Source organism: Dasypus novemcinctus, chromosome 8 (genome assembly GCF_030445035.2).
Source record: "Dasypus novemcinctus isolate mDasNov1 chromosome 8, mDasNov1.1.hap2, whole genome shotgun sequence".
Taxonomy (NCBI): domain Eukaryota; kingdom Metazoa; phylum Chordata; class Mammalia; order Cingulata; family Dasypodidae; genus Dasypus; species Dasypus novemcinctus.
The window spans coordinates 37,306,300-37,378,388 of NC_080680.1; the positions used below are offsets into that span (position 1 = coordinate 37,306,300).

A 72,089-nucleotide genomic window follows, 5' to 3' on the forward strand; every position below is an offset into this window, starting at 1 on the left:
AGAATTTGGGTGTGTTTTCAAAACACAGAGGAAGACTATTAAAGGTACAACCACTGAAGCCTGGAAGCTCCTTAGAAGAAGATCAACCCAGGATCAGGATCAGCCTTTGCTTAGGACTCAAGAATATTTATTTAAGAGCAGAACACAGAAGGAACCAGGTACACATGGCAAGTCAGTATCCTAATTCAAACCTTAGAGAAGAACCGATTCCCTGGTATTGCTCCTAGGGAAGAACTGGCTAAGGAATCAAGCAGTCCAGAATCAAGAATTCAGTGGTGGGGTGAGTGCTGCCAAGCTCTGATTGCATAATAGGAACCTCCTGAATGGACACTTGGACATCCAGGACCCACTGAGATGGACCTGCAGTGGCATCCGGCACAGTGAGCTAAAGAGCCATTTCTTCACTTTGACAAATGGCACCAGCAATATCTAGAAACATCAAGCCTTTAAATCAGCATTTGTCAATCACAGATTTATAGTAAAAGGCACCACCTTTTCTGAATCCAGACACACAGGAGCAGGGGCTCTCCACTACCCAAACCACCCCTCAGCAAGGAAGATTTACCATTTCTTCTCCACGTGCTGTGAAACTCAAAGAAGCCACATGTTCAAGAGGAAGGGGATGTCATTCTCACCACGCTAGTCCAGGTCTCCTTTCTTCCGATGCAGAATCAGTGGAATTTAAAGGATGAAGAACATGGATGACACCATATTGTGAAGCAAGACTAATGCACTAAGAAGGATAAACCACTCAGAAACCCAAATGCAGACTTTTACTCTGCTGTAGGCAGTGCTTACCAGCTCCATTAACTTCACTGAGTAAATGATAGTTTTGCAGCTGCACACTGTCCCTGGAGCACTGTGGGCATCAGGCGTTGGACATGTTTGCTGAGTCCTTGATGAACATTTTCATGACAAATATGATCTCTTCCCTGCGCTTATCATTCCTTCAGCAATCTGGGCAATCCATGAACTTAACAATAGGAGAAAAGATCTACCTCTACCTGCACGTTTTTTCTGACCAGGAGAAAAGTCCAACTTGAAATGAGGTTGATGGGTGGAAAAGGAGGGCATGCTATATTTCCTAAAGATGTGTGTCTTTGTTTGCCAAAGGGCTGCTGGGTCAAAGGAGCAGAAATGTGTTGGCTTTTATAATGGGAATTTTATTTAGGGTAAAAGCTAACAGGTCAGAGGCCATGAAATGTCCAAATTTCTCAGCAGATTCAGCTACTGGTGATCCTGGGGTCCTGCCACGTGTTGAAGTAAGATGGCAGCCAGTCTTACTTGTCTGTTTCTGGGCCTCCTCTCTCAGTCTCAGCTCCTCTGCTCTAATTGTGAATACAGCTGTGGTCTATTAGGCAAACGGCTCAGCTCATCTCCTCAGCCTTGAGCTGCTCTGCAGGCCCAGGCCTCGGGGGTCTCTTTTCATGCCTCTGTTCTGCTGATCCCAGTTTCCGGGAGCTCTCTCAGCTGCTTGGGGCTTCTCTGTTTTCCTGCAGTCCTCTCTTTTACATGGCAGGATCAATATGGCATTTTCCTTTCTCTGTATGTCTCTCTCTGTGTCTCCATTTATATAAAGCTCCAGTAAGAGGGCGGAGACCCAACCTGAGTCATGTCTCACTGATGGAGTCCAATTAAGAGGCTCCATACCCACAGGAATGGATTCGTTCAAGAAAACAATCTTTTTCTTTTGGGGTTCATAGAGTAACATCAAACTGTCACAATGTGCTTTCATAAAAATGAGCTTTCCCTAGTGTAAATGTTGGAATTGGGAACTGGAAATTATATCAGTATCCAGCAATAAGAGAAAGAATAAACATATTATAATGTATTCTTGAGGTATAATAATATTTTTTCCTTTAACTGATTTAAAAGATACAGAAAATTTCAAAGAAAATTATCATATAGCAACATCATACAATTATGAAATAGTCTATTGACATTAATATTTCTACTTTTTTTTAGCTTTTTCATTTATTTTTACAAGTACATTTATGTATAAAGTTCCCAGTTTTATCATAAAAGATATGTATTCCTGGAAATTCTAGTTTCTCACCCATTGTTAACTCCTAAAAATACAACATGGTGTAACAAGCTGTATGGCACTTACATTGGTGTAACAAAAATATCTTTGGAAAAAAATCATCTTCGATATGCTCAAGCAGATAAAGGAAAACGGAGGAAAAACTAAAGGCTATCAGGGAAACAATGAATAAACAATGTGAGAATCTCAGTAAAGAAAGGAATGTTAAAAAGGAACCAAATAGAAATATCGGAGATGAAGACCACAATAACTGAAATGAAAAATTCCCTACGGAATTTCAGCAGCAGATTGGAGCTGGCAGAAAATATAACCAGTTAACCCACAGACAAGACAGCCGTGAGGGATTGCAAAGTTGCCCCAGGTTCGCTGCTTAGCGGGGTGGAATGTACCCACACCCTAAACTAAGCGGGCTGGGAAGGTAAGCTGCTTTATTGGCTGGCAGAGGGCAGCAGATGTCATTAATCTCAAATCTCCCTCCCTGCTAAGGGGTTTTCTGGCAGCTTATATACAGATTGGAAACAGAAAATTAAGCATAGACTGAACATGATTTGAAACAAAGAAAATTAATCAAAGACTCGGCATCCTTGGGAAGGGAGTTTGGGGAGCTTTCCTAGTCTTTCTGCTCTGGTTTACATTTAAGATACATATTATGCCTGGTGCCTATAAGTTTCATGGTTATAAGAACAGAGAATGAGTGAAGCACTACAAGGATACGTAATACGTTTTCTCTGCAAAGAAAGAGCAGTGAAGGACACGCCTCAGACGCGCCTGAGCATCTCCCCTCGGGCCCTGGCGGTGCGCGTGCGGCCCGCTGTCAGCCCCCGCGCCCTCGGGCGCCGCCCGCGAGGCCACCGCGGCTGTCATTTTCCTTCATGGATTGCGAGATACAGGGCATGGACAGGCAGAAGTTCACATGTCATATATATCTGCCTGCATGCTCCGGTTGTGCCTGTTACGTTAAGTATCAACCTGAGTTTGCCTTCCTGCTTTGATATTATTCGGCTTTCGGCCGGGTCACAGAAGGGCGAACCTAGAATCAAGCAGGCAACAGAAGACGTCAAAACTTTGATAGACCCAGAGGTGAAGAATGGAATTCCTACTAAGAGGATTGTTTTGGGAGGATTTTCTCAGGGAGGGGTTTTATGTTTATATACCGCTCTTACCACACAACAGAAATTGGCAGGTGTCATTACATTTAGTTGCCGGCTTCCAATTAGGATTTGTTTCCACAGGGTTCTATCAGGGGTGCTAATAAAAATATTTATTTATTCTCGAGGGCCATGGAGATTGTGACCCTTTAGTTCCCTTAATGTTTGGTTCTCTTACTGTTGAAAAGCTAAAAACATTTTTAAATCCAGCTAATGTAACCCTCAAAACCTATGAGGGCATGCTGCACAGTCCAGGTCCCCAGGAAATGACGGCTATCAAGCAGTTCCTTGATGAAGTCCTACCATCAGTTGGCTGACATCACTAAGAGGCCTTGTGTAGAAGTACACCAGCATCACTGCAGTAGAGTAAAAACCTTTAAACGTGCCCAGTCCTGAGCCTTGTTTGCAGTGTTAGAATGTTTGCAAATACATACCAATGTGACGGACTAAATAACGTCTCCTCATGGGAAATATATGTTCTTTTATGTGTAACATGATCCCAGAGTATGCTAATATTAAAATAGGTGAAGCAGCTAGCTTCTTTACCTCAAATGTAATTAAGTAAAATAATAAAATACTGCAATCAGAATTTTTATTACATCATGTGGAATTTATTTGTGTGCTTAATGAAAATTTGTTCAGGTATAAATGAGCAGTTAAGATATAAATGATTAAAGCACGCTGTTACTTAGACTACAGATTTATTCCAAAATTGCCTAGTCACCATACAATGGCCATATTTTTACATATGTATTCATATATACATAATAATTGTAATACAAAATAAGAATGAGCTGGTATTATATTATTCCTAATGATAGGAATAATACTTTTAAGTGTTAGTGGAAGAGTAATATCACTGCTTTCCTCAATTAATGGCCCTTTTATTTTGGGTACCAGTTTTGTTTTGTTTTTAAGTATCATTTCCATTTAGTATTCTTTCTTCCTCTTTAGAAAAGACTTGCTCTTCCTTTATTATCCTTCATAGGAGACCAGATATTGCTTCCCTGCAAAGACATCTGGTATTAATAAATGCTGTAATTTGACATTCTGAATCACAGACATATGGTATTTATGATGTATTTTTACTTGTAATGAAATCAGACATGACTTAAAAATTATGTACTACTTATTTCTTCAACTTATCTTAGTCCAAATTTAGACTTACTCAGCTATTAAAAACTTTAGTTCAGATAACAGGAATACTTCTGTGATTTTAATATTCTGTAATCAAGGGGAAGAATAATTAGATCATACTCTAGTATGTTCTGAAATATTTAAGACTTGATCTTGAAAATTGTGATTTCTAAGATGATTTGGTCTAAGATGATTATGCTTGTAGTATAGAATTTGTTTACTTATTTTGTACATGTTTGAAACCAACTACTTTGGAAAATTAGAACCATCAGAAAATTTTGCTTTATATTTATCTGCAAATGAATTTCTTTGAAATTTTAACTTTATTCAAATGATTTTAATTAGTTTTCATGTAAACATAAAAATAGCAATCTTTCTACTTAATATAGTCAAAATTTTCAGATTACCAATAAAAATTATTTGAAAACAAATTTCTGGGTAATAAAGGTTAGTCAGTACTCAATATATATGGTATAATTACCACACGGTTTAATATTTAATTGAAATGTGTGCTTAGTATTTTTGAACAGTTTATTTTATGGCTGTTTTATCAAAATAATGGTGGGATTTCATTTTATATGTGGGTGCTAATTGATACTGGAAATAATTTGACAGTGTACAATATAGAATAATTAAGCCATATGTTTATCTGAATTTAAAGATTTTAAACAATCATTTATAAATGATTATAACAGTTATATTTAGTTATACAAATAATATAACAGTTATATTTAGCTATACAAATCAGCAACATCTTATTTATGGTAAGATATCCTATTCTGTTGAAAAGTTTTGCTGTAGTGTAGGAAAATATAAATCTTTTTCACAGTTTCCATCATTGTGAAATAAAATTTAATTCTGACTTTCAAAAAAAGGTATAGTTAATAGTAAACTTGTCAGGACTATGTGCTTTTCTATAGAAACTTTATGCCTATTTTAAGATGCTTGCTAGGTTATAAGTACAATTTGTTTTGCTTATGCTTCTGCTCATGCTGCAAATGTAATGATCCAGGCCGAGGAGCAGAAAGAAAAAAGAATGAAAAAAAGGAACAGAGCCCAAAGAGACCTGTGGGACACCACTAAGAGTAACAATGGAGTCTCAGAAGGAAAAGAAAGAGAGAAAGGTACAGAAGCAATATTCAAAGAAATAATGGCAGAAAACTTCCCAAATTTAAAGACAGACATGAATATGCACATCTGAGAAGCCCAATGAACCCCCAACAGTCCAAACTCAAAGAGAACCAAACCCAGACACACAGTGTAACAGCCAAATGCCAAGGATAAGGACACAGTTCTGGAAGCTCTAAGAGAAAAGCAGTGTGTATATATATATACAAGGGAATCCCAATAAGATTAAGAGTCATTTTTCATCAAAAAATGTGGAGGCAAGAAGTCAGTGAAAGAAAACATTTAAAATGCTGAAAGAAAACAATTGCCTACCAAATATTTTATATCTGGAGAGACTTTCTAGTAAGTGAAGGAGATAGTAACACAGTAGCAATTAACAAAAGCAGAGGAAGTTCATCACCACTAGACCTGCCCTGCAAGCAATGCTAAAGGAAGTTCTTCAGAATGAAAAGACAAGACATTAAAGAGCAGATTGAAAGAGCATAAAGAAATAAAAACCTCTGGTAAAGGTAACCATATGAGTGATTATAAATGCAAATACTGTATTTGTTGGTATGTGAATGAACTTTTACTTCTTACAGGTACTAATATGTACATGCATAAAAAATAGTGAAAAATCTATGGTTTGGAACCTGGAATGTATAAAGATATAATTTGTAACAAGTACAACAAAAAGCTGGAGGGCATAGGGATAGAGGAACAGTGTATGAGTAAGTATCCTACTGAAGTTAAATTGACATCAAATCAAAGTGATTGTTCTAGATTTAGAAGATTAAGTTTAAACCCAAAGGAAACTCTGAGGAAAAAAAATGAAAATATATACAGCAAGAAGTGAGAATGGACTCAAAATGGTATAATACCAAAAAATCAAATAAATATTAAAGTAGGCATGAATGGAAAATTAAGGGACAAAAAAAGATGTAAGCCTTAAAATGACCAAATAGCAAACTGGCAAAAGAAGGTCCTGCATTATTAGTAGTTATTTTAAATATAAATAGATAAAACTTCCCAGTGAAAAGGTAAAGATTGGCAGAGTATATAAAAAAGTGTTACTCAACTATACGCTGTTTACAAGAGTCTCACCTTAAATTCAAATGCAGAAGCAACTTGAAAGAGAAAAAATATATCATGCAAATAGTAACCAAAGCAGGGAGCAGATGTGGCTCAAGTGGTTGAACATCTACCTCTCACATGGGAGGTCCTGAGTTTAGTTCCCAGTGTTTCCTGAAGAAACAAAAATAAACAATAAGCAAAAACAAACAAAAAGACCAACTCAGGGAAGCTGATGTGGCTCAGTGGTTGAGTACTGGCTTCCCACATATAAGGCCCCAGGTTCAGTCCCCCGTCCACAGTACATCAAAAAAAAGTAACCAAAATAGATCTGGGGTAGCTCTAAGATCAGATAAAGTCAGATAAAATATCAGATAAAATAAACTTTAAGCCAAAAAAAAAAAAATGTTATCAGGAACAAAGAAGGTCATTATACTCTGAAAGAGGGATCAATTCCACAAGAAGACATAGCAGTTATAAATAAATATGCACCTAATGACAGAGTCCCAAAATATATGAAGCAAATACTGAGAGATCTGAAGGGAAAAATAGATGATTCTACATTAATAGTAGGAGATTTCTATATATTAATGCGGCATTTTGAAATTATTTTATGAATCCAAAAAAAAGAAAGATTATGTTTGTGAATTAATCCATTCCTGTGGGTGTGAAACCCTTTCAATTGGACTACATCAGTGAAATTGGACTACATCAGTGAGGTATGACTTAGGTTGCATCTCCACTCTCTTGCTGGGTCTGATAAACACACAGACACAGATAAAGGAAGTCATCGTATTTGATCCTGCTCTGTGGGAGAAAGTACTCCAGTTTCACTCACAGCTAAACTGCAAGGAGAGAACCCCCTGAGAGTTTCAGAGAGCTGAGACCAAGGAAAAGATGAGCCATAGGTCTGATAGCTTGCAGGTGATCTCAGGGAGAATGTAGAGCGTCAAGACTGATAGAGGAAGCCCAGAAAGAGACAAGCCCTATGTTGCCCTCAGCTAAACTCCAGGAGAGATTCTAGGGCAGGGAAGTCAGAGACCTTGGCAGAGAATTGCAGCCATCTTGCTTCACCATGTGACAGCTGACTTTGGTGAGAAAGCATCTCTGCTGATGCCTTAATTTGAACATTTCACAGCCTCAGAACTATAAGCTTTTACCCCAAATAAATCCCCATTATAAAAGCCAATACATTTCTGGTACTTTGCATTGGTAGACCTTTGGCAAACTATAACCATCACTTTGGAACATCTAATGGATCATCTAAACAAAAGTTCAATAAGGAAAGAGAAGACTTGAACAATACTATAAACTGACTAATCCAAACAGACATTTATAGAACTCTTCACTCAACAGCAGCAGAAAACATATTCTTCATTAATGTATATGGATCATTCTCTGGGATAGACTATATGTTACATCACAAAATAAGTCACAGTGAATTCAGCTACATTGAAGTCACTCAGTATATTTTCTTCAACCACAGTGGAATGAAACTCAAAATCATTAATAGAGGGAGAACTGGAAAATTCACAAATATGTAGAAATTAAACAATGCATTCTTAAACAACCAATGGGCCAAAGAAGAAATCGCAAGGAAAATTAGGATATATCTTTTTTAAAAATTTATTGAAATATATCACTCACACATTAACATACATAAACAATAAGTGTTTAATAGTTGTGAATTTACAAAACACATATAACATCAAACAAACATATATAATATCTCACCCTACCATCAATACATCTTGAGGTGAATGAAAATGAAAACACAACACACCAAAACATGGGATGCAGCAAAGGCAGTGCTGAGAGGGAACTTTATAGCACTGAATGCTTACATAAAAAAGAAAAAAAGCTCTCAAATCAGAGACCTAACTTCACAGCTGGAGGATCTAGAAAAAGAAGAGCAAACCTAACCCAAAGTGAGCATGAGGAAGGAAATAACAAAGATTAGAATGGAGATAAATAAAATAGAAATTTTTAAAAAATGATAGTATCAATGAAACCAAAATTTGGTTCATTGTAAAGATCAATAAAATTGACACCTTTAACTAGACTGACAAAGAAAAAATGAGAAAGGATGCAAAAAACTAAACTCAGAAATGAAAAGGGAGCATTACTACCAACCCCACAGAAATAAAAATGACTATGAGGATACTATGAGTAACTGTATGACAACAATTTAGATAATCTTGATGAATAAATTCCTAGGAACACATACTATCTACACTAACTCCAGAAGAAATAGAACATCTCAACAGACTAATAAAAGTAAAGAGATTGAATCAGTTATCAAAAACTTCCCAACAAAGAAAAGGCCAAGATCGGATGGCTTCATTGGTGAATTTTACCAAGCATTCTGAGGCAAATTAACACCAATCCTGTTCAAATCTTTCCAAAGCCCTTCTGTTTTAGTTTCCTAGGCCATTCAAGCAAACACCGTGAAATGAGCTGGGCTAAACAATGAGAATTTATTAGTTTTGAAGCCAAGAAAATGTCCAAATCAAGTCATTGTCAAGGTGATGCTTTCTCCCCAAAAGAGTGTGACTTTCTGGGCCTGGCTGCCAGTGATTCTTGGTCCTTTGCTTGTCAAATGACAAGGCACATAGAGGTGTCTCCTGGTCCTTCCCTTCACTTCTGGGTCCATTAATGTTCAGCTTCTTGCCTACCATGGCTTTCTCCCTATGTCTGAATTTCATGCTGTTTATAAAGGACTCCGGTAATAGAATTAAGACCATACTGATTGAGGAGGGTCACACCTTAACCGAAAAAAGCTCATCAGAAAGTCCTACTATAATTCCTGTGGGCTCACTCCCACAGGAATGGATTAAATTTAAGAACATGTTTTTCTGGAGCACATACAGCTTCAAACTACCACACTTTCTGAAAAATTAAAGATGAGGGAACACTTTTTAACTCATTATATAAGGCCAATATCACCCTAATACTAAAGCCAAATAAAGATAAGAAAAGAAAAGTATGACAGACCAAAATCCTATATGAATATAGGTGAAAAAGTCCTCAACAGCAAAAAAAACAACCCTGTAAACCGAATCCAGCGGCGCATTAAAAGAAGTATAAACCATAATCTAGTGGGATTTATCCCAGGTATGCAAGGATGGTTCAACATAAGAAAATCGATTAGTGTAATACACCATATTAATAGAAAAAGGGAGAAAAACCACATGATCATCTCAAATGATTCAGAAAAGGCATTTGACAGTATCAGCATCTCTTCTTCATCAAAACACTCAGAAAATTAGGAATAGAAGAAAACTTCCTCAACATAATAAAGGATATATGAAAAACCCACAGCTAGTGTATAGATGCCTGAAAGCTTTCTTTCTAAGATCAAAAACAAGGCAAAGAACCCCACTGTCACCAGTGTTATTCAACATTGTACTGAAAGTTCTAAACTGGGCAATTGAGCAAGAAAAAGAAAAGCATACAAATTGAACAGGAAAAAGTAATATTTCCCTAATTGCAAAGGGCAGAATCTCTCTCCCTCTCTCCCTTCTTCCCTTCCTCCCTCCCCCCGCCTCTCTAATCAGAGAAAGAAATCCTGAAAAATCCGTAACATGGCTATTAGAGCTAATAAATTAATTCAGCAAAGTAGCATTGTACAAAATCAACATGCAAAAATTAGTAGTGTTTCTAACACTAGTAGTAAACAGTCTGAAGAGGATATTAAGAAAATTCCACTTACAATAGCAACAAAAAAATCAAATATCTAGGAATAAATTTAACAAGGATGTAAAGGACATATACACAGAATAACATAAAACATTGCAAAAATAAATTTAAAATGACTTAAATAAATGTATGGACATCCTTACATTGGTGTTCATGGTTTGGAAGACTAATTATTGTTAAGATGTCAGTTCTACCCGAAGTGATTTACAGATTTAATGCAATCCCAATCAAAATTCCAACAACCAGATATAGGCCATTATATATTTTGCTATAACTTACAAATTGCACAGGACAGAATATAAACTATAATGTAAACTACAATTGATGTGTTCATCAATTGTAACAAATGTACCACGCTAATGAAGGATGTTGTTAATGTGGGAAAATGTGGGAGGGGGAGGGAGTGGGGCATATAGGAATCCCCTATATTTTTATATAATATTTATGTAATCTAAAATTTCTTTAAAAATAAAAATAAATGAATAAATAAATGTTCCAACCGCCTTTTTTGCAGAAATGAAAAAGCCAATCATCAAATTTATATGAATGGGTAAGCAGCCTTGAATAGCAAAACACCTTGAAAAAGAACAACATTGGAAGACTCACACTTCCCAATTTTAAAACTTATTAGAAAGCTGAAGCTTTCAGGACAGCATGGTACTGGAATAAGGACATATATACAGACTAATGGAATCTAATTGAAAATTCAGAAATAAACCCTCGTGCCAATGGCCTATCAATATTTGACAGAGGTATCAAGTTCACTCAATGTGGAACCATTGATCAGAGCGAAGTAAAGCCTTTTTCTGCCTTATGCCTCAAACATTCTAAATGAGCAAAATGTTGAGGTCCTGTGTTAAGGATGATGGGGCAAATGAAAAAGATTTAAAATATCACCCAAGGAGAACCAGAAATCTACCTGGAAGTTGCTGATAAACTTAGTGGGTTTTATAAAAGTTCTGGGGACAAAGGATTTATACCAATACATGTGTCAAATGTGCCATATTAAAAATGCCCTTAATACAGGATTGTGGCAGAGAATGTCATTTTGCTTAGAGTTAAAAAAAAAAAAAAAAGCTGCACATCTTTGAGAAAAGTACTGCTGCTCCTCATAATTATTGATATGACTCACACATCCTATTGGTAAATGTGCTTACACTAATCTTTAAATAGCACTGGCAAGGAGAGAGAAGCTGGTGAGCAGCTTTTAAAAACATCTAGTTGCTATTCTTGTTTATGGTATATTCACGTTTTAAGCTTAATTTCAAATACAATAGATAGAATTTTGAAGGTCATATCTAAAAGGCTGTGGTTCCACAAGTTGCACAGACGTGTATGACTCTTTTTGATACTCTTCAAAACCTTTATCTTTTCTGCCGAAATCACAGTGGGAAACATTCCATAATCTGTCAAAAAAAGTTACTTAGTTTGGTTGGTAAAGTGTATATCTTTATCAAACCATCATTATTTACCAAAATAAAATAATGACATTTGATTAGAAGTAATCAAGTGGAGAGAGAATTTTTTAGATTTCTCACTTGAACAAAAGAATATTCATTCTTCTTTTCTTTATTACAGAACAATACATGTTAAATATAGAAAAACATTTTTAAAAATCAGCTATAATACTTTCCCATCATGGTGAAATAATCACTGTTCACATTTTGTTGTATTTTCTTCCAGAATTCTTTAAGCATTTACCCATATCCATACTCTTAACAAAAGGAAACATGCTATTTTGAAAACTTTTTTGACCTGATTGATGATGTACATTATGAACATCTTCCAATGTTATTAAAGAAACTTCTACAATCCTCTTTTTAATAGCTGACATTACCTGAATGTGCTAACATTTAGAACATTCATTCCTCCTTGCTAAGCAATAAGTTGTTTTCTCCATTGTCATTTTTCTTGTTGTTACTGTAAGTGCAATGGGGTAAACATTCTTATCGATTATTCTTTAAATATGATCCTTATTTTTTTCATTTATAGTCCAAAAATCTTTAAGGCTAATTAAAGGTTTTTAAATGTTTACCTTTTAAAACATTTGTTTATTAATTCAACAAATATTACATGACCACTCAATAAATATTAAGTGCATATTTATTGAATTATTAGGCAGTGGTCTAGGCATCAGGAATACTTACGTGGAGCAAATGTAGCCCTTGTACCCAACGACCCTAGAATTAGTAAAGGAGATAGAAAGTAAACAATCCTTTGTCATTATGGTTAATATGACAACCAGAAAGGGTGAACAAATTACAGTCAGACCATCAGTCTATGCTCAGCAACCTTTAATACAAAGCTTAAGAAGAAATTGCCAGTTTGGTGGGTGAAAAATATTTCTTATACTCATTTGCATTTCTTTGATTCTTTGAACTTTTTTTCATATATTTATACGACTTTGGCATATTTTGGGGGGAAATGCTGCTTACAAAATTGTGCAATTGTTTGGCTTATCTGTGCATCTCCTAGAATTTCATTTTTCTTTTTTATGAAATTTCCACAGCTCTTTATAGGTTGAGTTGAAATAACCAATGTAATAAAAATTAGTATTTATGGTACAATTTTATAAAGGTCATTAATCTTTATAGCACCATAAGAAAGAAAGAGGGAGGATTTTTTTATATGGTACATACAATTATACATTATCATAAGTTATAAAAATATTTAGTATTAAAAATATTAATATTAAGGACTAAAGAAAAGTATCATGCAAACAATTTTCCTTCCTCCAATGCCTGAATTTAATTCTTAATATATTTTCATAGTGTGTGTGAATGTATTAGTCAGCCAAAAGGGGTGCTAATGCAAAGTACCAGAAATCTGTTGGTATTTATAAAGGATACTTATTTGGGTAGAAGCTTACAGTCACAAGGCCCTAAAGAGTCCAACTCAAGGGACCATAAGAGGTACTTTCTCACCTAAAGTCATTTGTGTCTGTGAAGGTTCAGCCTTCCTTCTTCCTCTTAAGGTTCCGTGGTCCCAGCTTCTTCCAATCTCCGCTGTAGACTGGCATGAGGCTCATCTCTTTTCCCAGGGCTCATTTCTCTCCAGGCTCAGCTGCTCTATTCTCTTCATAAGGTCAGCTGTAATTGGGTTCATCTCTCTTCCTGGCTGCAGGATCCTCTTTGTATCTTCTCTGTGTATCATTTCTGTGCATCCTTGATTAAGTGTCCATTTATATAGCCTACCAAGGTGGATGGGGAGGCAACCCTGCATGTCCTAATCTTAGCATAATTCAATCAAAGTCCTCTCAACTGAATCTAATACAATAAAAGGGTATCATACCCAAAGGAACAGACCAGTTTACAAACACAATCCAATATCTATTTTTGGATATTGCCAATGCAGTTTGGCATTGTTTATGAATATATAGGAGGTACCAGAGATTGAACCCAGGACCTCATACATGGGAGGCAGGCACTCAACCACTAAGCTATATCCGCTCCCCAATGAGTTACTTTTTCATTTTTTGTTTGTTTTGTTTTTAGGTGGTACCAGAGAGTGAAGGCGGGACCTTGAATATGGGAAGCAAGCACTCAACCATTTGAGCTACATCGATTCCCCTTTTATGTGTATATTTTTAATTCTCTCAACCAGTATTTGTGTGATAGTCCCCTAGAATCAGTCTGGTGTAGTTGATCTTAATAGTTGTTTACTGACAACCATTTCCCCCCTTCTTTTGTGTTTGCAAAACCCAGTTTTGTTCTATTATGTACCCTTCAGTGGCAAATCCTACCTGGTCACGGTTATCCCATTCCTTTTACCATAGTGATTGGCTTGGGTCTCAGCTTTTGACACATTTTTAGCCAATGATTTGAGGAAGAAGTCTTCTGGTTGACCTCTGGGAAAGATTTCCTCACACTTAAAAAAAAGATAAACACAGGAAAAGACAATCCTTTCCTATGTTGCTAAAAACTGGCATGTTGGCTTGTGATGTCTATAGAAAATTCTTCTCTTTTGAAACGATGCAAGGACAAAGCTACCTATTGAAATTGACTGAGCAGGAAATACAGAAAGAATTTGAATTCAACCCTACAGAGGTTTCTTAAGACTTCTTATTATGTGACATATTATAGTTTGTGGTTTGAAACATGGTGACATGAGATTTTTGTTATCCAGAATACCCTGACTGATATACTCAGATTTGAAGTTTCAATGTAACCTTAGGGACATTACTTAACTAGAGATCAGTTTCTTCTTTGGAAAATTGAGTGGGAGGGGAGAGGGAGAGAGTATGTCATATTTGTCTGTATTTCTCAAATCATTTTATTAAAAGTAGGCCATCCTACCATTAAAAAAAAATAAAGACATGACCTTGGAAACTATTTTTGAAAATTGAATTAAACTTTTTTTTAAAGAAAGGGGAAAAAAAACCTCACTATTCTTTCTTTTTTTAATTTCTTTGTGAAGTGAAGAATTCCTAATTCTCATTGGGAAATGTTTGATTTGCTTTGAAGGGGAAAGTCATATACTCATAAATTAAATAATGGTGTATGGACCGAATCATGCATGTCTCTCCAAAAGACATGCTCAAGTCCTAAATCCCAGCCATGTAGGTGTGAACTCATTTGTAAATAGATCTTCAAAGATCTTCTTGAGATGAGGCCCAACTGAATCAGGGTGGCCCTTAATCTCTTATGACTAGAGATCTTATAAAGAGAGGAAATTGGACACAGTAGTAGAAGACAGATGGCCATTTGACAAAGGCAGAGGTTGAGTTATGAATAACTAGCATCCCACCATCAGAATGCTACAGACATTGGAGAAAGCTTGATTTTGGACTTCCAGCCCTGAAACTGTGAGACAATAAATTCTGGTTGTTTAAGCCAACCAATCTGTAGTATTTGTTATAGCAAACTGAGACAAATGGTATAAGCCAATTTTTGGTTGAGTAGCAGATAAAAGTTCTGAAAAAGCAGATACCATTGAAGACAGAAAGGCTGGAGAAGCCTTCCTAGGGGTGTGAGCCATTAGCAATGTGATCAATAGTATTTAGATTGACCACTGAAAAGAAAGGTGTAGTGACTTCTAACCAATGGACTGCATAAAGAAAAGCCCAAGTCATGAATAATTATGGGCAATGAGCAGAAAGGCTGAGCATTCCAGCCTTACCACGATGGAGATTTCATTTAAAGTGGTATTTCTTAAAAATAGGGCTCGTGGACCTTGATGATTATATTTTCTTAGAGGTCTTCCATTTTTCAAAGACAATTTTTATATTTAATGCTCTAATTTCATGGATAATCTAAAACATTAATATCAGCATATGTAGATCATCTAGGGTCAATATTACATGATTACAGGGCCCATATGGGTATTTGTGTTTATGATCCAGTTCATGTAAGAACATCTGATTAACTGAAAAAAGTAAAGTTTTTTTCATAATAAGGGATATTCTGCTATATTTTCATTGTTTCCTTTTCCTTTTATGGCACACAGCTGGACTACATTTACTAGCTTCTCTTGCAGTTGGGTGAGACCAGAGGACTGAGCTCTTGCCAACAGAAGGTAGACAGGAGTTAAGTGTGCAGCTTCCAGGTCTGGCCCATAGGAACCCCCATGTATAGTCCTTGTTCTCTTTCTCCATCTATCAAATGAGCAAAAAGACCTCTGAGGACTCAGGGCAGACAGAGCAAGGAGATGGAACCAGACTGAGTCCCTGAAGGACAACCTGGAAGTGTGACTGACTAGACTGTGAAGCAAGTAAGAAGTAAATTTTTATTGTCTTCAGTTGTTAGGAATTCAGGGCTTATCTGTTACAGCAGCTAATACGCTTCTTAACTAGTTCACAAAGCATTGGAAAGAAAAAGGTAGATGGAGAATGGGACCAGAATGTAGCACAGCAGAAGTTTAGACGTGCTGAACCCAAGAGAACCTGCTCTCTGCAGTACCCTCAGTAACAGTTTGCAGCAGTTCAAGACCAGTATGTGGTAGTTAGCACGTAAGAAGAGATGTTCAGTTTCACATTCTAGTCATGCGTAAAGTAGCCACTCTTTAATGTAGCTTTACAAAAAAGGCAGGGTGCCAACCTTATCGTCAAGTAAATAAGACAGTTTGCAAAGTTCTAAACGACTGGTCTTTAAATTGGCATCTGAGCATTACTCACTGCCTTGAAGCTATTGCCACCGTTCTGAACAGTACACCTAAGTGAACTCCCAATTTCTGCAGCCTCTGATTACATATGGATGTGACTAGCAGATACCTCTTTATATTTTAAAAGCTAATCTGGGCCAATTAGTTTTAGCAAAACAGCGTCTTCTATTATGTAAGAGTTGTTAAATTTGATTGGTTTTGTAATTTGCTTGGTATTCTATTCGTAATTTCTTTTACCTCAAACTAAGGGCATGAAAGGAGCATATTTTGTATACATATAAGCCCCTAGTAGTAAAAACAATGTATGTCAATGCTGATACTTCACACAAATTGGTTTTCTTTCGATAGAGTAGGTTCATCACTAGGGTTTGAGAAACACTGGAATAGATCAACCCTAAAATCTCCTGGTGCTAAAATGAAATCAGTGTCAATTGGACATTAAAAACAGAGGTTCTGCAACAAAGCGATCTCAACTTGTGCCCTGTTTCTGTTACTTCCCAGCTGTGTGGCTTTGGGCCAGTTGCTTAACCTCCCTCATTCTCTATAACTTAACTGTAAAGTTAGGATCGTAATTACTGCCTGCTAGAACTATGCTGTTTGTAAAGCACCAGCACATGACAAATAATAGCTATTTCTGTCATCTTTTAAAGGTCTGCTCATTTGCATTCTCCCCCATTTTAGAGCAGCTCAGCCTGGTTGAGTTATGATTTACATTGCACAAGTTTCTAATTTTGTTAAATAGATTAAAATCATATGCAAGATCAATGACTTTAAAAAACTGCCTATATTTTTAAAAGTCGTGGTATTATTAGTGATCCTAAGTATAAATTAGTAATCCTAAGAACTAAGAAGCCATATTTTCTATATGTGAAAGCAGACTTAGATGAATCTGCACTTGGAAATACTTTAGATGAAGTTAATTATATTTCTCAGATGCAAATAAAAGGACAAATGACTTTCTAATGCATTAAACTCTGATTCAGAGTTTTTACTACTTTTGTCTGACCTCCCTCACCACTAGCCCAATCTTATTAGTCATGCAGACTGAGAAGCTTGTGTTCAGCAGTCCTTTGTTCTGTGGGATGCTTCAATAGGTTCTGCTCTGTTGACATTCAATTAATATGGCAGTTACGGGTCAACTCATCCCCTCATAATCTGGGTTCACACTGTAACTGAGCACCAAAAAGGAATCCTTGCATCACTGCATCTAATCTAATAGGAGACTTCTAGATGCAGATTGTTGTCTTAGATAGAATAGGTGATGTTGAAAAGGTGTTTCTTTAAACCCAGAGGCATGGAGAAGACATTGAAAAAGAAGAAGGTACAAAATAAAGGCATAAACTATCCCCAAGGGTCATACCCTGGGGGCTCTTGTTCCTCTGGGAATTCAGCTTTAGATTTGAGTTACATAAGGCATTCTTTCTGAATTTGAATAATCATGTATAATTTCTCATGGACAGCATGAAAGTTCAAATGCTTAGTCCTTTTAGGAGTTCACAGTTAAAAATCGACTGGCTTTAGCAAAAAGCATCCTATCAGGAAAAAAAGTTATTAGGGACTAGCAGGGGAGCACTTTCCTTTAGAAAAGTATGTTCAGAGCCATTAGAGTCCATGAAATTGGTTAACTGAGAGCGTTTTGACTTCTTGTTATGGTGCCAAAATGGAAACCATGTTGTGCCACCATCATTTGGCCACCATGGAAACCAGTTCTGAATTGACTTCTGGCTTCCTGCATTTCAATCCATGATGACCTCAGTTGACACAATAGGAAGATTTTTATATAATTTTGCATTTTTGAAAGGCAGGTCACATCAGTCAGAGTATTAAGTATCCCCAAACTAGTCCAGAATATTTGGCAGTCATTGAGTGGTGACATTGTAGTACATTGGTTTGAATTCCAGCTCTACTGCTTAGAAGCTGGATGATCTTGGATAATTTACTCTTTCACTGAACCTCAGTTTCCTCACCCATAAAAGTGGATGAAAATGCCTATGTGGTTGTTTTTCTTGGGATATGATATAATAACAAGAAAGAACCAAAACATGGTAGGTACTCAAGAACCATTCATTCCTCTCTCTGGCCCTTCCTCCTCCAACCCCTTCTCCACCTCTGTCCCTCTCCTTTCCATTCCCCTTCTCTTCCTTTCTCAGTATAAAGCTGGCATGTTTAGGTCGTTCACTGATCAATTGTTGGGTACCTACATGTACAGGCACTCTGCTAAGGCTGCAGGCTGCACAACGAATAAGATGAAGTCTAGTAGGGAGATTTTTGTGTGTACCAATGTAGCAAAATAATTGCTGGTTTTCTAGTGTTGCATTATAACTTAATAGGCAAATTCAAAACTGTGTAATTTTTCTGACTAAAGGCTCAAAAGGCCAACCTGAATTTTGAACCTTGAGAGTTGAGCTTTCTTTTTGTTCTTAAGAGGGCTTTGCTGCTCAAAATCTAAGCTCAGTGAGGCAAAGACCTAGACTGTGTGAGAAGAAAAGTGCTCTAAAGTTTGAAGCAGCTCTGGGAAGAGCTGGATCCCCTAAGATTGCGAGGAGAGAGGGTGGTGGTTTCACCACTTAGGAAGATCTGCAATCTGTTCTCATGCAGCGCACAAAGGTAGTTGCCTTGGGATTCTTCACTAAGCACTAAATCCTTAGAATCCACAGCCATGTCCCAGGGGCTAAGTGGGACAGAGAAAGAGTGGGTACCTGGAGCACTGGAGATGCCTACCTCTGAATGGACCATGGGCATCTTAGAAACCACCACCGTGGCCTTGCCCCACCCTGTACACTGGGAAAGTTAAGGACTTTTGTAGGATTCACAGGGTGGGGAAAGAGATGAAGGCCCTGAAAAATAAATAATATTGTATGTCATACCAGTGTTGGTTGGGGTAGAGGGTGGGATAGGGTAGAGAGGACAAGTCAAAATTAATTTGTTTAGAAAAAATAAGAATTATAACATCTTATACCCAAGGGATATGGAGAAATCCAAGCCCTTTTCAAATAACTATTCACCAGTATATTATAAGGTTCAATGGTAGTATGAGCAAAGGATTTGGTTGAATCTTATAAAATTGTCATTCAGCAATTTATTATGGTTTAACCTAATAATATGATTGCTCAGAGGAAATCATGATCAATTATGCCTGAAGGTAGAGATGGAAAATTGGTGGTCTACTCTATCTTGCCTGAGGATAGGTTTTTCTGACCTACAATATTTTTGAAAAATTAATTAAAAGTCTTACTGTATAAATAGGGGAGATTTCAAATAAAAATATTGATTTCTTGCAACTCAAAAACACAATAAGATATCATTTCAAACCCACTAGAGTGGCTACTATTAAGAAAACAGAAACTACAAGTATTGAAGAGATGTGGAGAAATAGGAATACTCACTCGTTGCTCATGGGAATGTAAAACGGGGCAGCTGCTGTGGAAGACAATTTGGCAGTTCCTCAGAAAGCTAAGTAGAGAATTACCATATGACCTGGCAATCCCTCTACTAGGTATGTCCCCAAAAGAAGTGAAAGCAGGGACTTGAACAAATATTTGCACACGGATGTTTATAGTGGCATTATTCATAATTGTCAAAATATGAAAGCAACCCATGTGTCCATCAATCAATGAATGGATAAACAAAATGTGGTATAAACAATGGAATGTTATTCAGCATTAAAAAGGAATGAAGGGAAGCGGACTTGGCCCAATGGATAGGGCATCTGCCTACCACATAGGAGGTCTGTGGTTCAAACCCCAGGCCTCCTTGACCCCTGTGGAGCTGGCCCATGCACAGTTCTGATGCACGCAAGGAGTGCCCTGCCACGCAGGGGTGTCCCCCACGTAGGGGAGCCCCACTTGCAAGGAGTGCGCCCCGTAAGGAGAGCCGCCCAATGAGAAAGAAAGTGCAGCCTGACGAAGAATGGTGCCGCACACACAGAGACCTGACACAGCAAGATGAAAAACAAAAAAACACAGATTCCCGGTGCCTCTGATAAGGATAGAAGCGCTCACAGAAGAACACACAGTGAATGGTCACAGAGAGCAGACAACTGGGGAGGGGGGTGGGGGGAAGAGGAGAGAAATAAATAAATAATACATCTTTAAAAAAAAAAAAGAAATGAAGTTCTAGTTTCTGCAGCAATGGTTTTTGTTGAGTGAAATAAACCAGACACCAAAGGACAAATATTGTATGATCTCACTGATGTGAAATAATTAGAATAAGCAAACTCATAGAGTTATAATGAAGAATATAGTTTACCAGGAGCTCGGTTGAGGGTATGGAATGCTTAAATTGTACAGAATTTCTATTTAGGTTGATTTTAAAGTTTTGGAAATGGATGGTGGCTATGGCAGCAGAACATTGTGAGTGTAATTAACAGCACTGAATTATAGATCTGAATGTGATTAAAAGGGGGGAATTTTAGGTCATATATATGTTACTAGAATAAAAGTTAAAAGATAGAACATAGGCTTGTATAACACAATGAACCCTATTGTAAATGATGAACTATAATAGTACAGTTATAAAAATGTACTTTCATGAATTTTAACAAATGTATCACACTAATGCAAGGTGTTAATAATTGGGTGGTATATGGGAAAGAAATACACTTGAACGTAAACTATGGAAAATAGTTAATAGTACAATTATAATATTCTTACATCAGTTGTAACAAAGGTACTACACTAATGCTTAATTAAATTTTTTTAAAATTTTTGATTTAAAAAAATTATTTCTGGCTTCTCTGAAATAGTCATAATGTTGGGAAATGAAGCTCCACATTCCCTCCTAGCAACAATTTGCTGAAATTGAATAGTGGCTGTTCCCTGCCCCCTGTCCCTTAGCATATTCTTCTAGTTTGCCAGTCTCTACAACCGTGTATATCCATTAACACACTGAGATCAATGGTTAGTAGTACTTGTTTTGTTTTGTTTTTTCTTGCACCTGGCTTGTCTCATATTCACCTGTAGACACTTGCATCTGTGCCTTGGTCATGGTGCATGATTCTATTGATATGCTGTTAGATTCTATTTGCAAGTATTTTGTTGAGAATTTTTGCATCTGTGTTCATTAGAGAGATTGGTCTGTAATTTTCTTTTCTGGTAGTATCTATATCTGGCTTTCATATTAGTGTGATATTGGCTTCATAAAATGTGTTGGGTAATTTTCCCTCTTTTTCAATTTTTTGAAAGAGTTTAAACAGGATTGGTGTTCATTCATCTCAAAGTGCTTGGTAGAATTCACCTGTAAATTCATCTGCTTCTGGACTTTTCTTTGTTGGCAGATTTTTGATGACTGATTCAATTTCTTTAAGTGTTATTGGTTTGATGAGTGCTTACATTTCTTATAGAGTCAATGTAGGATGTTTGTGCATTTCTAGGAATTTGTCCATTTCATCTAAGTTGTCTTGTTTTTTAGCAAAAACATATCCTCTTATGGATACTTTTTATTTCTGTAGAGTCAGTTGTTTAACTTCCCCCTTTCATTTCTCTTTATTTATTTGCATCTTCTCTTTCTCTCTCTTTTTTTTCTTTGTTAGTCTAGCTAAGCATTTTTCAATTCTATTGATCTTCTCAAAGAACCAGCTTCCAGTTTCTGTTGATTTTCCCTATTTTTTCTCAATTTCATTTATCTTCTCTTATCTTTATTATTTCTTTCCTTCTGCTTGCTTTGGGATTGGTTTTTTGTTCTTTTTCTAGTTTCTCCAGTTGTTCAGTTAGATCTTTGATTTTTACTCTTTTTTTCTTTTTAATATATGTGTTTAGGGCTATAAATTTCCCTCTCAGCACTGCCTTTGCTGTAATCCATAAATTTTGATAAGTTGTGGTCTTCTTTTCATTTGTCTCAATATGTTTACTCATTTCTCTTACAAATTCTTCTTTGACATGCTGATTATTTAGGAGTGTTTTGCTTAGCCTCCACACATTTGTGAATTTTCCCTCTTCCCATCTAGTATTGATGTCCAATTTCATTCCATTATGTTCTGAGAAGGTGCTTAGTATAATTTCAACCTTTTTATATTTATTGAGACCTGCCTTAAGACCCAACATGTAGAATATCCTGGAGAAAGATTCATGAGCACTGAAAAAGACAGTATAACCCACTGATCTGGGATACAAAATTTTGTATATGTCTGTTAGGTCTAGCTCATTTATTCTATTCTTAAGGTCCTCTGTGTCCTTCATCTTCTATCTAGTTGTTCTATCTAATGATGTGAATGGTGTGTTGAAGTCTCCAACTGTTACTGTAAAGATGTCTATTTCTCCCTTCAGTTTTGCCAGATTTTGCCTCATGTATTTTGGAATACCCTGGTTAGGTGTATAGATATTTATGACTGTTATTTCTTGCTGGTGAATTGTCCCTTTCATTAATATATAATGGCCTTCTGTACCTCTTATAACCTTTTTACATCTAAAGTCTATTTTGACCAATATTCATACTAATATCTATTAATTCATGAAAGAACATTTTTATAATTGTACTATTAGCTATAGTTCATCATTTACAAGCTACCTTTGCTCTTTTATTTTGGTTGCTGTTTGTGTGGAGTATCTTCTTCCAACCTTTCACTTTCAGGCAGCATGTATCCCTGGGTCTAAAGAATCTGTGTCTCTTTTTGTTGTGTCATCTTGCTGCATCAGCTCTCCGTGTGTGCAGCACCACCCCTGGGCAGGTTGTGTTTTTTTGATGCAGGGCAGCTCTCTTTGTGGGAAGCACTCCGTGTGCATGGGGCTCCCCTATGTGGGGGATACCCCTGCATGGGCCGGCATTCCTTGCGCACATCAGCACTGCACATAGGTCAGCTCACCACATGGGTCAGGAGGCCCTGGGTTTGAACACTTGACCTCCTATAAGGTAGGCGGACATCCTATCAGTTGAGCCAAATTTGCTTCCCTAATGTGTTTTTTATCTCACATGTTGTGTATTTCATTCCCATTGCTCTGTTATTTTTCTATTCAGTTTTTAAACTCTTCTTTGTGCTCACCCAGTGTCTTCTTGATATCATCTATCTCTTAGTAATATTGTCTTTCAACTCAATGATTTGATTTTGGAGATTTGTATGAACCTCATTGATTAGTTGTCTCAACTACTGAGTTTCATCTGGGGCTTTGATACATTCCATGGGTTGGGCCATTTCTTCCATTTTCTTAGTATGGCTTGTAATTTTTTTTCTGATGTCTAGGCATCTGATTATGATGTTGAGTTTACTCTGATGCTCAGTTTGTCTCTCTTGTGTAGGGATTAAGTGGCAGAAGGCTGTTTATTACTGACATTCTTTGATTCTTGTTCCAACCTGTTCCAGGGCTGTAGGATTGTCCCTCTTAGTTGCTCAAATCTTGGCCATAGAGCCAGTAATGGTTTGCAACCTGCTTCCAAGGGCCTTGGGGAGGGAGGCTGTAAAGGCTGGATAAAAAAACCTCGCTTACTTATTTACTTTTAATTTCCTCACATACACGTCCTTGGTCCACCATCAGATGGCACTCTTTGGCAGCCCTTGCAATTCAAACCCAGGTATTGTGTCACTTCAGCCCTGACAGTAGCAATGTAACAAAGGATCCTGGTCGAGGCTATTCAAAGCTTCATAATTCAAACTTTTTCAGAGGCTGTTTTCTAACCTTTGCTGGCAGCCCTCTCCCTTTTCTCAGGAAGAAAATAATTCCACTCCCCTCTGCATTCTCAACAACCCATCAGTCAGTAGGTAGGGTGATTGAGAGGGTCAGATCTCTTTAGTCTGCTGCTGGCTGATAAGACAAATAATGGCATCGCCCCACCCAGCCTGGAAGCGCCCCAGTTTTGTATGGACTGCAAAGTGCTCAAACTTACCAAATGAATAAAGAGTGGCCTAGAATCCCATATCCTTTTTATAGCAGTTGGTCTAGGAGTGGGTTTTTAAACCAGTTCTGGCCTAGGAAACCTAAGAAGTCTGCTGAGGTCTTGGAAAGATTTTTCTCCCTGCTAAAATGATACACACAGATAAAGCTTTTTTTTCCCCTCCTCTCCAAGGAGGTGTCCTTGCTGGCACATTTCATATTTTCATGTCCCATTGTATCCAACGAAGAATATCCCTTTCTGATACAATCTACAACAATGATAAGAAAGTGTTGTAAAGAGTGACTGGCACTAATACTCAGAGAGGAGTCTTAATAATAGCTACCTAAAAATAAAGTCACTTCATCAAACAATGCAGAAACGTTATCCATTTCATCCTCCAAGGAGCTGTATGAGATTATGAAATATGACTCCCATTTTACAGATGAGAAAACTAATGGCAAGTAACATGACCAAAGACACTCAGGCAAGAAGTGTCAAAATACATATCCCAGGATAGTTGGGCCTGTGTTTTTCGCCAATATGCTTTTTACATTCTAATTAACATAAATGTTAGACTTAGTTATCTTAGTCCCATGTGTCAATACCAAATAAATAAGTTAATAAAAGTTAAACATAAATATTTTATATCTCCTGAAATGATTTCAAATCTATAAAACTGAATTTTGAAAAGCATAAAGTAAACATACAATGAAAGGAGAAAAAGATGTCTTTTCACTTAATTGTTAAAATCCCCCCCATCTAAATCCTGCCCACATAATTCTCAACTAATAATAACCTACTTCAGTCAGTGTCACCAAAGAATAGGGAATGCTCTAATCCACATGTGTGTTATTTTGTTGCACGTGCCTGCAAACTATAATTAGCAGATATCTTCTCTGAACATCAGTTAAACATTTTTGAGAGTTTTTTCCTTCTAGCTTACAGAAAATCTAGGAACAAACAACTTGGAAAAACACTATTTTTAAAAAGGCAAGAAAAACAAACCCTATTCTATATTTTATCACGATTTGACTTTGAAGCTATCACCGCATTTACTAATTCCTTTTAAATAATGTATGAAAAGGTGGGAATTGAAGCAAAGAATATACCCATTACAAATATAAATATCAAAGTAAACAAATTACGTTAAAGAAGATGACAGCAAGGGGAGGCATATAAGAAGAAAACAGAAAAATGGCTCATTGGATTTAAAGATATAAAGATTGCTGGTGACCTTGGAAAAAATCATTTTGTTAGGGATGAATGTGGAGACACAACTACACTAGGTTTAAAAAATTACGCCATTTCCATACAATGTACTACACTGCAGTGGTTAACACATTGAGGTGCATTTATAAGTACTGAGTTAGAAATATGTCTATATACTGCACATACAGGGCAATACCTATTACAGTGATGAAAGGCAGAACATCAAAAACAAAGATTTATGATATTTTTCATTTTTAATACCCAAATTTATTTTTTACTTTATTTTAGTTTTTCTGTTATTATGTATTCTATTTCTAATCTTTAAACCTATCATTACCATTTCATTTTCCTACTAATTGAATCCAGCACTGTATTAGGCTTTATTTCTTAAGAAGTTTTGGATCACAGAGGGGTTCAGCTATGGCAGGGGAGGAGCACTGGTGTGGGGTATCATTGATGGGGGATGCATGGGTGGGAGGGAGTTCTCTAGGGCATGCATATAGGGTATATAGATATGTATGGATGTTTATTGGGTATTGTCATAGTAGATAGAGTTACACATGAAACTGAGGGAGTGCTGAGTTCCCATCTGGGGGAGCTCTGTCACATTCCCCAGTGGAACAACCACAATCCCCCAAGTGCAAGGGCAAAGACCAGTGAAAAAGGATGGTCCAATGATGCGCCCTTGATACTGATGACTATGCTTATGAACCTGTGTGCTTGAAATTTCAACTAGACCTAGAGCTGCAGGGTGCCTAAGAGTTACCGCCTGAGAGCCTCAATATTGCTCAAATATGACCACTCTCTAAGCCAAACTGAGCATGTAAATGCATTCTATTCTCCCAGCATGAGACATGACTCCTGGGGATGAGCCTCCCTGGCACTGAGGGATTACTACCAAGCACCAGCTGGTGATGCAACTAGAAAGATAACTTGAATGAAAGAGGGAAATTGTGAGGACAAATGAATTTATATGGCCAAGAGACTTCAAAATGAGTCAGGAGGTCACCAGAGGGGTCACGCTTACTCACATCTCAGCAGGATCTCAGACAGCCAAAGTAGATACAACCACAGGTAGTAGTGCTCCTGAGGGCTATGGAGATACCCAGGTCCTACAGTCATGGAGCAGATGACTCTGGAGCTCAGTGCCTTGGTAGTAGGCCCTACTTTGGAATTTGTATTCCTGAGTTTGATGGAACTGGACTCAGATGTGACCTCTCTACACATACCTCTTGTGTCACTTTTACAAAATGTGTAGTTGGTGCTGGGGTTGGTGTCTGCTCAGGACACTTGAATCTCTGGACTGGCCATGTGCCAGCTGGACCTTGAGCCCCAGCAGAGTTGCAACACCCACTCTCTGATTCATTGTACCTACCCAGGTCAGCTAACAGGGAGGTTAGGATGGTCAATCACCACACTAGGGAACCAAGAGAGAGGAGCAGGAGAATCATATCCATCAACTATGTGGGAGCTAAGCCCCTTCTTGATTTAGAGGTGGAGTGGACATCGCCATCCCAGGGTCTGCAGAATGGAGGAATAAAATATGGATTAGAGTGAACTTACTGGTATTCTACTATAGAACTATTGTGACTCTAGCAATGGAAGAAATTGTATCACTGATATGGCCCTGGGAGTTGCTGAGGGCAGGGTGAGGGAAGAAGAGGTGTGATATGGGGGCTTTTTCAGGACTTGGAGTTGTCCTGAATGATATTGCAGGGACAGATACAGGACATTACGTATTCTTCTTTAACGCACTGAATGTACTGGGGGAGAGTGTAAACTACAATGTAAACTGTAATCCATGCTTGGTAGTAGTGTTCCAAAATGTATTCATCAAATGCAATGAATGTGCCATACTGATGAAAGAGGTTGTTGATGTGGAAGGAGTGGTGGGGCGGGGAGTGGGGTATTGGGAACCTCTTATATTTTTCAATGTAACAATTTGTATGATCTATGTGTCTTTTTTAAAAAAAGACAATAAAAAACTTTCATTTTCAAAAAAAAGAAAATCAATAACTTGAAGAGTGTGATTCCATATTTGCAAAAGCAAAAATACAACTGTATAGAGAAGTGTGCAAATAAAGATATAGGAAGATAGACTTAAACATATATTTGTAAGTACATGAGAGAATTGCCTGAAATAATATACACTAGTACCGGAAGCTTTGGGGGCCCCATGTCATGTCCCCTTGGTCCATCTCTAATTTTAGCCACAGTTAGATGATTCCACACAAAGCTCAAACTTATGCAGATGATGTCCCACCAAAAGAATATGCCTGTGGTTTTCCATACTCTTCCTTGGAGACTTTTCTGAAGATAAGGTAGACCGCTTAGCCTGCAAACAAAAGTTTCACAAGATACGTGAGTTAAAGACCTTGGAGCAACCCTTAACAAATGAAGAAGAGCTAATGAAAAAATGCCTCAGTCCACCCACAGAAGCTTTGAAAGGATAAGTCTTGGAGTCATACTATATACTTCTTATAGGTCCTGGTGGGCTAGAACCTTAGAATCTTGATAATGCACCCATATATTGTCTCCTCCTTCTTTCCTGCTGTCACTATAGCTTCCTGAGATGAACTTCCACATAGAATACCTGCACCCAAGTCTTCCAACATGTCTCAGGCTCTAACCCAAACTAAGTCAATACCCATCTGTAAGAGTGTTTACCTCTGGGAATTAGGATTGGAATTGGAGAGATTTTCTTTTTAAAACTTTTGTTACCTCTATCCTGTTTGTCTTTTTGAGATTTTTGGATCATAGACAAGAACATGCTAAGGAAATGGCACAGAGTTATTCTGTTCTTGTGGAACACAAGCAAGTGACTCCTCCCAAGCAAAATCAACCACAGACTGGTCATCCTTACTGTTGTGTCTCTAAGGCAAGTAGAAGACTTGGAATGATTCATAAACAAAGGCTCTTAAATACTTGGTCTGAGATGATGATTTTGTGCTTAAATGTGGAGGATGCCACTGTAACTCTTATTAGGATTTAGGTATCAGTGTTCTCACCTCCATACTTCCACTGATCTATCCTCTTGCCTACCTTGACCCCCTCTTTTCTCCAAGCTTGTCATGCCCTTCTGGCTTTACTTCCTTCCCTATCCAGTCTAGACCCCATGGAACTTTGTTTAAACCATTATTTTGACATCATTTTTTCATGAGCTCAGACAGTGTAGTTTATTTCTGCCTAATTTCTATCATCCTTATGTCCACTCTGATGGCTCATTGGAAGCAAGGCATACTGCTAATATTCGTTAATCCTGACAAGTTGGGGATAGGGCAAGGGAGTTAGATAGAAGTGAAGAATTTATTTTTACAAGGAGAGGTAAATAAATACATAATAATAATAAAAAAAGAACAAGTGACTCATGGGTCTCTTGTCCAACCAAAGCATCTGTTACCATTAAAGATGACATTTCCTTAAGTAGTTTCTAGCAAAAAGGAAAACAGTACTTGGACAAGTGAGTCAGATGACCAAAATGGCCCCAAATTCTTGTTGATTTTTTTCTTATCAGTAGCACTTATTCATCGAATTGGGGAGCACTTCAAATCTGGATAGCTTGAAAATGAAGCACAATAGAGAGATTGAGAGGTGATGACTTTTATTTGTTTTTTTGTTTATTTTTATTGGAATAATGAAGTACTCTGGGATGATTGGGGTGATGCATGCACAAAAATGTGATTACACCAAATACCATCGATTGTACTCTTTGGATGGATTTATGCTTTATTAATATGTATCAATAAAATTGATTTGCTGAGAAAATGAAGTACATGAATTTAAAACCCTCACTATAAAGACTGCATAAATCACCCACACTACAATGGATTATTTGTCTTGGTCATTTTGTTTTCATAACCCACCATTGGACAGTAAAATCTGGATGTAGTCTAAAGTTCCAAATCAAATTTACACCTACAAAATGTTGAGTATCCAGTCATAAGCTATAAGGCAAGTACCCAAGACTCCAGGTGGCAATGTCCATTCAAGTCCCTGTGGGAGGTACCTGAGTGGGATGAATTGTTTTACAACTTCTCTTTGAACAGTGGCTCTCCACGTTCTTGTCCTCCAAATAATGCACACAGCTATCAGTCAATAAAACAATATAAGTGAATCTATATACTCACAACCTGATCATTCTTAGAGTGAAAATACATCATACCTGGTGCTGTACAATAAGAAAAAAATATTTCCAGGCAAAATTTCGAACACATTTCTTCCCAGTCCAAGATGGGAAAAGGGCAACTCAGTCTTTGTGGAAATAGGTTCACAGTCCAATGTTTATTATATACACATTTTCAGGCCTGGAGTTTCCCTAGACATACAGAACAGCCACCAGCTGGCTTGCAAGAGAGAGGAGGCAAACAGTCCTCCCAAGCAACGCTGGAGACTTAAAAAGAAAAGAAGGCTTCATCCATTCATATCTTCTCACCACATTTTCATTAGGCATCAAGTGGTCCTCTCAAATATGAATAGTTTTAATAAGATATTAACAACTGAATTTCCTACAGAAAAAAATTTCTAACTTAAGATATCTTAACGTTTATTATCAGTGACATATGCCTTACACAGTTGCTTAATTGGTGCCAAACATCCTAGTAAACAGTCTCAAAAACTCTACCCCTTTACTTCCTTGTGAATCCACAGCAGGCTTTTAGGATTGTTTTGTAAAAGCTATATTCAGAAAGAGGCTTTTCCAGGTAGAAGTACATGAGCATCTCAGAAGCAGTCCCTGTCTTTTAAAAAGTGACTCTCTAATGAGTAATACCCAGCCAGTTGTGATAAGAAGCAAAGTGGTTTTCGTTGCACTTGTATATTAACACCAGCTCTCATAGCGCAAACCTGCAGCCATCAACCAGTATCTTCACCCCATATTTCTCTGAAAAATGGTCTAAGCCAACAAAATCTGTCTTCAGAAACAGAGTGCCTTAGGAAATACAGGTAACTCCCACAGTTCATGTGCTCTGTGGAGATAGCAGAGGTGACTCTTAAGAAACATTACATTTTTCCTCAGTGGTTGCCCTCTTCCTACTGGGCAAAGGCTGAAAACACCAGCAAAGTTGCATTAGTATCACTGCACAAATGCTTTGACACAAGTAGCATGATCCTTCTCCTACTTCGTTGCTTCAATACCTCCTGCAAGGTTCACTTTCAAAAAGGCATTACGAGTTGGCAAGTATTTTCCCCTTCACCTCTTTCAAACCCCTGATATTCCTGAGTTTATCCCCTCCACATAACTCTAACATGGGCAGCCTAATACTCTGGAGTCAGCAAAGCATAACATTCCACTGTGAGTTCAGGCAATGAAAGAAACACTTTTTTGAAAATACACAGTAGGACTGAAGATCATCGGTAGATCTTGAAAATATGAAAACATTTCCAAGGTTCTCTCAACAAAAAATTTTGATTCAAGCAAGATCACAAAGAGAGTGATGGCAGAGTTCTGTGTTTGCTTTGTTTTTGCAAAGATTCCTTGAATCTTCACACTCAAAACATGACAAAATAAAATGTTTTGACAGTGAGCCAGGCCACTGGGAGCAGGGACCCACACCCTGCAGTGCCCCTGCAGTCCCAGGAGTGGGTGTGTGAGCTGGACGCAGGGCCCACCAAGGTCCTGTCAGCTGACTAAAAAGCATCTACACAGCTCTCCAAGAAAGACCCACATGGACCTCAGGCCCAGCTGAGTGGTGACGCGACCCTGCCAGAGCTGTTTCGGGAACCTACAAAGCAGAAGGTGTCTAGATGTCAATGTGGAGAGACTGTGACAAAATTAGTGCTTCCTCATGGTAAAACTGTGGGTTTCTAACACTGAACTTGGAAGCTAGGGGAAGGTAAATCCCTTCTCCATAGGGCAAAGGGCTGTAGCTTTCCCTGAGAACTACCGACCACAAGGCAGAGTTCCCAAGCCCTGTCTTCCCCTAAAGGCATGAGCCCTAAGCCCATGTTCCCTGAACCCTCGCAACCTACATCTCACAGACCCACATTCTCCTGGGCCCCAAACCCAGTACTCCCGGAAATCTGGTATTGCCCTAGCCTGCCGGGCTAACTTTGGGAGTGGGAGGATTTAGGTGGGCGGTGCAGAGGGGCCCAAGGAGTTCAGGTTCAATTTTCTGATCCCCCCCTTTTACTGAGTTTGGAAGAGCATACCAGCTGACTTGGGAAGAGCCTAGGAAGAGAGAAGAGGTGAATCTGCTGAGAGAGCCTGATTTACCTAATGTTCTGGATAGGAAACTTGGTTGGGGAGAATGTGGAGTCAGAAAATTAACTAGCCCTGATGTAGTACACCTAAGGCAGAGGGACAGTAGGCTGTGCTTGGCAGCCTTACAAAAGCATATTTAGGGTTCCTGACACGGGGTGGGTGCTCTCTCTCAAGAAATTAAGAGACATTATTTTCTGAAGAGAGTTGGTTCACCAGGGACCCATTTGAATCTCCACCAGGAGCCCTCACACAGCCTTCCTCCTATCCTGGGAGAGAAGGAAGTGAAGAAGGGAGAAAGACAGAAGGACAGACTCCTAAGCAGTTTATTCAATTGCGGAGAGGATTCCTTCTTTGAGGACTTGTCTTGTCTTTCTTGTTAGCTTGTTTTCTTGTTTCTCCTTCCTCTTTATCCCCCCAAGGCCATTTTATTTCTTTTTTTCCTTTCTCTTTCTCTTGCTTCCTTTTTCCCCCCCTTTTCCATTTTCCCCCTTTTCCCCTTCTTTTCTCTCTTTTTTTACATTAGATGCTGCAGGAAACAATTCTTATTTGCTGTGCTTCCTCGTCCTCAATTTCCTCCTTCCTGTGTGTACTGATTTTGGCTATCAACTCTATCCCCTTTCCTTTACACCTTTCTATCCTCCATCATTTATTGTTTCTCTTGCATTCCACCTCTTTTCATTTAACCCCCAATATTTCTGACTTTTTTTAATCTCTAATATCTCTATTCTGTTTTCTATCTTTTATTCACTCTTTATATTATTGTCCTTTCTTCTCTCTTTACCTCTCTCTGGACCACACTGGCCTTTTAATTCATACTCTATTCCTCTCCATATTCAATTTACTACCCCATTATAGGTACTCCACTTTTTTACAGTTATAATCCCACACAGCTTATATGAGTTCAATATCCATTCTCCTAGTTCTTATATGGTTCTTCTGCTAACATCCACTATTAATACTACTATTATCTTTTCCCTTTCTCACCCCTTTTTCTGTCTCTGGCCTAATATTTTCCTTCAAGGGAACTTAGCCAACAAAAAGGAAATAGAATAAGAAGAACAAAGTGACAAAGGGAAGACTTAACATGCACACAAAAACAACACTAATTGAACCCCAACACACAAAAAAACTAATCAACTGAATAAACCCATCAAGATACAGTGATGACCAGACAGCAACAAAAAACTACAAACCATACTGATAATCAGGAAAACATGACCCAATCCAATGAACAAACTAAAAACCAGGAAGAGGAGTGAAACACCGAACAACTAAATAAAGTTCTCAAAACATGTTTCATGGATCAATTTAATGAAATGAAGGAAGAGATTAAGGATATTAAGAAAACACTTGGGAAGCATACAGAAGAAATTGTAATCATGCACAAAAAGATAAGGGATATGATGAGGACAAACAGCACAATCCAAGAAATCAAAAATACACTCTCAGCAAATAATGGCAGATTTGAAGAGGCAGAGGAAAGAATTAGTGATTTCAGAAGAGTGTACATCTGAAATCAAACAGATAGTAGAATTGATCGATAAAAAGATAGAAAACTTCCAGCAAGGACTTAGGGACCTGAATGACAATGCAAAATGTGCAAACATACTCATTATAGGCATCCCAGAATGAGAAGAGAAAGGAAAGGGGGCAGAAGGTGTGTTGGAGGAAATAATGGCTAAAAACTTCCCAAACCTACTGAAGGAGATGCATGTACATGTCCAGGAAGCACAATGCACCCCAAGTAGCATAAATCCCAACAGGCCTACCCCAAGACATATACTTGTCAAATTACCCAATGCACAAGACAAAGGGAATATATTAAAAGCAGTAAGAGAAAAGAACCATCACTTACAAAGGAGGCTTCATAAGATTAAGTGCTGATCTCTCATCTGAAACCATGGAGGCAAGAAGGCAGTGGTATGACAAAGTCAAGGTACTAAAAGAAAAGAATTTCCAACCAAGAATACTCTATCCAGCAAAGCTAGCATTCAAAAGTGTTGGAACATTTAAAATATTCACAGATGAACAGAAACTGAGAGAGTATGTCAACAAGAAACCTGCCCTTCAAGAAATACTAAAGGGAGTTCTGCAGGAGGAAAGAAAAAAACAGGAGAGACAGAGTTGGAGGAGACTGTAAGAACAACTAAAATGACCAAAAAAGATTAAAAAAATCAAACAACATATGACAAACACAAATCTAAAGAAAATATGACTGATATAAGTAATTCCTTGAAAGTAATAATGCTGAATGTCAATGGATTAAACTCACCTGTTAAGAGGCACAGATTGGAAGGTTGGATAAGGAAATATGACCCATCTATATGCTGTCTACTAGAAACACATCTTAGACCCAGGGATAGAAGGAGATTGAAAGTGAATGGCTGGAAAACAATCTTACAGGCAAACAATAATCAAAAAAGGGCAGGAGTAGCTATAATAATATCAGACTAAATAGACTTTAAATGCAAAACAGTTGTGAGAGACAAAGATAGACACTACATATTACTGAAAGGGATAATCTTTCAAGAAGAAAGAACAATCATAAATATTTATGCCCCTAACAAGGGTGCCTCCACATATGTGAGGAAAACACTGCAAAACCAAGGGAAGAAATTATAGTGGGGGACTTTAACACACCACTGTCACCACTGGACAGAACATCGCAAAAGAAAATCAATAAAGAAACAAAGACTTTGAACAATATGTTGGAGGATCTGGACATCATAGACATATACAGAACATTACACCCAAATACAGCAGAATATACATTCTTCTCAAGTGCACATGGATCATTTTCCAAGATAGACCAAATGCTAGGCCACAGAGAAAGTCTCAATGAATTCAGAAAGATTGAAATCATACAAAACAATTTCTCTGATCACAGTGGATGAAGCTGAAAATCTGCAAGGGCCAGAGACCCAGATTTGGCACCAAGATATATAAGTTAAACAACACATTCTTAGAAAAACAGTGGGTCACGGAAGAAATCTCAACAGAAATCATCAACTACCTTGAAACTAATGAAAATGATAACACAACATATCAAAACTTATGGGATGCAGCAAAAGCAGTACTGTAAGGAAAATTCATAGCCATAAATTCATACCTCAAAAAAGAGCTAAAATTGAAGCACTAACTACACAAAATCAGAGGAACTAGTAAAAAGACAACAAACTAACCCCAAAGAAAGAAGAAAGAAAGACATAACAAAGATCAGAGCAGAACTAAATGAAATAGAAAATAAGAAAGCACTTGAAAAATTAAACAAAACAAAGAGCTGGTTCTTTGAGATGATCAATAAAATTGACAAACCCTTAGCTAGACTAACAAAGAAAAAAAGAGAGAAATTGCAAATACACAAAATAAGAACTGAGAAAGGGGATATCACCACTGACCCCACTGAAATAAAGACTATCATATGAGGATATGTTGAAAAACTATATTCCAACAAGAAAGACAATTTAGAGGAAATGGACAAATTCCTAGAAACACATAAGCAGGCTACTTTGATGAAAGAAGAAATCGATGATCTCAACACACCAATCACAAGTAAAGAGATAGAATCAGTCATTAAAAACCTCCCAACTAAGAAGATCCCTGAACCAGATGATTTCACAGGTGAATTCTACCAAACCTTCTGGAAAGAACTAATACCAGCCTTGCTTAAACTTTTCCAAAAAAATGAAATAGAAGGAACACTGCCTAACTCATTCTATGATGCAAACATTACCCTTGGGTAGCAGACTTGGCCCAATGGATAGGGCATCCACCTACCACATGGGAGGTCTGCGGTTCAAACCCCAGGCCTCCTTGACCTGTGTGGAGCTGGCCCATGTGTAGTGCTGATGCACACAAGGAGTGCCATGCCACACAGGGTTGTCCCCCGCATAGGGGAGCCCCATGCACAAGGAGTGCACCCCATAAGGAGAGCCACCCAGTGTGAAAGAAAATGCAGCCTGCCCAAGAATAGCACCGTGCACACACAGAGAGCTGACACAACAAGATGATGCAACAAAAAGAAACACAGATTCCCGGTACCGCTGATAAGGATAGAATCATCACAGAAGAACACACAGCAAAATAGACAAAGAGAGCAGACAACTGGGTGGAGGGGGAATAAATAAATAAATCTTTAAAAAAAAAAGGCAAGAGTCATTAAAAAAAAAAAAATTACCCTAATACCAAAGCCAAACAAAGACACCACAAGAAAGGAAAATTACAGACCAATCTCTCTAATGAACCTAGATGTGAAAATCCTCAAAGAAATACTTGCTAATCACATTCAACAACACATTAAATGAATTATACACTATGATCAAGTGGGTTTCATTCCTGGTACGCAAGGATGGTTCAACATAAGAAAATCAATTAATGTAACACACCCCATAAAGAGATTAAAGGGAAAATAACACATGATCATATCTATAGATGCAGAAAAAGCATTCAATAAAATACAGCACCCTTTCTTGATAAAAACACTGTAAGAGATAGGAATAGAAGGAAACTCTCTGAACATGATCAAGGGTATATATGAAAAACCCACAACTAATATCATTTACAATGGTGAAATTCTAAAATCCTTCCCTCTAAGATCAGGAACAAGGCAAGGATGCCCACTCTTACCCCTTTATTTAGCATCGTGTTAGAAGTACTTGCTCAAGCACTGAGGCAAGAACCAGATATACAAGGCATCCAAATAGGAAAGGAAGAAGTCAAAATTTCACTATTTGCAGATGACATGATCGTATACATAGAAAACCCTGAGAAATCTACAACAAAGCTTCTAGAACTTATAAATGAGTTCAGTAAAGTCTCAGGTTATAAGATCAATCCACAAAAATCAGTAGCATTTCTGTACACTGATGATAAGCAATCTGAGGAGGAACTCAAGAAACAAATAGCATTTACAATAGTAAATTTAAAAATCAAATACCTGGGAATAAATTTAACTAAAGATGTAAAAAACTTACAGAAAACTACACAACACTGTTTGAGAAAATCAAAGAAGACCTAAATGAATGGAAGAATATTCCCTGTTCATGTATAGGAAGACTAAATATTATTAAGATGTCTATCCTACCAAAACTGGTCTACAGATTCAATGCAATTCCAATAAAAATCAACACAACATTTTTTAATGAACTAGAAAAACTAACTAAAGGAAAGAGGCCCCAAATAACCAAAGACATATTGAAAAAGAAAAATGAAATTGGAGGAATCATACTACCTTACTTCAAAACATATTACAAAGCTACGGTAGTGAAAATGGCATGGTATTGGCACAAGAATAGACACACTGACCAATGGAACCAAACTGAGAGTTCTGATATAGATCCTCATATGTGCAGTCATCTGATATTTGACAAGACCATCAAACCCACTCAACTGGAAGAGAATGGCCTCTTCCACAAATGGTGCCTAGAGAATTGGATATCTATATGCAAAAGAAGGAAAGAGGATTACCATCTCACACCTTATACAAAAATCAACTCAAGATGGCTGAAAGACCTAAATATAAGAGCCAAGACCATAAAGAACTTAGAAAATAATGTAGGGAAGCATCTACAGGACCTTGTAATAGGAAATGGCCTTATGAACTTCACACCCAAACCACAAACAGCAAAAGAATAAATAGATAAATGGGACTTCCTCAAAATTAAAGCCTTTTGCATCTCAAAGGAATTTGTCAAGAAAGTGAAAAGAGAGCCTACACAATGGGAGAAAATATTTGGTAACCATATATCTGATAGGAGACTTATCTCCTGCATATAAAAAGAACTCCTATATCTCAAAAATAAAAAGACAAACAACCCATTAGAAAAATGGGCAAAAGACCTGAACAGACACTTCTCCAAAGAAGAAATACAAAAGGCTAAAGAGCACATGAAAAAAATGCTCAAAATCACTAGCTATTAGAGAAAGGCAAATCAAAACTACAGTGAGATACCATCTTACTCCCATAAGACTGGCAACTATCAAAAAAACAGAAGACTACAAATGCTGGAGAGTATGTGGAGGAATGGGAACACTTATCCACTGCTGGTGGGAATGCAGAAGGATCCAGAGATTCTGGAGGACAGTTTGGTGGTTTCTCAAAAAGTTAGCTATAGATTTGCCATATGATCCAGCATTTCCACTGCTGGGTATATTCCCAGAGGAACTGAAAATAAGGACACAAACCGATATATGCACACCAATGTTCATAGCAGCATTACTCACTATTGCCAAAAGTTGGAATCAACCCAAATGCCCATCAACAGATGACTAGATAAACAAAATGTGGTATATACATACAGTAGAATACTGCTCAGCTATGAGAAGGAATACAGTACAAACACATGGATGAATCCTGAGGACCTTATGTTAGTGAAGCAAGCCAGACATTGAAGGACAAATACTACTTGACCTCTCTGATATGAAACAAGCAAACTAAGCTATCTCAGAGAACTAGAGACTGGAAGATAGGCTTAAAGGAATTTGGGGGGTGGGGGAGGAAGGTTGGGAGCAGACACCTACATGGATCAAATCTATGATAAGCTGGAAGTAAGTATTTGTACAGGGAAGAGATAAGATTGGGGCATAGGGATACCACAGGGTGGAGTTTTGAGGGCTTGAGGGGGACTAGGGTTGGGAGGATGGGTCAGATGGCCCAAGGAATTGGGGGGAGGGCTGGGGGAAGCAGTCGAATATCTGTTCTCAGGTATATGGTTGAAACTATAAGGTTGAGAAAACTGTTTAAAAATATAATAACGAAGGATTACATGTTTAAGGTGCTTAACATGGGACATCTGGCACAGGGGCACGCTGCTAGGGAGTATGTGAGTGCTCAGTTTGTTATAGTGTGTTAAATCATTGGGTGGAGACCATACAATGAGTGGGAAGGTGTACCCACCTCCTGGGGAGACCTGATGTTCTCAAATGGAGAGAATTGTGTCCCTCGAGAGAACCAGTGGTTCCCAATGGGTTAGGGCAGTCTAGTATGTCAAGCTCTCAGCATTGTTGCAAGTATCTGTAAATCTGGTCCCTCAAGCAGTGAAGACTGATTGTCACTGTGGGCCCCGAGGGGAGAGGCAGAGAGGTAAAAATAGATGGAAGCAGGGCAACTGGGGGGCAATGGAAGTGCTCCACAAGATCGTGTAATGATGGATATAGGACATGTTAACGTACACCAAAACTGTATACAAGTTTATAATCTAAAATGTAAACCATAATGTAAAACATCAGGAAACTACAAATTTAGAAATTTGTACAGTCTAAAATATAAATCATAATGTAAACCAAAATGGAACCATGTTTGAAAGCTGTGTTTCACAACCTGTACATCAGCTGCAGCAAATATAACATGGACATGTAAAAAGATCATTGCTGGGAAAGGGGGAAAGGGTTTGATATTGGATATATGGGAGTCCCCTATATTGTATATGTGAATTACTGTGATCTAAAACTTTTTTGAAGGCAAAATTAAAAATTAGAAAAAAAATTTGTTTTAAGTAAAAGATGTAGACACTGAGGAAGAAATGAAAGAAAGTGTCTTGCCACTGTACATAGAGGGCAACACCTGTTACAGTGATGAAAGGCAAAATGTTAAAAACAAATCTTTATCATATTGTTCATTTTTATTAATATACCAATTTATTTTTGCTTTATCTTAGTATTTCTAAATTAGTATGTATACTTCTAATCTTTAAACCCATCACTATGTTTCATTTTCCTATTAATTGGATTTGACAATATATTAGGCTTCATTATTGAAGACATTTTGGACCACAGAGAGGTTCAGCTATGGCAGGGGAGGAACATTGGTGTGGGGTGTTGTTGATGAGGAGGCACATGGTTGGGAGGTAATTTTCCAGGGCATGTACAGAGGGGATATAAAAATGTCTAGATAACAGTTACAAATGACACCTGAGGGAATGCTGAGTTCCTAGCCAGGGGCACTCTATCACATTCCCCAATGGAAAAATAACCGTCTCCCAAGTGCAACGGCAAAGTCCAACAAAGAAGGACTTTCCAACAATGAGCCCATGATACCGATGACTATGTTTATGAGTCTGAGTGCCTGAAATATGAACTAGGCCTAGAGCTGCAGGGTATCTAAGAGTTACCTCCTGAGAACCTCCATGTTGCTCAAATGTGGCCACTCTCTAAGCCAAACTCAGCATGTAAATGTGAGGTAGGTAAGTGGAGAGTATTGCTATCCCCACTTTACAGGTAGTGGAAATGAGGCAGACAATAATTGCCCCAAAATCACATGGCTAGTCACTGACAGAGTTTAGAATAAAACTTATGCTGATTAAGACCAAGTACAGTGCTTTGCACAAAGCAGGTGTCCATTGAATATCTGTGGATTTTATTTGACTTATATCTCAGCATACAATATACACATATAAAGTATAAGTGGCCACCATAGAACATTTATCTCTTACATTTTTTTCTGATGATATCTCTCATTGCTTTGGACCCAGGTGAATGAAGCATGTTCAAAGATCCATAGCACAATGAAGCCCTCAGCTTAAGTGGATCAACCCAAACATCTATGACAGCCCACTCTTTCATCTACTCTACTGTACAATACTGGTTTTCTAATGAAACAAATTGTATTTCAGGAGCCATGTTCTTTTAAATGGAGGTATCTGAATGGTTCTGTTTTTACAAAACAAAAAAAAAAATAAGGCATCTGTAGTCCAATTAGCATGACAAAACTGTGCCAAACAAAAACATCTCTTCCCAGCCCAAAAGATTTTCTACCTGGGAAACTGGACAGACCTTGGGGAATGGCAACTTGGACAGAAGAAGGTCAGCGAGGCTGGCTGTTCCTTGCGCTGTTCGTGCGCATCATCCATCAGAATCAAAAAGCAAGTGTCCAGTAAATCTGTGTCTGGGGTTCTGGAAAAACTGTCCTCTGCTCCCTCATCTTCAAAGATCTCTGTGCTGAAATCCAGCAGGGCTGTGTGGATTTCTCTGCCTTTACTGCTCTCCTCGCACTCATAGATGGTGGTGTCATCATCACAGTGTCAGTCCTCCAGAACTTCCTCCTTATCCTCTCACAGTACGTGGTGAGCTTGATCAGCTCCCTTTGATCAGTTGCTCAGGTCTTGTGCCTGGTAAGGTCCTCATTGCCTGTACCAAGTACCCAAAGATGGTAGGGATGAGAGTAGAAAGCTTGGGCCCTGTGGTTGTTTGAAATTATTTTATGATCCCAAAAAGAAAAAGATTATGTTCTTGAACTAATCCATTCCCATAGGTATGGGCCCTGTAGATTGGACTACATCTGTGAGGCATGACTCAGGTTCGGGGTCTCCACCCTTTTACTGGAGCCATATATAAACAGGGATATAGAGAAAAAGGAAGTTGCTATTTTGATTCTGCCACGTGAGAGGAAAGAGAAAGTTGAGAGAGTGAGACTTCAGGTTTGCCTACAGTTGAGCTCAAGGAGAGAAGCCCCAAGAGGCTGAGAGACATCCCAAAGCCTGGAATCAGCAGGGCACAGAGGCTCAGAAAAAGGCCCCAAGAGGCTATGCCCACAGAGCAGCTCAAGGCTGAGAGCGCCCTGCCATGTGCCTGATCGCCCTGGGGCAGGACCCCAGGATCACCAGCAGCCGACTGGTGAGAAAGCATCTCTGCTGATGCCTTGATTTGGACATTTCATGGCCTCAGAATGGTAAGCTTTTACCCTGAATAAAATTCCCATTATAAAAGCCAACCCATATCTGGTACTTTGCATCAGCAGCCCTATGGCAAAGATAGGCCCCATGATGTAATTCTTTAACACCAGTCAAAGTGCTGCTCCACCATTTCAGCCATTGTTCTAGAGTTGGCTAAGAACCAAGGTTTTGTTAAAATTCACTCTAAATTCTCTTTCAGAAAGTCAATCATGAATTCTGTGCAGGAAACTTTTTCATTATTTTATTTATTTCAAGGCATTTTCCCTTGAGCAGTTTTCCACCAAAATAGTTCTAATAGGGTGAATAAGCTATCCTTAAGCAAGTTTCCATTTTCAAACAGAAAGGAGAGAAACTGGGATACCATTGTTTGGTATGGCAAACTGATGCAAATCATCCATAATAGCATTTTTGGAGTAAATCTCTTGTTTCCTAACAACCAGGAGTTCGTGGAGCAAATATGCAGCTGGAGCAAGCAAAATTCCCCCGTCAAGTAAGCAGTTTTCTTCCAACACGGATCGGAACCCAGCGCTGCCATGGCTCCCACAGCTTCCCTGCGACCTACGCCGTTCATCTCCACGGCTGGAGGCCTCTGTTCCGGCCAGAGATGCAGGGATGGGTCTCACTGGGCCACCTCCCTGCCTTGAGGCGGCATGCCCATGATAGGCCTCAGGTGAGGGCTTTGGAGGAGGCTGGAAATGCGGCTGTCTGGAGCTATCATTTTTAATTTCCTTGTCTTGATAACGGCACTCATCCTCCAACTACCAACAATGGAGTAGTGCAAACTTGGGCCTCGAGGCTGCTGAGGACAGCCAGATGAAAAGACTAAATGACATGGGGGCAGAGCCACTACTGCTTTCAGTGTTTAATCTCAGCAGGCCCTCTCCACTATTTAACAATGCCATATCACATATACCTCAGTTTACTTCTTACTCCCTCTCCATTCCTATCCAACTCTCCCTTCCTTTCTTTGATTTGTTTCACAAAGAAGATGGAGATTGTCAGGTGTGAATCCTCTTCTTTGCTTATTTAAAAACATTTGTATCTGAACATATCTTTAGAGAGCTAACATTTACTTAGTAGATACCAGGTACTGTGCTACATGATCATAATAGCTAACCTTTATCAAGTGCTTACTATGATTATGTAGCAGAATGCCTGGCATCTAGTAATCACCCAGTAAATGCTGGCTACATAATGGCAGGTGCAAACAGAGATGTTTGTAGATGTAATGCTAGAAAGTAGAGATCAACCTATCTCCAGCATCCTTTTTTTATTATTGCTAAGTGTTAGATAAGATCAATGGTTTTCAAACTATGCTCCACCCAACCTAAAGGTCCTACATGTGTATCAGGTTGCAGTGTGAAGGGTACAAGGAGAGAGGCAGCATTTCTGGGTGTCAGAGGCCCCTTCTACTTAAGCCAAACAGAACAGCTTCACTATCTCTTCCATGTACTTGGCTTCCAAATAAAAGTTTATAGAAAGAAATAGTTTATTGTTATTATTTATTTTGCTCTGGAAATACTAGCCAGTGTGACTAGCATAATTAGACAAAAGAATGAAATAAGAATAAAAACTGGAAAAGAAAGATCTATGTGAAAAAAACTTTAAAATGCCTACAACTCATCAAAAATTCAGCATCAAGATTTATTTTCCATTAAATTATCCATAAATGAAAACAGGATTTCATTTTGCACTAAACAAACAGGTTCTAAATTTTATTGGAAAAATAAACACACAACAAAAATAGCTAGGGAAGTTCTGAAAAAGAAGGATTAGAGCTATTGTATGGTAAAAGATATTATGAGGCTAACTACTTTTAGAAACTGTGCAGTAGTTACAAGAGAACAATTGCACAAGATTCAGATTTTTTTTAAAATGGAGTTTGTGTATTATGTGGCCAGTGCCTTCATTCTAACTTGGTTATGAGTCTAAAACCATTCCTCACTGCTCTAACATGCTGTAGAAGTCCTTTGAGGAGGAGGGAGATAGATGTTCAGTTGTCTCATCGAAGGAAGCAGCATTACTCTATAGCAGGACGCATTCTTTAAGCCCCTACCATAGTAGAGATTTGAGGTTATGTGATATATTTCATGCTCATAACTAATGGGGCTGGAGAATTAGTATTGAATTTATAGCATCAGCAAAACAGAAAATGTGATGTATTTATGCATGTTAATAAAGGAATGACCTGTTCTTGTTCTACAGAGAACAGAAATTGGAAGTCAAACACCCTTTATATCCCAAAATAGCATCTCAAACATTTTGTAATTTTCATTTAAATTGTTGGGAAGATTGGAGCTATTAGTTAATCTATCTTTCAATACACTGTTTAATATAGCATTGGATGAATGATGCAAGTTTTCAGTGGATGAGTGATCAACAAATAGCTCTGCTAATAATTGATTTATATTTCTTCAGTAAAGATATAAACTAAAAAAAAAAAGGAAGAAAGAAATTATGAGTCAACAAGTAATTAAAACAGTTTGGTAGTGGTGCCTGAATAGACAGATCAATGAAACAGAAGGAAGAATCCAGAAATAGACCGAAATGCACTTGCAAATTTAGAATACGATAAAGGTAGCATTTTACTTCAGCGTAGAAAAGATAAGTTACTCAATAAATGGCAATGATACAACTGGTTAGCCATCTGGCAAAAAAAATATTGGATTCCTTCCTCATTTCTTATAAGAAAATAAATTCCAGACAGATGAAAAGAATTAAAACTCAAAAATGAAATTATAAATGTACTAGAAGAAAACATGAGAAAATGTTTTTATAATGTCGCAGAAAGATCTTTCTAAGCAAGATGCAAAACCCTACAGATTTTAAGGACGGAATGATACACTTAAAACATGAAAATAAACATTTCCATATGGAAAAAATACCATAAACTAAATTAAAAATCAAGGGACAAACCAGGAAAAAATATTTGTAATACATTAGACAGAAAAGAATCTATTTTCCTTAATATCTAAAGAGCTCAAATCTATATATAAAGAATTCAAACCAGATTCTTCAATAAGAGAAAGCTCTACATTCAAAGGAAAAAATTATCAAAATGAGACAAACAGGGAAGTGACTGTGGCTTAATCATTTGGGCTCCTGTTTACCATATGGGAGGCCCTGGGTTCGCATCCCAGGGCTTCCTTGTCAAGGCAGGCTCTCCTGCATGCCGCGGAGTGCCACCTGGCCGCAAGCACTTCAGAGAGCTGACTCAGCAAGGTGACAAAAATGGACACAGAGAGCAGACAGCAAGCAAGCCACAAGAGGGGAGGGGAAATAAAATAAATACAGACACAGAAGAACACATAGCAAATGGACACAGAGAGCAAACAGCATACAAAAAGCCACAAAGGGGGGGAGGTTAAAAAATGACATGAACAGAGATCACAAAACAAAAAGTACAAATGGCTTTTAAACAAATGGAAGGATGATGATTGCATGTAAAATTTTTTATTACCTATGAAAGAAAGGAGAATTAAAAGATTTACAACACACTATGTAGGTAAAAGTGTTTGGAAATAGGTATTTGCACACATTTTTAGAGGAAGTGTAGTATAGAATAAGCTCTTTGGAAGCAACATGACAAGAGCTATAAAAATTTAGTCCCAGCAATTCCACTTCTAGGAACATATCCTATAGATTATTTATATATGTAAGTAAATTAACAATAGCCATTGTAGTATACTTATAGTAGAAAAAAATATAAAAACAAAGTTAAATGTCATGAGTGGGGTTTTAATTACGGTATTATCTCTGTAATGGGAAACTGTACAGCCATTAAAAAATGATAAGGTAAATCTACATCTGTAGTTATGGAATTACCTCTTAAATATATTCTATACAGAAAAGAAACAAAAAACAAACAAGAAAGAGTACAGTGTATTTTGTAGGCTTCTAGTTGTTTCAAATAAAAGCAAAGGAGTGCATATTTACACATACATACTTGTAGATTTATATAGAATATCTCTTAAAAGCTACACAAGAAATTGGTAATAGAGGTTGCCTCTATCAATGTGTACTCAAAACAGTGCTTTATGACCCATTATCCATTCTCTCTTTACTCCTTACTAGTAAAACCCCAGCTTTTGGCTAGGCCTATGGCTATCTAAAAAAAGATTACATTTCCCAGCTTTCTTGGCAACCAGATGTGACTCCATTCTGGCCAATGGTATATCCTTAAAAAGAGGGGGTGTGCTCTTCTCTCGCCATTCTTCTTTCTGTGGGCAAGAATGTAAATCTAATTCCTGGAACTCAAAAAAAACCTACGAGGGGGGTGAGGAAAAAAGCAATGTTTTGAGAATGGCGAAGCAACAAGAAAGAAAAAGTGTGAGAGTCCCTGATAGTTGTGGTAATATGTGGAAGTTTGTGTCATTCACAGCTGAATGTAATCCTGATTCAAGAGGTAACTGTGTGCCTGGAGGAACAGGGGTGGGAGGTAGACGTCTATTGCTAAATACATATTTCTGAAACATGACAGAGTGTGGACAGTACCATGAAAAGCTTGTATTCTGGACCCTGTCTTCTTTCTTGAGCCTCTTATGACCTTCCAAGGGCTGTTGGGCATCTCCAGCTCTTGTACTGTCAGAGTTTCAGGATATTTTATTCATTCAAAAGCCTAAATCCAGCATGATATCAAATGATTTCTTATTGAGTATTCTGGCTGTGAAAATCCAAAAATAAGAAGTGGGCGTGTGTGCGGTGTGCAAAGAAAGGAGAGGCGAATATTTATCTAAGCACACCTCAATCTCTGTTGGATTCTACCTAATTACAGACATTCTGAGGCTGAGGCTTTTTATACCATCATAAATTAAGTTGTTTGTTGCTGGATCAATTCTTAGTTGGAGTCATTCCAAAGATCTACAAGGGGAAGCAGCTATCTTATTTAATTTAGGCACATTTAAGATGTGCTGGCAAGACTGTGAAACATAGAGTACCCAGAAACATTCTCAAACAGAAGGCGTGATGCATAGCAACAATGTCAATAATCTCTTAGCTTTTAATTTCGATTTATGGATATTTTTAAACAGAGTCAGAGGATAAGAAGGGAAATTAGAAACACCAGACCAGAATGTTAGGGAACAGGATCTCTTCTACTTTTTCAGTGGGATAGAATGAAGAAACCTAACCTGAAACACATCAAGCCTCTAAATCTAAATAGAAATTTATAGGAAATACAACAGATAAAGGAATATGTTCATCTACACCATGGGCATGCAAATGGCAAAACTCAGACTGAAAAAATCTATAAAAGACAACAAAATTTCAAGAAGAAAGAAGAAATGTAGGAGGATCGTATAGATTAAAAGAGACTTCAAGGACTTATCAAGCAGTGACAAAACACGAACTTTATTTGGATTTTTATTCAAACTGTAAAATAAAAAATTAAGTGGGGCAATTAGTTCAATGTAACATATATGTGATGATATTGAAGAATTGTAGATTTGTTTACACATAATGATAAAGGTATGGTGGTTATGTTTAAAAAAGAGAGAAAGCCCTTATTTTTTAGAAATACATATTGAAACATTTAATGTTTCATGAGAACATTTAATGTTTCATGAGAAAATGATATGACGTCCAGGATTTACTTCAAAAAATTTCAATGCGGAGGAATTAAGAGCATGTAGATGAAAAGAATTTAACCAAGTATAAATATATTTTGAAGCTGTGCAATAATAAATACATTAGATTCATTCCACCATTTTCTCTACTTTTGTATAAGTTTGAAATTTCCTAAAATAAAAAGTTGAAAAATATCAACATTTATTAAGGAGTTAGGTGAAACCCAGTTAGTAGACTCACAAAATCCGATGTTTATCCTCTATTTACTATAATCTTCTCCCTAAAAACTGAGCTTTGGGGTAGGAAGGTCTTATATATCTTGGTGTACTTAGGTCTTGTCACAGCAAATGGCATATATTAGACATTCAATAAATGTCTAGTGAAAGGTAACAACAAATTTCAGCATTAGCAGCAAACACTCTATTACTCTAGGCAAATTTGTTTAGTCACCTATGGATGTAGAAAGCTTCTGTTTTTGTTCCTAAGTGTTGGAAATAAGATAGTCCCTGGCAATTTTCCTTTAAGTGATAGTGAATGCCCTCCACAGTAAGCGTTACACCCCCGACGTACTCCTACCACGTCCCCCAAGTAGCACTGACTGGAACCTCAGCCATTAACAGGCTTTTCTTCTTACGTGTCCTTTCTCCCTTGTGTGTCCCAGAAATAACCAAAATCTTGGCATATTTCCTCAACTTGCAGCAGTTCTGAGACTTCCACCAAATGCTAAACTTCTGAAACTTTCACATCTAGCACACCGAATTTGAGCACTAGGTGCTTAAGTGGGAGGTAAGAGGAAATCTAGCCAGAACTTGCATGAGCAAAGAATTACCTGGGAAACAGAACCCAACTATAAAACGATAAACAATTTATATAGTTCTGGAATTTTAAAAGGAAACTTTGATGTCACTATCGAAACTTGGGAATGTTTGTCGAAAGGTCTTAGTCTGGTTTGATGGGTGTATGCAATAGATGCTAACAATCTAAATTTAGAAGAAGAAAATTTACATATGGAAGGAATGTTTTGAATTTCTATCCACCAGAAGGTAAATCTTATTAATATGAAAAGTGGGTAAAACCGAAGTTTTACAAAAGTATTCACCTGTGTTCCTGAGGTGACGGCAGCAACAAAAAGGATCGCATAACAGAAAAAGCCTGCAGGCCATTATCAAATACTTAATTGATATGGTGACTTGTAGATATTAAAATATATGGGAAATATGTTGGCTTCCTCTTTCCAAGATACTCTTGGCCACTGAATTGATGTTCCTATAGAAGGCATCTGCTTGTAGGTGAAGACTGAGAAATGGAATAAGAATACAGCATAAATCTTCTGCCAGACATTACTAGTACATGTGGGTGTTAATTTGGTAGCTATCCCAGACTTCATAAAAGCTGAGATGGCTTTCAGTTAAAAAATGGCAACTTGAGAATACATTAACTTCATTCCCTCTAAGTTTTCTGTTGAAATGGCCTTAAGATATTATAAACAGGGAATATCTTAGAGCAATGCTAGCAATTAAGAAAAGAAGGAGTCTTTGCTAGATACCATAATGATGAGACCATGATGAAAAATTCTACCACCCCAGGTTTCTTTGAAGTCTAGAAATAAAATGAAGGAAGACCTCAGCAAAATCTGACTATAACCCTAATTGCAGTAGCAAGGGCTAGAGGTAAAGATAGGCCACTGGTGACATTTTTAGGGGCATATTTAAATCAGCCTACCCTTCTGGGGAGAGCACTGAATGCCAAAGCCACAGGAGCCCCTTCCAAATGTCTTACACAGAATGTGGACTTCCATGCTGGGAAAAGAGCAAAGAGGGTGCCATAGCTCTCTCCAAAAGAATGCAACTCTGCCAGAAAAAGAATGGGCTAGTTCCCCAGTATATTAGTCTGCCAAAGGGGTGCTGATGCAAAGTACCAGAATTCTGTTGGCTTCTATAAAGTGCCTTTATTTGGGGTAAAAGCTTAAACTTACAGGGCCCTAAAGAGTCCAGCTCAAGGTTGGTTTCTCACCAAAGTCAGTTGCCATGTGTTGAAGCAAGATGGTCATGGATGTCTGCCTGGCCGCTCCTTCCTGGGCCTCCTCCCTCTCTTGGTATAGGGCTCATGTCTTTGCGGGCTTTCTGTATTAGCTACAGACTATCCAGTGAATGGCTCATCTCTCCCCAGGGCCCCAAGATCAAAAATGACAGCGCTGTCTCTTTCCATGTGTCTTCTTGAGTGGGTGTCAGTTTACATCGGTCCACCAAGGGGAAGGAGACTCAACTTGAGTCACACCTTATTAACATGGTCAAATCAAAGCCCTAATCTTAAAGGGTAATTTAATCAAGGGCCTCTCACCATAATCCAAGATAATCAAAGGATCTCACACCCAGAACAGATTCATTTACAAGCATAATCTTTCTCCTTTTGGGATTCATAATTAATCTCAAACTGCCACACCCAGCCAACCTCAGTGTCACACAAATTTTCAAAAGGAATGCTTTGGCCCAGGGAACAGACACTTTTTGCTTTCTGTCTCTTGGCTGCTTGATCTCTGAGCCAGCTAGGAAGGAGAGGGGGAGGAAAAAAATATATATGAATTGAGGAAATCATGTAAAGCAAGGAACTCATTCCCTGGAACTCTATTTGGGATTCTTTGAGGTAGCCAGGTATAGTTAAAAGAAGAGTTTGACATCGAGAGAGAGAGACAGGCTTCTACCACATTTTATTAAATCTACATCATTTTCAATTGAAAGATATACCTCCAAAAAGAAAAAAAATGCTATCAAACTATGATATATTTGTAAAACACACTCCAATTTGAGAGAAGATATAATGTGAAAAAATAATGAACAATTAAAATCAACAAAATATGACATCACTCCTAAGCTGTCATGTTATGTCTTACTGATCTTAGCAGCCCATGTTTCGAAAGGAGTACCTGATATATAGTAGGGCATAATAAATATTGAGGGAAAAGAAAGAAGGAAGCAAAGAAGGAAGGGCAAAAGGAAGGAAGCAAGGAAGGGAGCCTTGACTTGCCCAGCATCTGAATGCAGCCCTCAGAACTAAACATAACCCATTCCCCTTTCATTCTTTTCAATTTCATATTTTGTTTCACATTCTCAACCAGTTCTGCAATAACATAATTTTGGGACCACAAGTTCTTCCTCCAGGTGATTTCAGCTTGCCCCATTGCCTTCAGCTATCTGAGCTCCTATTCCTAGACCCCTCACTTTCAGTTTGATCCTTTCTGTTGTCCAAACTATGCCTCGAAGCTCTTACATACACACTGTACCTGGGCTAATTGTGACAGGCAAAAACAGAACTGGCCACAGGGAAGGCATTAAAGAATAGAATGTACTTGAGTTGAGGTTTGACACATAAAAGGAACATACCAGACTGCAAAGTAAGGCAATCCTAGAGGCATAGCTGTCTCTCAAAGGAATTCAGCGTGTTATGTTAATGACTCAAAATGCTAAACACAAAATCCAAACCTTTGATTGCTCAAAAATACAGCTTTCATAATTTTACATTATAATTTATGTTTTATGTGTGTGAATGCACAATATGTTTTCTTCTTATAGCAAGGCTATTATTAACAAGTTTTCTGCAAGCAGAGTATAGATGATTGAAAAAGGACACATGTAAAAGGTGATTGTTTAGCTTACCAGCACCTGCCTTGACCACATAAAGTTAAGACTTATAAATATTACCACTCCTGGAAAATGACACAAACTTTCCTCTTGCCTTGCAGGCTTCTCTTTTTACTTGTAACATCTCCTCTTTTCTTGTTCCTTTTACTTGCAACATTTTTTTTTTAATTTTAGGAAAGCTCTTTATGATTTCTACCTTAAATGCATTGAAAAATGAATGAGTTCTACATGATATTAATTCTTTGAAATGTGTCAAAACTTACTTATGCTCTAATTTGTGGTCAATTTTTGTAAATGATCAGGGTGTTCTTAAAAAGAGGTGCATTCCCTAATTATTATGTACAGAGTTCTATATTTGTCCATTAGATTAAGATTGCTAATTACGTTTTTCAAGTTTTCTGTATCTGTAGTGATTTCTATCTGCTTAATCTATTCACCTCTGAGAGAGAAATTAAAATCTGCTACTATGATTGCATAATTGTCTATTTAACCTTTATTTTGGTCACAGAATCTATCTACCTACCTATCATCTGTTCTATCATTATCATCATCACCATCACCATCTATCAATCAATCTATCATCTATAGCTATAATCTCTCTGCCACATTTGCCATATCTATGTCTTTCTGTGCATCCTGTGTTATTTTTTAGATTTATTATCCAGTTCAAAAATTCTTACTTTAGCTTGATTAATCTACTCTTTAACCCTTTCCATTAAGTTTCAGATTTTATTTATTTCCCCATCTGGAAGATAACCAATATGAGATCAAATATTTTTTATTTGTTTTTGTTCACTGCAGTAACCTCAAGCACTAGAAGAGTGCCTGTCACACAACATGTGCTATAAAATTATTTGGCAATAGGGAAGCAGATGTGTCTCAACAGATAGAATGTCCGCCTACCATATAGGAGGTCCAAGGGTTCTATACCCAGGGCCTCCTGGCCGTGTGGTGAGCTGGCCCATATTTAGTGCTGCTATGTACAAGGAGTGCCGGCCCAGGCAGAGATGCCCCCATGTAACAGTGCCCCTGGACAAGGAGTGGCCCCTGCACAAGGAGAACTGCCCCGCACAAAACTGCAGCCTGCCCATTAGTGATTCCACACACATGGAGAGATGACACAGCAAGATGACACAATGAAAAGAGACACAGATGCCCAGGGCTGCCTGATGAGAATACAAGCGGACACAGAAGAACACACAGTGAATGGACATGGAGAACAGACAACAGGGGTGCCAATTTTTTTAATTGGCAATAAATGATTATACTTTATATTCCAAGAAGTTCTATTTACTTTTTTCCCCTTATCTACTTGCTCAATTTTGATAGTCTCTTATTTGTTTGTCCTATTTCATTTCCTCCTTTCATTTCATTAATCAATAACAAGCTTTGTATTCTATATCCAACAATGCCAGATTTGAATATTTACTGTTGTAGTTCTGTTGTTTGTTGTTTCTGCTAACTCTTGTTTAAAGTAGCTTGTTTTCCCTCGGGTGTTTTGAATTTGCTTGAAGTTTGTGGGAATTCTTTGAGGCCTGAAAGGAAGGGATAGTAGTTGTTGTTGTTTTTTTTCCAAATTCTACTCAATTTATTCATTTTTTTAAAAAGATATTACATTTTTTAAAAAATGAGGTCCCCATTCGCCCCCACCACCCCCACCCCACCACTCCCCCTCCAGTAACACTCTCCCCCATCATCATGTCACATCCATTGCGTCTGGTGAGTACATCTCCGGGCATCGCTGCACCCCATGTCCCGTGTTCCACACCATAGCCCACACTTTCCCACGTTCCATCCAGTGGGCCATGGGAGGACATACAACATCCGGCAATTGTCCCTGGGGCACCACCCAGGACAACTCCAAGTCCCAAGAATGCCTCCACATCTCTTCTCTTCCTCCCATTCCCCGCACCCAGCAGCCACCATGGACACTTTTTCCACATCAATGCCACATTTTCTCGATTATTAACCACAATAGTTCATGAATAGAATATCATTAAGTCCACTGGATTTGTATTGGTTTTACTATGTGCTTGAGGATAGTGAGTCTACTTTAAACTAAAATCCTTAGCTTGTGATTCTCGTGATTTTTTTTAGGAGGTACTAGAGATCAAACCCAGGACCTCATACATGGGAAGCAGGTGCTCAATCATTTGAGCTACGTACACTCCCCATGCTTGTAATCCTTAGGCCCATGAAAATCATATAAATTTAGCCAAGTCCATGAAAGGGATTCAAAGAGGAGACATGTTTTTCTTTAGCATCCATCCAGAACCAGGCTGGCCTTGCTGTTTGCTTCTGAGGGCTTAGTTTATTTTTCTGGTTCACCCTCTCTAAGGGCATAGCCCTTCCTATGTCCTAGATTTAGATAAGGTGGCTTTTAATAGAGTTGTGCCCTCCACTGACCCTAGACTTTGTCACCAATCTCTCATTTGCCCCAAAGCTCTAGGCCACCCATATTCAGTGGCTTCAATTTATGTGAGACTTCACGGTTCCTTTACCTCTAGATTCTTATGCTTCATAGAATTTCCACTGGTTTCTTAAAAGTTCATTTGATTATTTCAAAAGTTTTTTTCTTTGATTATTTTTAGATATCATTTAATAGTAGTTTCAGAATCTCTGTATGTCATATTGTCAGAAAGACATCACTCCTCTATATATAATCTTGCAATAGGCAATTCTTTGCAATCTCATCTACATGCTTCAAATAACACTTCAAATTTACATTTCCAGCCCTGACTGCTCCCCCTGAGATTGAGACTCATAGTCAACTGCTTGCTACTTGACATCTTTACTTGGAAGACTACAGAATATTTTAATGTAATGTATCCCAATGAGAACTCATAGTTTTCCTCCTAAATTTCCCATGCCTGATTTCCTTACCTCAGTAAATATCATGATGGATCACTCAATGACTCAAGCCAAGAAACCTAAAAATCAACCTTGATTCCTCTTCTTTCCTTTCCTTCCACATACACCCAAGAACAAGTCTTGTCCTCACCACTTTCAGCAGAGACCCTCAATCTGTCCACTTCCCTCCAGCTCCATTTCTACCACCTTTGTCCAAGCCATCATTATGCTTCATCTGGCTACTACTATAGCCTCCTAAGCAGGTTCGCTTTTTCTACTGTCACCTTCCCACAACCCATGCTCCACAAAGCAGGTAACGTGATTGTGCTGGTTTTGAGTTTTTTGTGGACCCCAGAAAATCCTGGGAGAGAAAAGCCACAGGCCTGGAGGAGAGGGGAGAGATGAGGGACCGGCATTGTGCCCTGCCATGTCCCTTGAGCATCCACAGCTGAGCTTGGAAAGCATCTTTAGATGATGGCACCATCTGCCTGATTGCCCATAACAGCAACTTGGTGAGACAGCATCTCCTGATGATGTCTTGATTTGGACATATTCACAGACTTAGAACTGTAAGCTTTTAACCTTATAAATTTCCATTATAAAAGCCAATACATTACTGGTACATTGCTCCCAGCAGGATTTAGCAAACTAAAACTCTGGTCCTTTGAAAATGCAACTTATATCACATTTCACTAACTTGCTTAAAATTCTCCTGAGATTGAGACTTTTAGCCTCTTCTCTCCACTTCCATTCCTGCTTCCCATTACATCTACGATGAAATCTAACTTCTGTCCCAAGTCCTTAAATGGTTCTGTCCTTCCATTCTCTGAGCTCATCTTGTAAATGCTCCCCTGTGCTCACTACACTTTAGGCAGTGAGCTCTCCTGTTTCTCAAGGATACTTTTTTTTTTTCCTATGCAATTTATTTTTTTTTCTTTTTCTTTTGTCTTTATTTATTTTTTTTAATGTTACATTAAAAAAATGAGGTCCCCATATACCCCCCACCACCCTCACCCCACTACTCCCCCCATAGCAACATTCTCCTCCATCATCATGAGACATTCATTGCATTTGGTGAATACATCTCTGAGCACCACTGCACCTCATGGTGAATGGTCCACATCACAGCCCCCACTCTCCCACAGTCCACCCAGTAGGCCATGGGAGGACATAAAATATCCGGTAACTGTCCCTGCAGCACCACCCAGGACAACTCCAAGTCCTGAAAATGCCCCCACATCACATCTCTTCCTCCCACTCCCTACCCCCAGCAGCCACCATGGCCACTTTCTCCACATCAATGCCACATTTTCTTCAATTACTAATCACAGTATTTCATGAATAGAATATCAGTGAGTCCACTCTAATCCATACTCTATTCCTCCATCCTGTGGACCTTGGAATGGTTGTGTCCACTCCACATCTATATCAAGAGGGTGCTTAGATTCCATATGGATGCTGGATGCAGTTCTCTTGCTTTCAGTTGTAGACACTCTTGGCTCCCTGATGTGGTGGTTGACTTTCTTCACCTCCATGTTAGATGAGTGAGGTAAGTCCAATAAACCAGAGTGTAGGAGTTGCAAGTCTGTTGAGGCTCAGGGCCTGGCTATCACATGGTCAGTCCATAGATTCAGGTTCCCTGGGTATACATTAAACACCAGCACCAACTACAGTTCTGATAAAAGTAACAGGAGAGACTTTTGGACAAAGATCACATCTGAGACCAGCTCCATCACACAGAAACACAAGCTCCAAAGTAGGGCCAACTGAGATGGCACTGAACTCCATCTGCCATGACCATAGAACCTGTTGGTCTCTATAGCCCTCAGAAGAACCAATACTTGGGGTTGTATCTACTTTATCTGTCTCTGGGACTCTGCTCAGGTGTGCATATGGGCAACCCCTCTGATAACCTCCCAGCTTTTTTTGGAGACTCATAGCCATATAAACTCATTTGTCCTTTCCATTTCCCCCTTTTATTCAGGTCAAAAAGCATTTTTAACTCCTGGTATTATATGTAGATTGAGATAGGCTGCTGGTCCGAGTTGACCCGTGTATTCAAGGTCATTTTCTAGTTACATCATCAGCTGGTACTTGGTAGTAATCCCTTGGCACCAGGGAGGCTCATCCCTGGGAGTCATACCCCATGCTGGGGGGAAGGCAACACATTTACATTCTGAGTTTGGCTTCGAGACTGGCCACATTTGAGCAACACGGAGGCTCTCAGGAGGTAACTCTTAGGTACTCTGCAGCTCTAGGCCTTGTTCTTATTTCAGGTGCACAGGCTCACAAGCATAGTCATTAATATCAAGGGCTCATTGTTGGACCTTCCTTCTTTTTTGGTCTTTGCCGTTGCACATGGGGGATTGTTGCTGTTCCTTTAGGGACTGTGATAGAGCTCCCCTGGGTAGGAATTCAGCACTCCCTTAGTTGTTGTTTTTAATTGTATCCACTATGAAAATATCCAAACATTTTTATGTACCCTGGATATATGCCCTGGAGAAATCCCTGCCAACCATGTGTCCCCTGTCAATAACATCCCACACCAGTGTTCCTCCCCTTCCATTGTTGAATCTCTCTCTGATCCAAAACTTCTGCAAAAGTGAAGTCCAATATATCACCAGGTTCCACAAATAGTAAAATGGAATATAGTGATGAGTTTAAAGGTTAGATATAGAATACATATTAATTTGGAAAAATTACGGTAAAAATAAATTGGGGTATCAAAAAAATTAAAAAATGCAAAAGCTTTGTTTTTGGTATTTTGCCTTCCATCACTGCAATAAGTGTTGCCCTGTATGCAAATTGGCAAGGCAACTACTTCCATCTTTTCCTCAGTGTCTACATCCTATCTTTTTCTTTTTCTTTTTCCCCATAATTATTAAGCTTATCTTCACAAAAGTTTTAGATCACAGTAATTCATATATACAATATACAGTACTCCCACATATCCAACATAAAACCCTTTTCCCTTCCACAGCAATAAACTTTTTACATATTCATATTATATTTACTGAAACTGATGTACAGATATTGAGACAATAGCTTTTAAACAGGGTAACATTTGGGTTTACTTTGTGGTTTATATTTTAGACTACACAATTTTCTAAATTTTTAGTTATCTTATGTTTTACATTATGATTTACATTTTAGCCTATCAGTCCCTATATATTTTAGGTGTAATTTAACATGTCTTATATCCATCCTTGCATAATCTTGTGGAACACTTCTATTGCCCACATAGTTACATTGATACCTCTTTCCCCCTCCCCTCAGGGCCCACAGTGACAGTCAATCTTCATTGCTTGAAGGGCCATGTTCATAGATACTTGCAACAGTGTTGAGGGCTTGACATGCTCAACTGCCCTAAGGCACTGGGAGCCACAATTTCTCTCGAGAGATACAATTCTCTCTATACCCCAGGATGTGGGTATACCTTCACTCTCATTATATGGGTCTCTATCCAATGATATAACCCACTATGGCATACTGAGCATTCACATACTCCCTAGGAGTGTGTCCTGAGTTGGATTATTCCCTTTAAGCATCTTAAACAGGTAACCTCCCTTATAATATTTTTGAAAAAGTTTTCTCAGAATTATACTCTCAACCAAATACCAGACAATCTCCTATGTTCATATGCTGCCCCACCCTCCCCCCAATTTCTTGGGCAATATTACCCATACTCCCATCCCTAGCCCCCTTCAAGCCTGCAAAGCCCCACCCAACGGTAGATCTATGCCTCCATTTTATCCCTTCCTTGTACAAATACTTATCTCCAGCTTATCATAGATTTCACCCATGTAGGTGTCAGCTTACATCCTTCCTCTACCCCCCATTTTCCTTTAAGCCTATCACCCAGTCTCTACCTCCCTGAGGCAGCTTGGGTAACTTATTTATATCATTTAGGTCATGTAGTATTTGTCCTTCAATGCCTGGGATGCTTCACTCAACATAAGGTTCTCAAGATTCATCCATGTTATCACGTGGGTTTGTACTGTATTCATTCTTAAAGCTGAGTAGTATTCCATTGTATGTATATACCACATTTTATTTATCCATTCATCTGTTGATGGGCATTTGGGTTGGTTCCAACTTTTGGCAATAGTGAACAATGCTGCTATGAACATTGGTGTGCATATATCGGTTTGTGTCCTTGTTTTCAGTTCTACTGGGTATATACCCAGCAGTGGAATTGCTGGGTCATATGGCAAATCTATAGCTAGTTTTTTGAGAAACTGCCAAACTGTCCTCCAGAATGGCTGGAACCTTCTGCATTCCCACCAGCAATGGATGAGTGTTCCCATTTCTCCACATCCTCTCCAGCATTTGTAGTCTTCTGTTTTTTTCATAGCTGCCAATCTTATGGGAGTAAGATGGTATCACATTGTAATTTTGATTTGCATTTCCCTGATAGCTAGAGATTTGGAGCATTTTTTCATGTGCTTTTAGCCCTTTGTATTTCTTCTTTGGAGAAGTGTCTGTTTAAATCCTTTTCCCATTTTTTAAATGGGTTATTTTTCTTTTTCTTTTCAAGATATAGGAGTTCTTTATATATGCAGGCTGTAAGTCTCCTATCAGATATATGGTTACCAAATATTTTCTCCCATTGTGTAGGCTCTCTTTTCACTTTCTTGACAAACTCCTTTGAGGTGCAGAAGGTTTTAATTTTGAGGAAGTCCAATTTATCTATTTGTTCTTTTGCTGTTTGTGCTTTTAGTGTGAAGTTCATGAAGCCATTTCCTATTAAAAGGTCTTGTATATGCTTCCCTACACTGCTTTCCAAAGTCTTTATGGTCTTGGCTCTTATATTTAGGTCTTTGATACATCTTGAGTTGATTTTTGTATAAGGTGTGAGATGGTAATCCTCTTTCATTCTTTTACATATAGATATCCAGTTCTCCAGGCACCATTTGTTGAATAGGCCATTCTCTCCCTGTTAAGAGGGTTTGGTGACTTTATCGAATATTATATGACTATATATATAAGGATCTATATCAGAACTCTCAATTCAATTCCATTGGTCTGTGTGTCTCTCCTTGTGCCAATACCATGCTGTTTTCACTACTGTAGCTTTGTATTATGTTTTGAAGTCAGGTAGTATGATTCCTCCAATTTCATTTTTCTTTTTCAATATGTCTTTGGCTATTTGGGGCCTCTTTCCTTTCCAAATAAATTTCAAAGCTAGTTTTTCTAGTTCCTTAAAGAATGCTGTGTTGATTTTTATTGGAATTGCATTGAATGTGTATATCAGTTTTGGTAGGCTGGACATCTTAATAATATTTAGTTTTCCTATCCATGATCAGGGAATATTCTTCCATTTATTTAGGTCTTCTTTGATTTCCTTGAATAGTGTTGTGTAGTTCTCTGTGTATAAGTTCTTTACATCTTTGGTTAAATTTATTCCTAGGAATTTGATTTTTTAATTGACTAATGTAAATGGTATTTGTTTCTTGATTTCTTCCTGAGCTTGCTCATTATTGCTGTACAGAAATGCTACTGATTTTTGCTCATTGATCTTATAACCTGAGACTTTACTAAACTCATTTATGAGTTCTAGAAGCTTTGTTGTAGACCTTTCAGGGTTTTCTATGTATAGGATCATGTCATTTGCAAATAATGAAATTTTGACTTCTTCCTTTCCAATTTGAATGCATTTTATATCCGGTTCTTGCCTCAGTGCTTGAGCAAGAACTTCTAAGACAATGTTAAATAGAAGAGGTGATAGTGGGCATCCTTGTTTTGTTCCTGAGCTTAGAGGGAAAGATTTTAGGATTTCACCATTGTAAAAGATATTGGCTGTGGGTTTTTCATATATACTCTTTATCATGTTCAGAAAATTTCCTTGTATTCCAATCTTTTGCAGTGTTTCTATCAAGAAAGTGTGCTGTATTTTGTCAAATGCTTTTTCTGCATCTATAGATATAATCATGGGATTTTTTCCCTTCAATCTGTTTATATGGTGTATTACATTGATTGATTTTCTTATGTTGAACCATCCTTGCATATCCGGAAAGAATCCCACTTGTTCATGGTGTATAATTCATTTAATGTGTTTTTAAATATGGTTACCCAAGTATTTTGTTGAGGATTTTTGTGTCTAGGTTCATTAGAGAAATTGGTCTGTAATTTTCCTTTCTTGTGGTGTCTTTGTTTGGCTTTGGCACTAGGGTAATGTTGGCATCATAGAATGAGTTAGGTAATGTTCCTTCTGGTTTGATTTTTTGGAAGAGTTTCAGCAGGATTGGTGTTAGTTCTTTCCAGATTGTTTTGTAGAATTCACCTATGAAGCCGTCTGGCCCTGGGCTCTTCTTAGTTGGGAGGTTTTTAATGACTGGTTCTATCTCTTTACTTGTGATTGGTTTGTTGAGATCATCAATTTCCTCTTTCATCAATATAGGCTGCTTATGTGTTTCTGGGAATTTGCCCATTTCCTCTGAACTGTCATTTTTGTTGGAATATAGTTTTTCAAAGTATCCTCTTATGATAGTCTTTATTTCTGTGGGGTCAGTGGTGATATCTCCTTTCTCATTTCTTATTTTGTGTATTTGCATCTTCTTTTTTTCTTTGTTAGTCTAGCTAAGGGTATGTCAACTTTATTGATCTTCTCAAAGAACCAGCTCTTGGTTTTGTTTATCTTTTCAAGTGCTTTCTTATTTTCTGTTTCATTTAGTTCTGCTCTTATCTTTGTTATTTCTTTCTTTCTTCTACCTGTGGGGTTACTTTGTTGTTTTTTTACTAATTCCTCCAAAAGTGCAGTTAGTTCTTCAATTTTTGCTCTTTCTTCTTTTTTGATGTATGAATATATGGCTATGAATTTTCCTCTCAATACTGCTTTTGTTGCATCCCATAAGTTTTGGTATGTTGTGCTATCATTTTCATTATTTTCAAGGTAGTTATTAATTTCTTTTGAGATTTCCTCTTTGACCCACTGTTTTTCTAAGAGTGTGCTGTTTAATTTCCATATCTTGGTGTGAAATCTAGGCCTCTGGCCCTTGCAGGTTTCTAGCTTCACTCCACTGTGGTCAGAGATATTATTTTGTATGATTTCCATCTTTCTGAATTCACTGAGTCTTTCTTTGTGGCCTAGCATATGGTCTATCTGGGAGAATGATCCATGTGCACTTGAGAAAAATGTATATCCTGCTGTATTCGGGTGTAATGATCTGTATATGTCTATTAGATCCAGCTCCTCTAATATACTGTTCAAAGTTTTTGTTTCTTTATTGATTCTCTTTTGAGATGTTCTGTCCAAAGTTGATAGTGGTGTATTAAAGTCTCCCACTATAATTGTAGAGGCATCTATTCTTTCACTTAGTTTTTCCAGAGTTTTCCTCATTATTTGGAGGCGCCCTTGTTAGGAGCATAAATATTTATGATTGTTCATTCTTCTTGAAAGATTATCCCGTTCATTAATATGTAGTATCCATCTTTGTCTCTCACAATTGTTTCACATTTGAAGTCTATTTTGTCTGATATTAATATAGCTACTCCTGCCTTTTTTTTGTTATTGTTTGCTTGTAAGATTGTTTTCCAGCCATTCACTTTCAACCTCCATGAATCCCTGGGTCTAAGATGTATTTCTTGTAGACAGCATATAGATGGGTCATATTTCCTTATCCAATCTTCCAGTCTGAGTCTTTTGACAGGTGAGTTTAATCCATTGACATTCAGTGTTATTACTTTCAAGGAATTATTTATGTTAGCTATATTTTGTTTGGACTTGTGTTTGTCATATTTTGTTTGTTTTTCTTTCTCTTTTTGTCTTTTTTGTTGCTCTTACACTCTCCTTCAACTCTGCCTCTCCTGTTATTTTCTTTCTTGCTGCAGAACTCCCTTTAGTATTTCTTGAAGGGCAGGATTCTTGTTGGCAAAGTCTCTGAGTTTCTGTTTATCTGTGAATATTTTGAACTCTCCATCATTTCTGAATGCTAGTTTAGCTGGCTAGAGTATTCTTGGTTGGAATTTTTTTTCTTTTAGTACCTTGACTATATCATACCACTGCCTTCTTGCCTCCATGGTTTCAGATGAGAAATCAGCACTTAATCTTATGGAGCTCCCTTGTATGTGATGGTTGTCTTTTCTCTTGCTGCTTTTAGAATTTTCTCTTTGTCTTAAGCATTGGATAATTTGACAAATATATGTCTTGGGGTGGACCTGTTGGGATTTATGGTGTTGGGGTGCGTTGTGCTTCTGGGACATGTACATCCATCTCTCTCAGTAGATTTGGGAAGTTTTCAGCCATTATATCCTCCAACACCCCTTCTGCCCCCTTTCCCTTCTGTTCTCCTTCTGGGATGCCTATAATATGTATGTTTGTGCATTTTGCATTGTCATTCAGATCCCTAAGTCCTAGCTGGATTTTTTCTATCTTTTTATTGATCAGTTCTACTATCTGTTTGATTTCAGATGTACTGTCTTCCACGTTGCTAATTCTCTCCTCTGCCTCTTCTAATCTGCTGCTATTTGCTGAGAGTGTATTTTTGATTTCTTGAACTGTGGTGTTCATCACCATCATATCTGTTATCTTTTTGCATATGTCTGCAATTTCCTCTCCAAGTGTTTTCTTCGTATTGTTAATCTCTTCCTTTTCTTCATTAAGTTGGTCTCTAACGAATGTTTTGAGATCTTTAATTACTTGTCCAATGTTCTGCTCCTCTTCCTGGTTTTTAGTTTGTTCATTGGATTCAGCCATGTTTTCCTGATTATTGGTTTGGTTTGTAGTTTTTTGTTGCTGTCTGGTCATCATTTTATCTTGACGGGTTTAATCAGTTCCTTAGTTTCTTTGTCTAGTCTTGGGGATTAATTAGTTGTTTTTTGTGTGTAAGTCTTCTCTTTGTCACTTTGTTCTCCTTACTCTATTTTCTTGTTGCTGGCTAAGTTCACTTTGAAGGAAAATATAAGGGCCAGGGAAAGCAAAATGGGTAAGAAAAGAAAATGTATAAAGTAGTATTGGTAATAAATGTTAACAGAGCAACAATGTGAGATCTAGGAGAATGGATATTAGACTAATGTAAGTTGTGTAGAGTTATCGTAGTAAGTAGAGTACCTATAATGAGATAGTTAACTGAATATGGGGAGGAATATAGTATGAATTTAAAGGCGAGTATTTTCATGAGAGAGGGAAAGAGAAAAGAAAGACAATAATATCAAGAGTGGATAAGAGGGTGGCAGACTTGGCCCAGTGGTTAGGGCATCCGTCTACCACATGGGAGGTCCGCGGGTCAAACCCCAGGCCTCCTTGACCCGTATGCAGCTGGCCCATGTGCAGTGCTGATGCACGCAAGGAGTGCCATGCCATGCAGGGGTGACCCCATGTAGGGGAGCCCCACGTGCAGGGAGTGCAACCCATAAGGAGAGCCACCCAGCACGAAAGAAAGTGCAGCCTGCCCAGGAATGGTGTCGCACACACGGAGAGTTGACACAACAAGATGATGCAACAAAAAAAGAAACATAGATTCCTGTGCCGCTGACAACAACAGAAGCAGACAAAGACACAGAGAAGAGACAACTGGGGTGGGGGGGAGGTGAGAGAAATAAATAAATAAATAAATAAATCTTTAAAAAAATAAGATTGGATAAGAGACAGAAAACAGAACAAAGGTATTAGAAATAAAATATGAGACAATTTGGGCGCCAAAGAAAGGGAGGTAGAATGTAAGAGAAACAACAGATGATGGAGGATAGAAAGATGTGGGGGAAAGTTGTAGGTGTAGGTGGCCAAAATCAATACACCCAGAAAAGAGGAAATGGGGGATGAGGAAACACAGCAAGTGTGAAGCGCTCCCTGCCGCACCTATTATATAAAGAAAATAAAATAAAAAAAGAAGAAAAAGAGAGAAAAGAAAAAAAAAAGATAAGAGAAAAAGGGGGCAAAGAAAGGGGGGGGGAAGAAAAAGAAAAAGAGAAAAAAAACTAAATAAATGAAAAAGGACCTTAAGGGTTAAACAGGAAAAAAGACCAGGAGACAATGCAATATTAGCAACCACGCCAAAAAAAAAAGAACCAACGTTTCAAGCGAGGAATCCTCTTTGCAGTTAAGTAATACACTTAGGGATCTGACCTTCCCCCTTTCTCCTTTCCTCACTTCTCTCTTTCCCAGGGCAGCAGGAAAGCTGCCTCAGAGGTCCTGTAGGAGATTCCAGTAGGTCCTCATTGAACCAACTCAACACAGAAGACTATGACTCTTTATTTCCAGCGTGAGAACACCTACACCTCACCAGAAACCCCAAATATGCTACTGGAAGCTTGGATAGCACCTCCTACAGTCCCTCCCCATTAGGTGTGCTAGGAGAGGTCTAATTGATTTTCTGACTCCACCTTCTCCCAGACCAAGTTTCCTGTCCCAAGATGTTTAGGTAAATTGGGCTTTCTCAGCACATTCGCCTCTCCTTTCTTCCCAGACTCCCCTCAACTCAGCTGGTACCCTCCTCCAAGTTCAAGGAGAAAGAGAGAGAGAAAAAACAAACAAACACAAAACGCAGAGGGCTAGGGTAATCAAGGACCTCAGACGGACCTCAGGGCACAGTGGATTTGGGGATGGGAAGTCCGTGATATTGCAGACTCAGGGTGTGTGAGTCTCTGGAGCATGGGCCACCAGGGTTTAGGGGACACAGACCTGGGAACCATGCATCCAGTTAACACAGGGCCTGGGAACACCGCAACACAACAAAGACTTCAGGGATTGCAGAGGCTGGGCCGCCAGCCCTAGGAGGAGGAGTCCCGCTCACAAATTCTGACCTCCATGTCAGAAATCGAAAATTCCACCTCTCACAAGAATCTCTTCTGTCACTGTATCACCAAATCAACATCCAGACACTTCCTGCCCTGCAGGCCCCCGAAACATCCCGCTTAGGGTTTGGGAACACCCCAGCACAGCAAAGATCCCAGGGGTCGCTGTGGCCAGCCGCCAGCCCTAGGAGGAGGGGCTCCACCCACAACTTCTGACCTCCATGTCAGAAACCCAAAGTTCTACCTCTCGCTAGAATCTCCTCTGTCACCATCACACCAAATCGACGTCCAGACACCTCCTGCCCTACAAACACCCAAAACAGCCCAGTCCAGCAGGACTCCAACCCTACTCAGCCACTTCTTTGCAGGAGAGATTATGAGGTACACTCACTCAGACGCCATCTTGCCCCGCCTCCCTATCTCTCAAGGATACTTAGCTCATTCCGACCTCAGGACCTGGACACCTGGAGCTTCCTCTGCAGGAATGTGCTTCCCTATGATCTTTGCTTCATTGAAGTCTCAGCTCAAACATGATTTCTTTAAAAACCAACCAGGCCTCCTTACTATCTGCCTTTCCACTGGGCTTTACCAATAAGAGGACAAGAGGAAGAAAGATCTAGGTAGATATTTCCCCAGCTACCTCCCTGCTGAGTTGCTGGTTGGTAGTAACCATGTTCCTCCACCAAAGCCCACAGTTCCCCAATGCAGCTAGCTGTCCTCCACAACTTTGGGTCTCACTGGCTTCTTTCAGGCCCAGGCCTAATACCGAATCTCTTTTATCTTGACTCTCTTTCCTCTTGGGACTCTAATGCATCTTCCCCATCACTCTCCATCACATTTCCCTGTTTCAGTTTCTTCAGAGCAACATAAAATATTTTATGCTATTTAATGTATTTTTATATGTGTCTACTGTTAATTTTCTTTCTATCCAATAGAATATAAGCCTCATGATGGCAACCTACTCTTTACATTGATTTTTGCTGTTATTGAAAAGTCTCACAGTAAGAGATCAATAAATACTTATTGAATAAATGACAATATATTGAAGTCTGCTTTAGAATTGAAACATTAGGGTAAAATAAAATTTATTTCTTTCAGCACTTCTTACAACATTTAATATTCCAAAAAGCATTTCAGTTTTCTTTTTCTATTGCATTTTCCAGACAGACTTGGCCATGCAAGATTTTTTACTCAAGATATCTCATAGGATTAGGGTTTCAGAAATAATGAATCCATGACCTCTGTTTAAGCTAGAAAAATCAAAGTCATATATAAAGCTTGGTAGGCTTTAAACCAAAACTAAAAAAGAAAGAGAAAGGAATCGCCAGATAAAGATGGAACGCAGTATATTCTAGCCTCAAAGCTAGCAAGCATTAGTCATCAGGAGAGAACAGGATGACAGCGATGCTACAGATAAATCAAGCCTCTTGCACTAAATATTATACCTCATTTGAGACCCCCTTCTCTTATCTTCCTGGGCATAAAATTAAGATTATGCCCCTTCATGTTTTTCATTGGCATAATATCTGCTAGAAAACAGAAGAAAGCATCCAAAATATGACTCACTAGTTGTACATGCTGTGCATCTGGTTGTGCACCATGATAGATACCAGATATATATACATGCATTGACACTTCTCTTCTGTGGGTGAGAAATCTAGGTTCACGAAATACAATATGGCACTTTCTACTACTAAGGAAAATTTATCTAAACTATGGTTTTAGAATTTCTCCTGCTCAGGAACAACTGGAAGAAAGAAACGGAGCTTTCTAGTTTATGAGTCCATAGACCCACAGAGTATTAAAATCCAGCTTTCTCATTATAGGGATAAGGAAATTGAGTATTTGAAGTCACTTATTAAGGTCACTAGGGACCTTATGCTTGAGCATCCAGTAAGGCATAAGATCTTTTATTTTTTATTTTTTGGTTATCCTAGAGAAGTCCCAAGGTGCTTCAGCCCTATAAAACTTCAAAGACTCTAGTGTCCTCGCCAGCCTAGATTCTGAGACTCCACTGGGAAAGTTGCACCCTGGAGACCAAATAGTTCTTCTTTCTAACTTCTTGCTGAGAAGTAGCCTAAGAGGAAGAAAACCAACTCAATCACCTTTACAAAAGACCAGAGTCTGTTCATCTCATTGGGCCTTACACATCACCTAAGACCTCAGTCTATATCAGCCCAAGAAGAGTCCATCCAGCCCCACTGCTCACCCTTGTCTTGGTTGGCCAGTATCCAAGCATTACTACCCTCTCACATACTCTTATCCACACATTACCCTGGGATTCTTTTCCTTGACCTTCCTTCCTGCAAAGAGATTCCTTTCATTGGCAAAAATTTATTGTGTGCCAATTAGGCATCAGGCATCTTGTTAGAAGCTAAGGATACCAAGATGGCATATTCTTCACTCAAGAGTTAACTGCCTCGTGAGTGAAAGTATAAAGATATAATTCTTTTTAAAATATATATATATATATTTTTAAAAAGATACTTAGATTACACAAAAAATTATACACAAAAATATAAAGGATTCCCATATACCTCACTCCCCACACCTTCCACCCTTCCCCACATTAACAACTTCTTTCATTAGTGTGGCACATTCATTGCAATTGATAAACACATTTGGAGCATTGCCACTAAGTGTGGATAATAGTTTACATTATAGTTTATACTCTCTCTCACTTCATTCTGTAAGTTATAGCAGGATATATAATGGCCTACATCTGTCATTGCACTGTCATTCAGGACAATTCCAAGGCCCGAAAATGCCCCCATATTACACCTCGTTTTCCCTCTCCCTGACTTCAGCACCTCCAATGGTCACTGTCTCCACATCAATGACAGAATTTCTTCCATTGCTAGAATCACAATAAGTCTATAGTAGAATACCAGTAGTCCACTCTAGTCTATATTTTTTTCCTTATTCCTGAGGATTCTGGGATGGCAATGCCCACTCCCCCTCTAAACTGAGAGGGGGCTTAGATCCCACATGGCCGATGGTGTGATTCTCCTGCTTGCAGTTGTAGACTTTCTCGGTTCCTTCATGGGGTGGTTGTCCACCCTCACCTCCTTGTTAGTTGTCCTGGGTGAACTAACGAACTGGAGAGGAGGTATTACAACTCTGCTGAGGCTCAGGACCCAGCTGGCACATGGACAGTCTGAAGATTCAAGTAAGAAATAAGTCTTTTGAAGTGTGTTAACTGTAGCGGTAAAAGTAGAAGTTATGTACGGTGATAGAAATTAAAACAGCAGCTGACTAAGGAGATGGATGGGTAGAATGGAATAGATGCATGATGGAATTTTCTGGGGTGCTGAATATGTTCTATATCTTGAATAGGGTATCTGTGTGAGCATATGCCTTTGCCATTTTATCAAATTGTATAACAAATGTCCCTTTTCATGTATGTAAGTTAAACATACATTAAAGTGTTGCATAACTTGGACTCTTAGGACACTGCCAAAAATAGAAATATAGCTACATGAATAAAAATCCTCACATAAGACAATATTTGGAAACACATACACACACACATTTTGGCAGTGCAGTCTTATATAATGCACAAAGAGTTAAGAAGGTAAATTTGGTCTCAAAATTAGCTACCTCTGTTCTAAGTCCATTCTTTCCCCAAGTGCTCTTCTATTAAACCAATTTCTAGCTATTATATGGTTGAATATTACAGGGCCTTAAAAAGCAATATTCCTGAGGGATATTTAATGATAAAGAAACACTCAAAACATGAAGTTAAGTTTTTCAGAAAGGCTACAAAACTATAGCTATGTGTAGCAGTTTGATATTATTGATGAATTCCAAAAAGAAATATTGGATTATGTTTGTAAACTGATCTTTTCCTCTGGGCATATAAGATTATATTGAATTCAGAGGTTTACTTCATTACTTAATCTTGTGTCAGTAGGGCATTGAGACCTGCCCGTTGGTGGGCGGGGACTCTCAGGTAAAAGGCATGGCAAAGGACAGAGTTGAGGGCTTTAATGTTGGGGTTTTGATATTGGAGTTTGATGCTGTAGCTGGAGCCCCGGGGAGAGAGAGACAGAGCCATTCGCCTGATAGTGTACAGATGACCTTATGGAGAGAGGCAAAGCCTAGAAAGCCCATAGTCTACAGCTGACCTTGTGGAGAAAACAGAGGAGCTGAGCCCGGAGAAACCCAGGAAGCCTGAACCCTCGCAACCGTCGGCAGGCATCTTGCTCCAACATGTGAAAATAGAATTTGGTGAGGGAAGTAACTTATGCTTTATGGCCTGGTATCTGTAAGCTCCTACCCCCAATAAATACCCTTTATAAAAACCAACCAATATCTGATATTTTGCATCAGCACCCCTTTGACTGACTAATACACTATGGTATGATACTAATTATGTGCACAGAAGTATTATATTGTACATATGTACATATGTGTACATAATTGTATGTCTATTGGTAGATGTACTAATAGTATATTTGTACTAATGCATGTATATTAATATAATATAATGCATGTGAAATGGCATATATTGCCATTTTAATTCCCCCAAGCTGTGATTGAAAGTGCATATTTCAGAACACTTTTTTAAGTAATAATAATAATTACATTTTTTCATCTTTGCTAAACTGATAGGCCAAAACATAAATGTTATTATTTTAATTTAAATTTTAGCTACTGATAAATATGATTTTACAAATCTTTTATTCAGTATTAATGAGGTTGTGGGTCAAAAAGGACCCACACTCTGCTGATGTGTGGGAGAACTTAGAGTTAATTCAGAGGGGAAATTTGATAGTGTCTGTTAAATGAACACACTCTATAACAATTCACCTTTTCAGGATCTGTCTTAGAGAAACAACTAGTGCCCAAGAAAACATATATAATACAATAAAAACAAACAGAAAAATAAAAATTAAAAATAAACAAAACACAACAACATAAACAAAAAAAGAACACATATACACATTGCAATATTGTTTGTTATAAAGCAAAAATAAAGAGACTGTGTATTCAATGAGAGAATTACTAAGTCAGCCATGGTAGTTCCAAACCAGTAAATACTATATGACAATGAAAAATAATGAAGTAGTTTTAAAGACTGACAGAGAAAAATTTTCAACATTTTTTGAGTGCAATATAAGGTGGAAAATAATATGTAGAGCATGATACTCTTTTTGTAAAAATAAAACAAAAAGCTATTTCTCACATACTCCCAAATTACTAGTATATTTTCAAAATGCAGGATATAAAGGACACCCAACAGATTGATAAAGTGATTATATTTGGGGAACACACTGGGTTTGGTTGGGAAACACACTGGGTTTGATGGGAACATGGTCAAAGAGGACTTGAATAGTCTTAACCTATTTCAAGAAAAATGTATTAATTTAGAAATAAATATTTTTTTAAAAATCATATTGCTTATGAATATACAAACTAAGCTCTGTTCTAGAGATTATATGGTAAATTTATTTTTTAAAATCAAGACCAAGTACTTCATATAATAACAGACAGTATATCCATTTGACTATGTATGTCTGAACTAACTAATCTGTGGCATAGTGAACATAGAAATTTCTAGCCAGATTTACACTTAATCAGTTTAACTGTTGACAGCCTTGGTCTCATTATGTCAAATACCAGAGTAAGGAAATTAAATTCCTTACAGATCAGGGTTTTCAAGTCCAAAATTATCTCATCCACTTACTTGTAAGGACAAATTTTACTGTTTAAACTGTTTGGAATCCAGTGGATCAGGCCTTCCCTGGTGGTTTCAGTTATAACGGACAGTACATCAGAAATTTTATTTGTTGTCATCCTTCTAAAGAAGTTCAGACTCAGGACAATTTTTAGAGTACCTTTAGGAAGAAGACAGGTAGGTCATGAATAACTCATATGTCATATATTGACCAATCTGACAATTTTTCTTTTCTTCATTTTAATATGTTTTAACTATTGTTAACTATCATATAATACTTTTTCTTGTAAACATGATCTTTTGCAATGAAAGTGTAAGTTTATGAAGAAGAAGAAATAATTATTTTCCTTTTGGCAAACAGGTAAAAGGATTTTTAACAGAACATTATTCAAAACATCTCTATATCACTTCATATTTTTTAATTAAATAATTGTAATTCAGGGGGAAAAATGATGGGAGGGCATGGCATTGGTTAATGGGAATACACTTAAACCGAAAATGTTCTGGAGCAAGGGAAGATTTTATGGGTGAATTTTCTTAATAAAAACAGGCAACTCCTTTTTAATTTCATCATAAAATAAATTTATTTTTAATTTCTTAGTGAAATAAATTAAACTTAGCCAGTCATTTCCATTTTAAAAATAGCTAACATAAATGTGTAACTTTCTTTATGAATTCCCCAGGGAAGGTTTAATGGTGGAAGGTGTTTTTTTCTTCCATCTTCCTTTTGTCTGAAAATCTAAGAATGAGAAGCATTGTCTTTGCTGGTGCTTTTACCTTCTTCTGCCTCTTTGGTGGTAAGTTATTAAGAAAGCACAAATCAAACTGAGGGAAAATTACATAAGATTTTGCAGAATTACAATAGAATTAAGCAAAAAATGAGCTTAAATAATGTAAGGTGCTTATAACTTGATTAATAATGAACTCAATTTTATTGAGCACTTACTATATGCTGGGTGCTATTCTAAACATTTCATGTATATTTGTTTATTTAATCCTCATGACAACTCAATGAGTTAGATGTGCTTATATTTTATTTTATAAATGAGGTGACTGAACTAGTAGATGATGGACCTCATATTGCTATTATTATTGCTTCACCTAAATTAACCAATCTAGGCTGGAAGCCTTTATAAATATGACAAAGTAGCACATGAATTAGAACAAAAGAAGCTCAGATAGGGCCCTCCCAGCACTTTGCTTGTTTTAGGGCTGTTTTCCACCAACTTCAACATTCACTCACTTAAAAAGAACTCCAAAAAGGAGGTAACAAGGAGCTTTTGATTTCTTTCGCAGAGTCCTTAAGGCCCAAGGTAGATATCCTTCACCACCCTTTAAACTAGGATAGTGGCCGTGAAGGTCATGCCTCACAGCAGGCATGTTCCAGCACCATCATGGAAATTCTTCCTCTCAGTGAAATGGTAACATGTTAGAGAAGACATTGAATCTGGAGTCAATATGGTGGAGTCACTTAGAGTCAGGAGATAGTTAACCCAAGAGTAGGTTTAGGAAGGAGCAAGAAATGGTGACTTCTACAGCAGTGGTTCTCAAATTTATTTTGTGTGAATGAATGGCCTGGGGATCTTGTTAAAATTCTAGTTCAGTAGGTCTGGAGTAGGGCTCAATATTCTGCATTTCCCACAAGCTTCCAAGTGACACAGATGCTATTGGTCTGGAGACTACAATCTAGTAGGAAGAATCAACAAGGCATCCTAGAAATAAATGGTATTCTTATTTAGAGACCCAGAGACTTTGAGTACCAAATATGGGGATCATTAACTCAAATGCCTAGCATGTTTGGGAAAATAATATATATGAGGGAAGCCCACCAGCTATAAAACTAGAGGGAATGTTCTGTCTAAAAGGGCACAGTCAAAAAATAAAAAAATAAAAATAAAAGGGCACAGTCAATACCAGCTCCAGATGATTGCTGCCATGGAGAAAGGAGAACCCAACAAGCCCAAATCTTCTGAACTTTCAAGAGAAGCCAAAAGTTCATATTTTTATGAAAATTATCCCACTTTTTAAATTTTGGCAACTAATACAATTTTTAAAAACAACTCTATACAAGAAAAACAATTCAGATCTGCCCCACAGACAACCAGTTTGTGGCCTGTGCTTCACAAACTACTCTCATTACATAGTAATGTGCGCAGTCCAGTTCTGAGTCCTCCTGTGCAGAGGGGGCGGCAGAGACTTAACCTGCATTTGGGTCTCTACTCCATTTTAACTCCTTCTACTTCTCCCTGTAAAGTTGGTGGTAGGGAGCAAACGAATAGCTGAAAAATTGCTAGACAATATCTTCACTGTCTTGACTATCATGGAAAAAAAAGACTCAGGGAAAGGACTGCATTAATTTTGCTGGGCACATAGAGAAGATGTGAGGGCAAGAGAAGAAAAGTCAGCATAAAGAGAAATTTTGTTGTTGGAACTTACCTCTG

The 72,089-nt window shown here is 38.0% G+C and overlaps 1 long non-coding RNA gene and 1 pseudogene across 1 annotated transcript; one reads left to right on the forward strand and one right to left on the reverse strand.

Moving 5' to 3' along the window:
- The first annotated feature begins 2,278 nt into the window (after positions 1-2,278).
- LOC101415593 (acyl-protein thioesterase 1-like) lies at positions 2,279-3,509 on the forward strand (annotated as a pseudogene).
- A 368-nt stretch (positions 3,510-3,877) lies between these two features.
- LOC131279606 (uncharacterized) lies at positions 3,878-33,450 on the reverse strand. Its single transcript, XR_009187001.1, has 3 exons — positions 33,372-33,450; positions 6,541-6,681; positions 3,878-4,199 (listed from the first exon to the last, which is right to left on the reverse strand). It is a non-coding gene; the product is annotated as an uncharacterized lncRNA (long non-coding RNA).
- Between the last annotated feature and the right edge of the window lie 38,639 nt (positions 33,451-72,089).